This window comes from Ambystoma mexicanum, chromosome 4q (assembly GCF_040938575.1).
Source record: "Ambystoma mexicanum isolate Mex_15411 chromosome 4q, UKY_AmexF1_1, whole genome shotgun sequence".
NCBI lineage: Eukaryota > Metazoa > Chordata > Amphibia > Caudata > Ambystomatidae > Ambystoma > Ambystoma mexicanum.
Window position 1 is genome coordinate 483525622 of NC_090928.1, and position 72089 is coordinate 483597710.

Genomic DNA, 72089 nt, shown 5'->3' on the forward strand with positions numbered 1-72089 from the left:
GTAGGCAGGAGAGTGCATTCATTGTCTGGAAATTAGTGCATCATGTTTCTGTGATGGTAAAATGTGAGTTATGCAGAGTAATTCAAATACTTCTTTGGAAGCAGGAGAAGATTACATATAATGGATGTAACTCAATGAAATCTCTTTTTGTGAAGACTCAAAACTGTAGCTGCTTGCATAGAAAAGGTCTTGGAATACTTTAAAAGAAGCAGAGTGTATACAGAATTTATAAATGGTTTTCATGTTGTCATGAGACAAATTACTTGTTTGTGATTCTTGGAAGAATGACATTTTGAATTATTTTGAGGCAAGGGTGTGCCTAAAGTGTGTGTGTTTGAGTAGACAATCTTTCGCGACAAGGGTAAATACTAATACTAATTGCAGATGAAAAAGTGGGCAGACTCATAAAACGTAGCACAAATGGATAGGGCACAAAGAATATCATTGTTTAATGTGCACTACTTTTAGAAATTCACAGGTCACCTTATTCTTAAAAGTGACCTGCACATTTCAGGAGTGGATAGACAGTACTGCAAAAGTGTCTTGTCCCACTCCCTTGCATACAGATGTATGACTGGCTCCCAGCAACCACACTCACAGAAAAAAAGTATCTTAATTTAAAGAAAAGTTCATCACAGGGTCAGAAATGGCCAAGTCTTCATTCCTCCCCCCCCTGCACGTATTTAGCTGCAGGGGGGATGACCCTCATTTCAGATAATGTAAAAGTGCAACCCATTTGTGAATTTGGCATGCACTTTTAAATGTAGAGAAATTACCCCTGATGCACAAGTGGTGAACAAGCGCATTTAAATCAGTGTATATATAGTTGTCAGTTATATTCAGTTGTCAGTTATATTCAGTTGTCATATAGAATTAAACTTTCCAGCATAGAAAAGCTCTTACAATTCTTGGAGGGAGGAGGAGGTTACGTGCATTGAATGTGACTCAGGGTTCCATGCTTTTGTTGCAAAAATAACCTTTGGAGGCTGAAGAGTGCATTGTCTGCAACTGAGGCATCATCAATTGTAATTAGAAAATACTAGTTGCAGATAAAACATGCTAGAATTATTTGGCGATAGCAGGACATTATAATCAGTGATGGTAACTCAGTGCAACATCTTTCTCTGATGAGAAAAACAGATGTGTTGAATGAAGAGAAAATATATTTAAATTCTTTAAAAGCAAGAGAGTGCATTCAATGGGCCTCATTATGAGGTTGTCGGTATCCTGATGGCAAATCCGGCAGGATACCGGCAAATGCTATTACCATCTCCAGCACTCGGTCTGGCAGTATCACCACCGGATGATGCGTGCCGCAGTGAAGAGGGAAAATGGGACAATCCCTTCCCCCGATTCTCATCCAGACCATGGCCTAGTATGTCACGACCCAAGCACCCACCGCGAGAGGAATTCAACCCACCCACGGCCACCCCAGACATCAAGATCCACTGTGGCCACGTCCCACACAGCCAGGGAAGCTGCCCACCGATCAAACCACGTGCTGGAACCTCAGATGGAGTTGACATCAGTCATATGGATCAACTCAATTAGACAGCAATCACAAATACTGCCATCGTTAGAGATGCCATGACGACATACCCAGCGGACAAGAACACACGTGCCACCAAGCACATGGTCATACACACACCAATGCACACGAAGAACATACTCAGTGCTGTGACGTAGAAGACCACTTACACTCACACATGCATCATTGTTATTTTTCACATAGGCCAGCTACAGCACCACGTCAACGCAAGACGCCAGAAGAGCTCATGTACATGCTTGCAGACGCTTCATCACCACTAAAACCATGAAGACGTGACCCCGTATATGGACTAATGCATATGAATGTCTGTCGCCCCTCGTGACCCCATCATGGACGATGTACCACCACCCATAAGCCAGGCCGAGGCAGGTCGCAAAACCAGAGTGTCCAGGACGGAGAAGCTCAGACAAAGCTGCAAGGTGCTTATCACGCAGAACGAGACCCTACAAGAGCCCCCCGCCAAGGCCGCAATGTTGCAATCTACATGCTGTGCTACCCGCACCAAGGTTACACCTGCCACTGCTAAACGCTCCACAAGCCGAAATACAAATCAAATGCTCATAATTCTGCTCCAGCCACGGTCCCGCAGCACGTGACCAGGCCAGCCTGATACGATGCCAAGCTCCAGGGACCAGAGAAGGGCTGGGGTCTCACGTCTGGGACACAGAGCGCAACAATGAAGTGACAAATTGGACACCGACAGCGATGGGAAAGACATGCACACCAGCCAATAGTCAGACCTGTCAATTGTCTGCCACTGACACATAGTCATACTTTGTTGCCAGCACCAGGTACACCGCGAGCTGGGAACAACGATGGTCCCAGGCTTGGGGGCTTGTGAGTGAACCAATCAGAATACGAGGGACACACCACTGACGCCATTATAGTTTAGCCGATCACTAATCATCCCCTTGTAACAATTCAATTGTAGTGATTATTAGGGACGGCTCAAGAGTACCACCTGACCCTTTCTCCACCACTAACTACCTTTTCTATATGTGTCTATACCGACCCCACCACTTGGGGAGCCAATCCGAGGCAGCATTATGTTTGGCGACTTGTTCTCCCAAGTGACGCACATAACCGTGTCATACAGCTAGAAAAAGGGCCTGCGAGCCCACCAGGATCGAGAGGTCTCTCGGATGCCTATGACCTGTGAGCCCCTCCCTGCATGTTTTTATAATAAACAGCAGTAACATCTTGCTCTTGTGTGTGTCTCATACTCTGTTGGGACGCGGGAGGAGTTGGGGCCTCCCCAACCCCGGAGGTCCGCGGACAGACCTGCCGGCCTCTGGGAAATTACCCCAACAAGTTGGAGGCACTGCTGAGATTCGCTGAGATCACAGCGAGGCCGCTTGCGTCTGGTGGCCCGGCAACGCGGCCCCCTCTGCTGTTGCCCCCCTTTGGAGGACTACAGGACCATCGCAGAACTGCGAGATGACAAGACAGCGCAATCTGTAGATTGGCCGTCAGGGAGCCGAATTTAGAAGTATCCTGCCCGCGGTTGGCGAGTGTCCAGACATGGTCCAGATGAGGGGAGGTGGCGAGCTGATTGGGAGGAGTGCCCGCGGTCGAGCGGCAGGTGAGAACTCGATGTGAGTATGGCACACACAACCAGCAATACAATGTTGTGCAGGAGGTGGGAGGAACTGTAAACAGGGTGGCGGGTGGCTCTTAAAGGGTGTTAAGAAAAGATTTTGGCCATCAAGTGACGATCGGTGTGTAAGGTGTAGCGGGGACTGGCACGAGGGCCATCACCTCTAGTGTTACAGAGCAGGCTGGGTAGGGCTTCAAGCACCCACGTGTGACTGACGGATCGCGCTGATTGGTCGAGATCGCGGACACCTGTATAAGGGGGTGTGGCATTCCTATGAGTTGGCGTTGTAGATCAACGAATAGATGGAGATTCCTATTGATTGAGTGTTTTAACTCTGTGAATAGATGACGTACTCCCGCAGGAGGTAGCTAAATTGTTTGTCAGTGTGGAAGACAATTGGCTGGTTAAGCAGTGAGGACGGAGGAGAAGGAGAAGGAGAAGGAGTTAGAAGTACGTTGCAGGTGCGCCAAGTAGCGGCGGCACAGGAAAGGCAGGGTGGCTCAGAAGCACGCTGCACGGGGCACACAGCTGCAGGGGGCTTGGTGCGCCACGGGTGAAAGGGGGCCATAGCTCCGAAAGGAGAATAATAAAGGAAGGTGACACTGCTGTAGAAATAACGAGGGCGATGGTGCGCAGCACAAAAGTATTGTAATAAAATTGTTTTCCTTGCAGCAGAAAATCGGAAGACCCCAGCTAATGGGTCCAGGTAACGGCGGTGCTGAGAAAGTAAAGTTTTAAAGATGTCTGTGTATTATGGGATAGGGGCAGCGTATAGGGCCAGCACTTTGACAATACCACTCCAACATATCTGCGCAACGCTAACACCGCACAGAGAAAAAATAGTTAAGTACAGCATCAAATGGACACAAGGGTTAGATAACAAAATGAGGATACCATGGCCACCTAACGGCAGTTTCGACATGACCACCCAACATTCACTACTAGCGAATTTACATAACACATACAAGGGGAAGAAGTTGGTGAGCCACCTAGAAGTTTTCGACCTCTGGAAAATGTTCCAGGGGTGTGCACCATGGGTACCAGGGATGTTCACAATGCAAGGAGTAAAGGAGGAAAAGGTGAGTGGAGAGGGCAGTTGCAGCGCACCCGGGAAAACACCCAGTGCTGAGCAGAGTGAGGAAGAACAAGAAGGATTGTTCACAGTCACAGAGGTGAAGAAGGAAAGTGAGGAAGTGACACCTATAAATGAAGAAATAAAGTAAGAAACAGAGGGAGATGAGAGAGTTGAGGGAAGCAAGGCGATCACCACTAACAGCAGCTGAAGGATACTCTAACCCTACATACAGCCCACCACCATATGCATCAGCAGACAGCTATCAAAAGGGGGTAGATACGAGGAGTGCAATAAATGCGAAACAAATACAGGTAAGAACCGGTGGAGAAACAAGGGCACACATAGAATTAGCAAATATGGGACCAGACGAATGGATAGCAGCCCAGGTGCTACTGAAGCTTCGAGGGACATTAACAGGGGAGGAGGAAGGGGTAGTAAAGAAGGTAAGTAAAGAAGAAACAGAATACACACAGAGAGGGTGTGGGGTAACTACAAAGGAGGAAGAGGAGGTGCTGGAGGAGAGATTAGCAGAACGAAGGGAGGAACGGGGCACACTGATCAGACAGCTCGAGCAGGAAAGGAAGGAGAAGAGGAAGGGAAGCAAGGGGGACAAGGCGGGGCTAAAACAGCAAGAGGAGGAGTGAAGGAAACGAGAAGAGGAATGCATAAGGGGAATTGCAGAATGGGTGGCACGTATGGAGCAGCGGGAAGTAAGGAAAAGAGAGGAGGAACGAGAAGAAAATGACAGGGAGATGGGACTGTGGAGGAAGAAGATTATATCGGATAGCTCACGAAAATATGAGGAGGCGAGAATTATAGAAAGTATTCTGGCAAAGGAGGGTGGAATATGGAACAGCAAGGAGGAAGAGGAAAAAATACTAGAACAGGTAAGTGACGCAGTAATGAATGAACTTTGCAGAGCAAGAGCGGAGGTACGTAGTGAGGCAAGCCAGCACAGCAATACATCGCTGGGAGAGATGAGCAAGGAACATGGGGTTAAGACATATGCGTGTGGCACTAAGGAGGTAGCGACAACACCGACCCAGAGGGGCACAGAGAAAATAGGTGAGTACACAGACATAGAGCCTCATTATAAGGCTGGCGCTCACGGAATGAAGGGGGCCGGTACTGGACCGGCCCCCTTCATTCCGTCAGGGCTGATTATGAGGTTCCCTTCGCGGAACCCGGATCGGACGCCTGGAGAAACCAGGCATCCTTTCCGGGTCCCACGAGGGGAAGAGGGAGGTAACAACGGGACACTCATAATGTGCCCGTTGTTACCTCCATCCCCATTCCCATTGAGCCCTATGGGGGCTCAAATGGGAATGGGGAATGGTTCCTGCAAGAAGGATTTACCGGGTCCTCCTATGTCGGAATGACCCGGTAAGTCCCCATTGCAGGAACCCGGTAAATGAGCCTGGTTTGGTGGCAGCCATTGAGCTAATAGCTCCATGGCTACTGCCAAACTCGTAATGAGGCCCATATACTTAAAGACAGTTACAGTGGGAGGAAAACGGTACAGGGTTGACATTCTCAGATGGATTTTGCAGTGAGGAGGAGGAGGGATCCTGCAAGGACGAAGTGATGGAAGTGGGGAAGGTCTAAGCAAATTATGCATAACACGCACAGACTGCGGGTCATCGTGGGAATGTGAGAGAGGGGAAGAAGAAAACACAGGGAGAGAAAGTAACAGACACATAAAACAAGGAACGCCACAGCCTCTGACACTGCCAGCACAACACACACCATATGTTAGTAGTCTCAGAGACCTCCCGGGATGCAGAATGGAAGAATCAGCTGATGCACCTAGGAAGGGTCAGGTGGGTAACCAGAGGAGGAACAAAGGCATAGGAGGAGATAGAGTAACACAACACATTATTGACTTTATTGAAGAACTTTCTGTCATGGAAAAGGAGAGCGAATACACACACACATCCCCACACAGACGCACGCCACAGGACGTGGAAAAGTACACTCTAATGCCATTACTAGAGAGAGGGGGAACAAGGCCACAATATGTCCCGTGGAAACATGCAGACAAGGAAAACATCAAATGCAGGCTTCCATCGTTGAGTGGAGGGACTGGGAAATGTATATATGAAATGGAAAAACAAAGGGCAGGGCAAAAACTAGCGGTGGGTGATGTAAAAGTGTTGTTAATTTCAATACTGGGTGATGCAGCAGATGACATTTGGAAGAGGGCGGGATTCCCAGGGGTAACCATAAGTGACACATCGCATGATGGGGCGCCATTTGCAAATTGCAGACATGTGCTGTGGCAAGCGCTGCGAGTGCAATACCGAGACACCTCAGACATAAGAGCAATAACGTCACACAAGATGCGTGAGAATGAAGATCCTGTTGATCATATCCAGAAAATTCAGGAGAAGTGGCGCCTAGAAGCGCAAGAACCGTGGGACAAAATACTAGTAATTGTTCACCACATATTGATCCAAGATCTCCCAGAACCAGTGCAGAGGCTATTAAAGGAATTAGTAGGAACAGAAGCAAAGGCATGGCCAGAGATACAGCTGACAATAGTACACCATTGTAGTCTATGGCAAGAAAAAATGAAACAGAAAGAAGAAGACAGAAAGGCAGAAGAGGCGAAAATGGTCCAAAAGAAACGGTCCAAGTATGCCATGGAAGGTGCGCTGATAACAGGCCCTGCCCAGGTCACCCCGACACCAAACACTACACAACAACAAATAGCATAATTGCAATCTGCCCAAATTACGACACAACAAATACCACCAACCCCACCATACACAGCACAGATGGGAGGTGGATACGCCCAGATGGGAAACGGGTACACTAATAACTACCGGGGGAGAGGTGGACAAACAAGGGGGAGGGGAATTGGACCCACAGCACCACAACAAGGGGGGAATCTGGCAATACAACCAATATGGACAAGAGGGGTACTCGGAAAGCACTGGAAGATACCCATGGCAATCACGGGAGCCACCAACGTGCTGGAAATGTGGCCTAATAGGACACATGTCACGCACGTGCAGAGTAAGACTGACACAAGCAGGATGGGGAGAGCAAGGACAACAAGGTTACTACGGGGGACAACAGTTCTACCAACAACAACAGCCGCAGCAGGGGACAGAAATACCAACACAACAACAAGCACCACACTGACGACCTCAGCAACAACTACAAACATACACACCACCGCAGCAGGCACACCAACAGGCAAAACAACAGGCAGCAACATCACAACAACAACACGTCCAAACAGTACAACAGCTCACACAAATACAAGACAACAAATTACTACCCGCAGACACGCCAATACAACAGACACATCTGGGGAGGGTAACAATATTGGGTCACAACCCATACACAGGGAGCAGACAGTCACCGTACCCACAATAGGACAGCCCACAGATGTCCCATCCTATCGGTAAACCCTAACCCTGCAGAGGAACCAATCATTAAGGCGGTGACAGGTGACAAAATACTTTCCTTCTTAGTTGACACAGGGGCCAATAGGTCATGTATAAGGGAGGGGAAGTTCAACTTGTCAGGCAAAGCTATGCACACTGAAGGATTCTGTGGGGCTCGAGGGTTGGTTCCTTTCACTGATAACATCTCCTTACCTGTTGAAGATCACAAACTGTCCCTACCACTGCTATACTCAAAACAATCGCCAGTAAACATACTAGGAAGAGATATCATGAGCAGACTGAACATGACAATATCCTTTACTGACAAAGGAATAGTGTGCTCCACACCAGGCATACACATGCTCACAGCACGACACATACTCCAGGCTTGCTGTGGCCAAAAAGTGGCAAGGGCAGAACCAGTGGACGGGGACATCTTCCAATATGGAACAGACATGGCAGTGGCATGGCTACCAGGAATTGAGGGAAAGGTGTGGAGGAGACCAGCAGCTTACCTTTTCAGACCAGAAACACCCACCAGTGAAGAGGAGGGGGCTATAATATCAGTGGACATAGGGAGTATTGTGGCAACACCAGATTACATTGCAGTACACGCCCAGGATGGTGAGAGGAAAGCATGGTGAGCTTTAATAGCACTAGCAGAAGGATGCAGGCTAATGCAGATATCAGATGAGGAACTGTTCTCAGATGAAGCAGGAGATGGGCAAATGGTGTTCCAGATGAACGTTTCTATTTGGTTAAGGGTGGCATACAAGGAGGCGGCACAGAAAATGGCAATGGCACTGGAAGCCCCCCACCCCCACCCAAGTACCCTTCTATGAGGAAGACTTAGCAACAGTACCCCACTCTCTATGGATTACTAGTCCATATGATGTAGGCTGCATGAAAAGCATTGGAGGAATACAAATAAAGCTGAAGAAGGGTGCAATGTTGCCCAGGGTGAAGCAGTATCCACTATCAAAAGAGGCTGATGAAGGGATCTATGAAACAACAACTGCCCTAGTGGATAGAGGAATATTGGTACCATCAGAATCACTGTGCAACATTGTGGTGTATCCGGTGCACAAAGCAAAAGGAGGGTCATGGCATTTAATAAAAGATTTGAGACCCCTCAACAATATTGTAGGGGCAGAATACCCCATGGCAGCTAACCCAGCCACTATACTGTGTGGGACACCAGCAGAGGCGTCACGTTTCACTGTGATCGACCTCAAAAACGCCTTCTTCTCAATACCTCTACACCCTGATTCACAAGATTTAACAAGTTTCACATACCACAACACAAAGTGGAAACACACTAGACTACCCCAAGAGTACTGCGAGTCACTGTCCATCTTTAACAGAGTAATACAAATGGACCTGGGAAACATTGAAATGGAAAGCACGGTACGACAGTATGTAGATGACATCATCATCTGCAGCACCACTGAAGAAAAGTGCAGGAGGGACTCTGTAAAGATGCTCACAATGCTGGCTGAGAAAGGGTACAAGTTTGACAAGGGGAAGCTGCAGTACTGTCAAGAACAAGTGCTCTACATCGGGCAGATCATTTCACAAAAAGGAAGGAACATTGCACCACAAAGGGCACAAGCCATAACAAATACACCACAGCCACAGACGGTGAGAGAATTGCAGTAATTTTTGGGCCTATGCAACTACTGCAGGGCATGGGTCTTTGACTACAGCTCATACATAGGACCCCTGCTCGAGGCATTTAGAGAAGCACAGAGGGGGGGAAGGAAGTTGGGGTGGACAAGAGGAATGACAGAGGCATTCAATGGACTAAAACATGCCATCTCAACTGCACCAGGACTAGCTACCCCCAACTATGAAGAACAATTTTACATATTTTCACGTTGTGATAGCGCAGTAATGAAAGCAGTACTGACACAAAAGACATGCATGGGGCATAAACCAGTGGCATTTTACAGCGGCTATTTAGATCCTGTAATGGTGGGCCACTTCCTGTGCAAACAGACCCTAGCTGTTGCAGCATTTGCAGTAGAAAAATATTCCTCAATAACAAAGGGATGCCCCACCACACTGTATGTAGAGCACGCTCTCTTTGCAATGCTAAACAAGCCAAAATCCACACTGACCACACAAAGAGCTACAGGTTACGAGATTATACTGTCCAGACCAGAGCTCAAAATAGTAAGGTGCAGTAATGTTAACCCAGCACGATTCATAGCAGAAGTGGTGGAAGGTGGAGAGTATGCACATGACTGCACTCAGGCTATTGAAATTTACTCAAGCACCAGGAAGGTGGAAGAAAATGCCCTAGAGTGGGGGAGATCATGTACATAGATGGGGTCATCAACAATTGACCAACGCGATGGGATAAGAAGAACAGGAGCAGGGGTAGTAAGTTTGAGGGAAGACTGGTCTTACGTTCCAGTAAAATGTGTACAATTACACCAACACTATTCAAGGCAAGCAGCAGAGCTAGTAGCACTAAGTTTGGCCTTAGAAGAAAGCAATGAGAAAAGAGCAACGATATACTTTGACAGTGCACATGTTACATCAACAGTACACTTAGGATTGATAAAATGGAAAAGAAGAGGATTCAGAAGAGCAGACGGTACCCCGATACAACATGCTCTCCTACTGGCTGGACTAAAAGAAGTAATTAACTACCCAGAAGAAGTAGCATTAGTAAAGTGTCAGGCCCACACCAATGGGGATGACCAAATATCAAGAGGAAACGAGACATTAGATACCCATGCAAAACATGCTGCATACTTTTGCAAGGCATGGACCCTCCCAGAAAAACAAAAAGATAAGGGGGGTAAAACAGATGTTGATGAAGGATGGGTACACACACATCCCAGAGACACAGATCATGGAATTACAGGCAGCAGCACCAATGGCAGAAAAAGAACTATGGGTCAAAAGAGGATGCACCATGTCCCCCACAGATGCATTATGGCGGCAGAATAATACCAGGAAAGTTGTGATGCTTCTGGCCCTATTGAAAATAGCTCTGACCCAGTTGCACTGTCCCACACATACAGGGAAAGAAATAATTGCTGCACGGATATAAGAATCATGGTTCTGCACCGAACTTAACTCACATGTTGCAAATTTCATCAGCAACTGCCTCATGTCAGCAATTTATGGCCGTCATACGGTGCAAGTGATCAAAGGTATGATACCCCAGCCTGAAGGACCCTTCCTACACCTACACATTGACTACGTTGACATGATCCATATATGTCAAGGCTACAGATACATGATTGTAGTAGTGTGCCCATTTTCAAGGTGGATCGAGGCTTGTCCCTGCTCTCATGCACACGCATTCAGGGCAGCAAAATTCCTGGTGAGGGAAGTGTTCCCGAGGTGGGGAGTAAACTAAGTGCTGCAGTCAGACAATGGGCCACACTTTGCCAATGAATTGATCCAGCACGTAACTGCCCTCTTGTGAATAAAACATAAGTTTGCATCTGCATATCACCCACAAGCAAATGGCGTTTGTGAATGCCTCAATGGCCTCCTAAAAGAAGAGATAGCAAAAATCCAACAAACAACCAAGAAGAGTTGGCTGTACTGCCTCCCCTTGGCTCTATTTGAATTAAGGAACAGACCAGGGTCCGACCACCACCTCACACCCCTCGAGGTGGTGACTGGACATCAAATACACCTCCCACTCACACCACCATCAAGGGCGACAACTGACTGCCAAGCAACAAGCACTGTTTTTGGTGAAGAAATACACAAATATGTCTCTTCTTTGGTTACTAGTGCCGCTTTTATCTCTCAACAGATCGAACAGACACAAGGCGGGTCGAAGAACAATCAGCAAGGAGAAGCAACCAACGAGGAACAAGAACAACCAGCACAGTGGACAGTGAAAGAGGGAGGCCAGGTTCTCCTAAGAAATTTCTGCAGAATTGGAACAATCCTAGATTTACAGGTCCATACTTGGTGGACAAAATAGCCCCTAGAGCAGTGAAGCTCAGGGGTAAGGACGTGTGGACGCACATCCACGACATTAAGCCCTACAAAGCACAGACTCTCCCTCACCTCAGCGAAGGGGCCAATGCTTCAGCAACGACAACTGACAACAACAACAAAAAAGTGCAGACATTAGGTACCCCAAGGGACATAACCGACCAATCACTAATAGCCAACTCCATGATCACGAGATCCCAGACAAAGCATTTGAGCTAGCTAAAATTAACTTCCACCACCACCAACTAATGAAGAACATTGTCAAACAATCTATGTCATACACCACACCGTGTAAACAAGTGTATGTTTTCTTCTCTTTTTGTCTCGCACATGCAGGTATTGCATATTGCTACTGTGTATATAACAAAGATAAGAAATATGCGTCACTGCCCAGGAGTAAATGCTACCCGCAGACGATAACACCCAGAAGCACTGTCACACCAGTTTGTATACATTATAAAAAGGCCAAAATACTTAAGAAGGAGAAAAATACGCATATACTATAACACACAAGAGATAGGACGGTAAGGAAAGCATGGGAACAGATTTTCGCCTTGGCATTGAATGATTATTTGATAAGCAGGGCTTGAATAAAAATACAAACAATAATAACGCATATTTTGAGAGATTTTCAGGCGGCCACGTATATCATCTAAAGTAAAGGAGCGGCAGGACCGCAGCAAAGGTAAGAGAGATATGCTGGTGGTATTAGCAACTGTAATAAAAATGTTAGGGATATTCTTTACCACCGGTCTGATTACTGCCGCTGTCTGGCAGGCATACTATACTTTTTATGTGATGGCATCTCCCTCTACTAACATCTCCCCTACCATGGCTGCAACGAGCACGGTGTCAGGTGGTAAAACTAGTAGGGGGCACAAAATAAAGAGGGATAAACGTAGTGTCTCTATTGATGTACATGGGGTGGACACATACCTTACATAATCCACACACGTCTCTAACAACATGTGGTACAAGCACATGTCCAAAACTGGTAAGGATACAACTAAGGAAAACTGCTATGTGTGCTCATTGACCCCATATGCCATGAGCGCCTCAAGAACGTTTGTGGCAACTGAAGTACCTGCAACAACTGCTGAATGCTTGTTGTATCTAGCATTGTTCCAAACATGTGGGCGATTCCAAGGGAAAAGAGCAACGTTAAGATGGAAATCAAGTTCAACGGACCCCTATGAAGATAACTTCATTAAAACACTACCAATGTATGATGAATCATGGCAACTGACCAAAGGGCTCGGTTACATAACAGAGGGATCCAAAAAGGAGAGACAGAAGAAGTTACACTGAATTACCTACCATGCGAGTGGTACGCAAAAGAAGTTGCTGGAGAACCAGGATGCTGGGAAAGGCCGCTGATATTAATATATGGCAAGGTATACACTTAAGATGGATGGGTGGACAAAGTTGTGGGAAGCAAAATATTGACTTTGGCAAAGTCTTCGGTGATGACGGTGCAAGTAGAAAACGTCAAATGCTACCAGGAATGGACAAAGAGGGCAGCACTGGTGACATGGTTAGATAAAGAGGAGGAACCTATAACAATACTTCCACTCACTGCACCCACACTGTGTTACAGCATGATGGAGAAGTTGACGTTGGAGTAAATGAAGGTTGCAAGAGAACAATAAAGATTCCCGAGAGGAATGCAGGAACAGCAGTTCTGATGGATCACTATTGGGCCTGTGGATCGAAGGCATACAACAGCTTGCCACCGTTGAGGAATGGAGCATGCACCATGGTACACATCAACATACCATCACTGGTAGTACCACAGAAACAGGTTAACATGGAGAGCTTCCCTAAAATGGATGAAGGAAACAAAAGGAATAAAAGGTCACTGAAGATGGGAGGAGGAAAGCAATGGAATGACACTGCCCATCTATCAAGAGTAAAAAGACAAGGAGAACCATTGACAGGGAACTACCTGTGGGGAAAGTCAGAAACTGCCCTAAGCGACATCCCACCAGCACACAGACTATTTAGCAGAGCAGCTATGTTTTTATCCTCCATCATACATCCAGGAGTACAGGCATATGCAAATGCGAAGTGGCTTCATATCACTAGATGGGAGCTAAGGATGACAATAAATTCTACGGTTAACAGATTCAACGCAATAAATGAAGAGCTGAGGGCAATCAGGATGGTGGCTCTACAGAACAGATATGTGCTGGACCTCCTAACAGCAATGGAAGGAGGTGTTTGCACCAAAATTGGAAGTTCGTGTTGCATGTTTAATTCTGCCAACGACGAGGACAACGGCACGCTATCTGAGGCAGTGTCAGAGATGGCTAAAATGCATGCCAAGATGGAAGAAGAAGCAAAGGGAGTGAAGAAAGATGGCAGCTGGTTCTTTTACATATGGTCATGAATGCCATCTTGGCTCTCAGATGGTCTTAAGGTTATGGCAGGATGCATGATTTTAGGAATGGCCTTTGTGATGGGGATAAAGGTATGGAAGGAAAAGACAAAACGTACTACTGAAGAAATGATTGGCATGTACATCCTAATGCCAGCTGAAGATGATCAGCACACAGACGTCATTATTAAGGAACGTGATTGACTGCACCAGCAGATAGCGGAAGCAGACCTGTACCCACCATCAATAAAGGTTGAGAACCCAAGAAACCCGAAAAGCTACATTGTGAAATGGGTTTATTGAAAACCCGGTGGCGGATGTGTTTATATGTATTGGTCATTTGAGGATCATGTGGACCGGTACAGACTCTTGGCCGGAATAACAAAAGTATGGTGAGTATGAGGAGATAAGAGAGTGGATAATTTGTGTTCGACAATTCGACCAGAGGGGGGACGGAAGAGGCAAAATGGGACGATCCCTTCCCCCGATTCTCATCTAGACCATGGCCTAGGACGTCAAGACCCAAGCATCCACCACGAGAGGAATTCGGCCCACTCACAGCCACTCCAGATGTCAAGATCCACTGTAGCCACGCCCCACACAGCCAGGGAAGCTGCCCACCGATCAAACCACGTGCTGTAACCTCAGATGGAGTTGACATCAGTCATATGGATCAACTCAATTAGACAGCAATCACAAATACCGCCATTGTTAGAGATGCCATGACGACATACCCAGCGGACAAGAACACATGTGCCACCAAGCACATGGTCATACACACACCAATGCACACGAAGAACATACTCAGTGCTGTGATGTAGAAGACCACTTACACTCACACATGCATCGTTGTTATTTTTCACATAGGCCAGCTACAGCACAGCAGAAATGCAAGACGCCAGAAGAGCTTGTATACATGCTTGAAGATGCTTCCTCGCCACTAAAACCATGAAGATGTGACCTCGTAGATGGACTAATGCATATGAATGTCAGTCGCCATTCGTGACCCCATATCATGGACGATGTACCGCCACCCATAAACCAGGCCGAGGTAGGCCGCAAAACCAGAGTGTCCAGGCAGGAGAAACGAGACCCGACAAGAGCCCCCAGCCAAGGCCGCAATGTTGCAATCTACATGCCGCGCTCCACGCGCCAAGGTTACACATGCCACTGCTAAACGCTCCCCGAGCCGAAATACAAATCAAATGCTCATAATTCTGCTCCAGCCACGGTCCCACAGCACGTGACCAGGCCAGCATGATATGATGCCAAGCTCCAGGGACCAGAGAAGCGCTGGGGTCTCATGTCTGGGACACAGACTGCAACAATGAAGTGACAAATTGGACACCGACAGCGATGGGAAAGACATGCACACCAGCCAATAGTCAGACCTGTCCATTGTCTGCCACTGACACATAGTCATACTTTGTTGCCAGCACCAGGTACACTGCCAACTGGGAACAACGATGGTCCCAGGCTTGGGGGCTTGCGAGTGAACCAATCAGAACCCTCACACACCGCTGACACCATTATAGTTTAGCCAATCACTAATCGTCCCCTTGTAACAATTCACATGTTGGGATTTTTAGGGATGGCTCAAGCGTACCACCTGACCCTTTCTCCACCACTAACTACCTTTCCTATATGTGTCTATACTGACCCCACCACTCGGGGAGCCAATCCGAGGCGGCGTTAGGTTTGGGGGCTAGTTCTCCTAAGTGACGCACGTAACCACGTCATCCAGCTAAAAAAGGGCCTGAGAGCCCACCAGGATCGAGAGGTCTCTCGGATGCCTATGACCTGTGAGCCTGTCCCTGCATGTTTTTATAATAAACAGCAGTAACTTCTTGTCCTTGTGTGTGTCTCATACTCTGTTGGGACGCGGCCCCAACTCCGGAGGTCCGACAGCAGTGACAGTGTAAATCCCCTTTCATGGAGTCCTATAGGACTCCAGGGGAGTATTTGTCATTATTACCGGTACCAGCAATACCAGTGCCAGTAATAATAATAACTGCAATTTTTGCACCTACCATACCTCCAGCTCTTGAACCTGAAAGATTACTACACTCAATTGCGATGCCTTTTTTTATCCCAGGACCAGGGTGAGGGAAGAAACCCCTACAACAGTCTGAGATGGGAACAGCTTGCGGTGGAAGTTTGGAGTAGTGTAGCAGCTCTTAGAGGAGTGGAGTTGGAACTACATAATGGGTTGAAGGTGCATGAGGAGTTGCCTGCAAAGGAGGGATTGGGGTAAAGGAAGAGTGGTGGTGCAGGCAAAGATGTACGAGTGAAAAAATAAATGATTGTCAGATGAAGTGAAAGTGAAGAAGGAGGGGCAGTTGAAAAGTAGGAGGAGAAATAATTGGAGGAGAGAGAACAGAACTGATGGAAGTTAATTGGAGCTGCAGGGAGAGTGACTGATGGAAAGTGAGACAACAAAAGGACATTTGCTGTCAAAGTAAAGTGGGAGGCGTAATGATAAAATGGTAGATGAAGGCCAGCGTGAGTGTCAGAGACGAGGTCCAGCATGAAGCAGAGAGGCATAAGTGAGCATCAGCGCAGTGATTATGACAGTATAAGTGGTCCGGGAGGTTGTGAGTTTAAGACCCTAATGCAAGGAGTACTACAGGCATCTAGACATCCTCAAGGCTTACCTCACCTCTGTGAGATGCTGTGCAACCCACTCAAGGAGAACATAGAGCAGCAGCAAGATCGCCTGTTACACTTTCGTGATGTTATCTACTCAGTGGCAACCGATGTAAGGCAATTTACCTACTCTTGAATAACCCACTGGGACAATGATAGAGAGAAAATTGTAAGTAACAGAGATAGGAGGCCCAGAAGCACTCTTGAAAAATAATTTTTGAATTGTGACTCATTTTTGCTGCAATTCTGACACCTTTATGAAATGTCCAGTCAAGATTTGACATATAATACCAATGCTCATGCAAGCTACCCTATGAGCTGGTGCTTTTGACCTCTTCAGCATAGAAGATTTGAACATTGTTCCCAACACTCGAGTGTTGGTGCCTTTTGGGTTGAGTTTACAGTTTCCCAAAGGAACCTATGGAAGAATTGCAGCCAAGTAAGCTTGGTGTTATAGACCATGACTATTAAGTGAGATCAAGGCATTACATTGTCGCAAAGAAAAAAGACCCAGTTGCACAATAATCTGTGAAATGTAACTGCCACACTTGTTGGAAGAGACAACCACCTCATTCTGACCAATAGAGGGCAAAAGGGGTTTCAATTCAACTAACATTTCTGATAGATCAGAAGACAGACCCAGTCATTATGTGGGGAGACACCCACTGGGACAGAATAGGTACCCATTAGCCCCAGGTTTGTAGCAGTACAATGAAATGACAGACCACTATGGTCTGCCTTTGAGGAAGTGATCCCCAAGGAAGAAAGGCTTTGAAAGATAAGAAAGTACTTTGTTGAATGAAAGGGATATCATGCAGGGTTGGAAATAGCACTTAAGGATGGGAAAAAAGATAATTACATATGCTGATGCTAGTCTCCCCACAATTTATAAAAGCAGTAATATATCTTGACCATTCTCACATGACTACTGGACACAAAGGGATAGCTAAGATGCAAAACAATTGTTAGAAGCTGATTCTTTGGACCAGGTATATAGAGTCAAATTGACCATTACTGTGGGTACTTTCCTATCTGTCAAAATACCTCTCACAGTGATCAGTGTAGAGTGCCTTTACCAACCTTTTATATTATTGATTTCACTTTTTCAGGGCAGTAATTAATATCATCAGACTTATTTGCCCCTCTTTATGGATTATTCCATAAGGTACTCAGATGCCTTCACTTTCTGAATCAATACAACCCAACTAATTCTGATCCACCTCATGGCCAAGAGATTTTCATGGATCATGGTACCATCTTCAAAATCAAAATTATGACAGCTTTGAAGAAACATTTCCACAAAGGTAATGTATCTACCTGCATGAATCACTCCTAAATGGATGGACTAGAGGAAAGGTGTTAAGTTGTATTTATGCTTGAAGAATGCATAATGCACCCACAAGCTCAAGGTTGCATAGGAACGAGAAAGAATCATTTTGATATGAAGGTAAACTGGCCAGAGATCTAGCATGGAAGGAGGTGGAGGACGAGAGAGCTGTTGGAGGAGAGGGAGGAAGGATGCAAAGGGGAAGCCCCTGGGGTCCATAAGAGAGGCACCCATAACAAAAGTGATTGAAACAGGCCTACAGTCATGTAGTTCATACCTCAACAAAAACTTTATCGAAACCCTCAAGAATCTTCCATGAAAGCTGGTCGATGAATACACCTGGAGTTTTTTTGATTGATATTTTATTTCTATCGCGCTCGTACACAAGTGTTTCAGAGCGCGACAAGGCAAGGGAGGGGAACAGGGGAGAACAAAACAGCGATCTTACTAGACCCAGTGACATTGAGAACGCGCAAGTGCGTGGGAGAGAGGGGAGGGGAAAAGTGCATGGAAGGGGGAAGAGCTGGAATGTGCGAAGCAGACAAGAAACAGATTAATAACAATAAATAAATAATAATGGCAGCAAACAGTGGTAATGCAGCCAGCAATTTGCAAGTGCTAGGTTTAAGGCAGCAGAAAGGGTAGGTCTGATAAGTGCACGAAGAAAAAGGGGGGCTGTATGGGTACAGATACAGACCCCAGTGCAAGGGGTGTCCCGGAGGCAGTGCGGGAGGGTGGCAGGATGAACAGGTACCTGGGCCCAAAAGACAGAGGGTGGCCAGGTGGTTCACAGTGCCAAGAGAGAACAGATCAGCAGGGGAGAGGGGGAGCGAAGGCAGAAGAAAAGAGGAAGGTATTGAGGTGCTTCCAGAACCGGAGATGGGAGGCTGTTCCAGAGGGAGGCCCCAGCCGAAGACAGAGATCTACCCCCAGCTCGTTTCTTAGACAAATGACTGACCCTGAGTGAGTTGGAGGTGGAGGAGAGAAGAGCTCGAGAGGGGAGGTATTTGCGGAGGGATAGCTGAAGGTATTTTGGACCCAGGCCCCAGGAAGCCTTGTGGACAATGCAGAGGGTTTTGAATTTAATCATTGCATCCACTGGGAGCCAGTGGAGAGATTTCAGAGCTGGAGAGATACGATCCCAGGGCTTGAGGCCAAGGACAAGTCTCACAGTCCTGTTCTGGATTAGTTGCAGAGTGTGGAGAGTAGAGGCAGGTAGATTTAGATAGAGGAGTTAGAATGAGCTGGTTGTTGAGCCCTTTTCACAGTTTGGAAAAACACCAAGACATTAACAAGGTTCTCCCTGTTCTATCTGGTATATTGGGGGAACCCTGGAGTATCCTCAAAATATTATGAGAAGAGTATGTGAGCAAAGAAGATAGTGGACACAACATGGCCTATTTTGTGCAATACACCCAAGTATGAATTAATGCAGTCCACACCCCCATATGGCAACTTTTGCAGGTACCAGATTAAATACTGGCATAGCACAATGGCAAACGTTTCCAATTGGTGATCAAGTGATGGCCCTCTCTCCCTTCTAAGAACACACTCCTAGCTAAGTGGTATGAGCACTAAAAAGTTATAGATGTCTTCAGCAAGAGGATCACTGCAAGCCCCATGTGAACTGGCCCATGTGTACTGGTTAAAGGTGTGGAAGGAGCCTGTAGTAAGTTGCACGAAACCAGCCAAATGCTTTTCTCCACCAACCATCCAGATCACATGAAAAAGATGATACCAGAAAATGTTATATGACATTTGGAGAGCGCCTCCTGCCATTGGTATGGCCTGGAAGTGCTGTGGGGATGAACGCCCTTCAAAAGACCGAAGTGAGAGGTGTGATAGGTGAGGACCTTAAGGGAAGAAAGCCAAGTATGGCAGTGGAAGTCAGCATCAAAATTAAATTGCAAAACCCACCCACTGGACCATAAGGTAGGAAAGGCAAGTACAGCAGAGAACATTAACAGCAAAATGTAATTGCGAGACGCCCACTGTGGAGCCTACTAGAATTATTTCAAGATGCAAAATGACAAGACTTTTTACAATGCGTCCAGGATATCTTAACTGATAAACTATAAACTGGCTCATACACTGAATCAAACCCTGCTTGAAAGTTATGTGAGGATGTGGAGCAACTGACTAGTGGAAGTCTGATGCTAAGCAGTGTAACAGGAGTCAATTAAGTAAGTGTTAGTCCGGGGCATGGTCAAACCCTTACAAAGTCACGTGCCTATACAAATCATCCATACAGGAAGGTCAGATGGAAGCTGGATGATCTGCTTAGACTTCAGAAAAGTAAATGAGATATTGAATTGTGATGCTTACATTATAATGACGCCCTGCATCAACAAATTGACTGAGCACATTGGACCAACCAATTCTGTATCTTTAAAGGATCATACAGTAGGACACAGGAACATTCCCTTGGCACTAGATGATCGGAATAAGACAACTTTCTCCTACAATGAGAGTGTACATATTTAATGTTCTTCCTTTTAGATTTCACAAAGCTCCAAAAACACGACAACACGATATGGGCACCATATTGCAGCCGCACCACAAATACATTGGGCCCTAATTGGATGACATAGTAATTAAGATTAGAATACAATCCTAAATTACATCTGAATATCCGCTTGGGGTGGATGAGGGCAGGAGGGGGCCTGGAGATTGGGAATTAAGGAGTGTAAAGCAGGGAGTTGAGCTAGTACCACATCATGCATTTTGACACTTACAGGCCTACCCTACCTCTAGGGAAACTGCTCAAAGACAATATAGGGCTGTAAAATGTGGCACCCTAACTGTGCACTTTTTTACTAAAGTCCATATGAGCGGGGGGTCCTCAATCAAATCGTTATTGTACAGGGAGTCTCTCTCTAGATTTTACTTCAAGACCATTAAAGGAGCTAAAAGGAACTACTGTGCAGCAGAAAGACAGTTCCTCATAATGTACGTGGACTGGACTTTTGTGTAAACCAGTCCCCTCACATAGTTTTTCACTTTGCACACTCGAGTGCAGAAGTGGAGTGTTAAAGGTGCTGCACTCGCTTGTACGCCAACCTTTCACACCCTTTTGAATGGCAGGCGGCATTTACAATGATTCCTTTGGAGTCCATCTGCTTTTTGATGTTTTAAAAACAAGCAGATTCCATAGGAATCAACAGCATTTGCACCAGCGTGAAAATACATGCTGGTGGAAATGCTGAAGTATTCGTATGGCAGAGAGGAAGGGTGATGCAGATTCAAAAATTATGATTCACACTTCCTCCGTACCAGACAAATGAATGTAAATACGGCGTGGAATGTAATCAATCTGTAAGAAGTTTAAGCATACATTTTAGGTGTTGATTTGACCTAACACCTCGTAGAACATGAGCTCCAGAGTTTTCTTGATGCTTAACACACTTCAAGAAGCTTGTTTTCGACCTGCCCATAAGTGTGAAAGCAGATAGTCAGACCTTGATACATAAGCTTAGGACTAGCTTTATAACTGTGGCATCTCCTTAAATATGTAGATCGTCTTTAGATATCAAAAAGTTGAATGCCAAGTTGCTCTATGTCACAAGGAGCAAGAACCTAGTGGCAGACTACAGGATCACAGACATCTGGAGATACAACAAACCATGGAGGAAGACATGGTAGCAACCTTAGGCCCAACCTTTAGTTAGGAAGAATGGCTCAAACATAGTTGGCAGGAACAGGAATCTCTACATTTTATAAGAGGGATCATGGAAGGTTGGGAAACTGTGATCCAATAAATTCCAGAATACAAATGCTAATGTAACGGGGGCCCCCACAACCCCCGTGGTGCGGGGGAACCCATGCTGCCCATGGCCAGTAAGGGGGCCCAGTGGCAGTGGGGGGTCCCCCTCAGCATGGCATGCAGGGGGGCCCCCAAATGTTGTGTTACGCCAGTGAATACAAAGAGGAGCTTCATGAACTCTCGGATGGATATATGATATGATATGATATTTTATTTGTATCACGCTCGTACACAAGTGTTTCAGAGTGCGACAAGACAGGGGAGATGAACAGGGGAGAACACAACTACGATCTTGGAGAGTGATGGATATTGAGAATAGAAAGATGTCTTCCCTCAGTGAATTGAAAGAAAATGTCACACAACTCAACAATATGAGGCATCTAGATCACAGCATAACCAAGAGAAGGGTGCACAGAAACTACTGGTGGCCAGGAATGTGCTCATACATTGAAAGTCTGATCAAGGACTTTGGTCTGTGTAGTTTGAATGATAACATCAGGCAAAGAACATGTCAGCCCCAACAAGATATGGAAGTACCTGGCAAGATGTGAACAAAAGTAGCAATGTTTACTGTTGGTCCATTTGAAACACTGGATCAAAGATGATCCACATAATAGCATTGATTGGCTACACATCTAAGTGGATGGAATGCTGTTTTATGATGAAAGGTGCCGATTTATGAAATGTCATCAATTTTCTTACCAATACATTTAAAACTGAAGGGATCCACGATGTGTTGGTGACAGGCAATAGAGTTCAATTAGGATCCACAGAGATGCAGTACATTTTCAAGTCTTGTAATATGTTATGCTATGTTATCTTATCTAGAATTTGCATACCGCCTCCTGCCATAGGTTATGACATCAAAGTGCTGTGCATGACAGAGAGGATAAAAGAAGAGTGTCATAGAGCAGTAATAAAAGGGAGAAATAGTTCTTGTAGATAGTTTGGATAAGAGTAAGATAGAAAAGAGGTTCTGGACAGTGTGAGATGGAAAAATCTATCTGTGTAAGTCTTTGATGTATGTATAATTGAATATGATAGATGTCTTAAGAGGAAGGTTAAAGTCCATGTCCAAATCCAAGATGCAAAGGTTCAGATTGTTCAGTATGTTAACAGCTAGAGGATGGTCTGAGGCTAGTGTGCTGGTTTCATGAATGAGTGACTGGGAGGCAGATAGAGGGCAACAGTGTATATGTAACGAATAGCTGATCTCTTTTTGTTGTTGTTGGATGCCGGATGAAGTCGACAAGCGAGACGGCATGTAGTTGGGACCTGCAAAGAGGAAGCAAGACCGTGTCTAATGATATAACAACAACAAGAAGAGATCAGCTATTCGTTAAGAATTGGTGTACGTTGTGTGTATTGACGTATTAAGACGCGTTTAGAATTGGTTTACTACGAGATCATAGCCGTTGGACCAATGATAATTAATAGGTCCCTCCGGACTGATCTGCGAAGAATCCCTCTTGAGGAAAGCTTTTGAATATCCTGTAATGATACAGAAAGGGAATACACAATCTAGTTGAGTGGTGATACTCACCCTACTCGATGCGTATGGGAATAAGGAATCTCCCCAAATTTTGTCCTAAAGAAGGTTGTATGAACAAAGGGCCAATGAATGTTGATGTCCCGAAAAAGACAACCGTATCACGTGTAGACTAATGTCGATGTAATTAGAAACACACAGACGGAACCATCAGATAATCAATTGGAGGACTGTTGTGTAATCTTGAGTTAGGGTCGGAGGCCGTTCATATATGAGGCCATTTATAGTTACATGTCAAAGATTTGATACGAAAAAGCAAAAATTGAATGAATGGTAGGAGCGATTGAGTATGAGTGGAACTCGTAGATATTTGTCTGTGGAAATGTTCTAGTATTTTATATGAATATGATATGCAAATAAAAGTTTTTATAAATTGAAAATTGAACATTTATTGGTACTTATGAAGTAAATAAATGTGTGGAGAGGCTATTCCTGGTTCCATGGGTCCAATTGTTCTGTTGACGAATGTCATAGAAAGGCAAGGGAAGCCATATTGCCAATCTGATTTTCAGAAAGAAGTTCAAATACTGCATGGCACACATTCATATTTCATAAAGTAAAGGTTTGCTTACCCGTGGGGAAAACGGCTCCACAGATTGTGCTAAAAGCCTTGAAAGGGAGGTCAGGAACCTATCAGGAATAACAAGAATGTGTCCTCACATCTTAGCCATTGACTAATGACATATCTCAAACTTGCTGCTAAAAACTACTGCTCTACAGAGGAACTTCAGCAACCAACTAACTTGAAAAATATATGGATTTGGATTTTCCGCTTCAGCCACTCAGTGACTCAGCACTTTGTATAGAGTTGTTATAAGCTGCTCATCACCCATCCTCACATAATCACACATTAATTTTATTTTTATTCAAAACTCGTACATTCTTGTCATCTCAGGACATTCATGTTGTATCCTTGGCTCGTGCAGGTGTCCCTTCTGACCTGCGCGAGCCACTGAATGCTCTAAAGTTGAAGGTTGAGGCAGAGAGGCAACAGCTCTGTACGCTCTAGCTGCCTTTCTCCTTCTGCTCCATAATTATTCAATAACAATACTTAAATACCTCTGCTGGTCGTCTTCTTTCCTTACCCCCATATGTGGCAATGAGCTACAGGCACGTCAGAGGGGGAAACTGAGCTGTGTTCACGCACATTGCTCTGCGTGCTGACGTGTTCCAACTCCGCCTCTTCATCAGTATCCAGAACTGAAGGATAAATTAACCCTGTGAGTGCTGAGGAAATGAGGAAATAGCTGCAGCATTATTAGGTTGGTAAGGAGCATTTTTGGAGGGATACAGGGGAAGATGAAAATAATTGAAGCAGCTAGGGGATATTTTAATTGTGACTAAATAACGTGAATAAAGGACGTGAAGGAGAAACAAACTATAAATACGAGAAAAAATTAATGATAAGTGAAAATAACGAATAAAGGAAGAATGCTTCTATATGAGTTGGAGGAGAACACAAATGTCAGTATGTCTGTACAACCGCACGTTCCATTTTTACCATCTGGGAATTGTGGAGAGAAATGCTTGAGACCTACTTAAATACTCAGGACAGTGAAGAGTTGAGAGCTGCAAAGAAATTGTCAATATTGAAGACTGCAATAGGAGTGGAAGCAGTGAGCCTAATGAAACACTTACTTCCTGGTTGGGAAGAAGAAGATAAACATCTATTTACTATATAGATGTCAAGATTAGAGCAATGATTTGCAGAAAAAGCTAATATAGCTCTAGAACGGTTCAATTTCTATTCAAGAAAACACATGCCAGGAAAAGGTATTGATGACTGCATGGGAGCATTACGAAGTCTGGTTGAAAAGTGTGATTTTGAAAAAATAACTCCTAATAAATTGTTGCGTGATTAGATATTGATGAATGCTTTAAACAAGAAAATTATAGCGAGACTTTGGAGGGGAGCTAATCGTGATTTGCATTGTACAATGGAGATTACCAGGAGTATTGAAGCATCAGTTTAAAGCATTAAAGTGCCTGAAGGAGAGAAGAAAGATGACTTGTATGCCATTGGGCCAGTAATGAAGGTGGTGCAAAGAGGAAGAATCGGTTTACAGAGTTCATATATGCACCAAACTAGGAGTGACGAGAGACATTGTTTTAGGTATGGAATGGAAGATCATCTTGCTAATAAAAAAGACTGTTCGAATTGTCGTCAAAAGGGTCATTTTTCAAGGGTGTGGTATGTGAGGCATAAGAACAAGGTAGATTATAATGAAGGCAATGTAGTTAGTGGAGAAGACAGTGCTGCAAATTATGTTTTGAGGGTGACTGGAGGTCTAGATCTGGATGATCGTGAAAGACTATGGTGTCAGCTTCATGTTCAAAGTACACCATTTTAGGGTTAGAGGACTTCAAGGACATCTTTGGGGAGTGTAAAGTGTTTAAAATTGATATTCATCCTAGAGGTTATGGAGGTGGTAGGATTGACATTTTAGGGTATTTACTTAGTGACATTGAATAAAATGGCAGGAAAACATGAGCTTAAGTGTATATGGCAAGCTCATGAGCACCCAGGCTTGGATGGATTCAGTAGGGAAAGTTACAGATGAGGTTACATCCAGGGGAAGAAGAACAAGTGTTGTACATAGGAGCAGGAAAAACACAAGGAATACTTGATGCGTATCCAAGATTATTCAAGAAAGAGTTGGGCATGTTGAGTACATTTAAGCATGAGATAAAGATTTAAGGAGGGTGCGGTGCCTGTAAGAGCAAAGTGCGCAAGCTATCAATAACAGTGAGGAAAGATTGGATCTACTATTAGAGGAAATTGTGAATGATTAAATAATTCAACCCATTGAGTGTACAGAATGGGTTTCTCTTGTTGCATAAACAAGCAAATCAGATGAACGCATCAGGTTATGTGCAGACTTAACGAATGTGAATGAATTTATCATGGCTGATTGACATCCTCTACTAAATTAGCAAGAAATGCTAACATTATTGGATGAGTCAAACATTTTTAGCACCTTGGATATGATGAGTGCATATCTTGTGAAAATTACATTAGAACTCAAAACCATTAACAGCTTTTATCACACCTAATAGTCTGTATCGCCTCTTTAGTGTTTCGGAGATTCATGCATATTCTATTCAAGGGGTTACGTGGAGTGGTGGCATTCCAGGATAATGTTTTAATTTATGGTAAGAATGAGGAGGATCACAACTGTATTCTGAAGGAAGTATTAGCAATTTTGGAAAGAAGTGGCATGACCCATAACAGTGAAAAATGTAAGTTTGGCATTAAGGACGTAGAGTAAATAGGACACAGTATTTCCGGAGAAGACATCAAACCAAAACAGAATCACATAGACGTTATGCACCAGCTCTGGTGAATGTAGAAGGTCATTTCTGGGTGTGTTCTAGATTTGTGGATTTATTTGCGGGCCAAAATAGATCCTTTGAAGAAATTACTCAGAAAATGCAGAGTGCTTGAGTGGACTAAAGTGAAAGAAACATGTTTTCAAGACATTAAGGAGGAAATGAAAGTGACTTTACCACTCAAAAACTTTGAGAGTGGGAAAAGATGCCTGTTGGGTGTAGATGGAGAATTTCAGAATGTTTTTCTGGGGTACTGAATTTACAATTGTAACAGATCATAAGCCATTCTTATATGTATTGGCACTTGGAGGAGGCATGAACCTAACTGTGAGACAACAGAGATTAGTGTTCAAACTTCATGGATGTAAATTCAAACCAGAATACATACCTCGTAGGAATATGTACAGGCTGATGGTCTGTCTAGATTACCATTGGGCGTAACTGATGATATAGTTGAAGTTACATTGACGGATAATTAATAGAAAATAGGCACAGAAGTTGGGTGCTAGATGAAAAAGCAATTTCAAGAGATGAATGGTGTGAAGAAGGAAGGACAGATGTGATGTTATTTGAAGCTTAGGAGTATTGTGTCAAGGGTATGTCATCTGAAAGAGAATTCAGAGGTGAACTGAGTTCAATGAGGAAAATTGCTGATGACATTTGTGTTGAAGGAAAATGTGTTGTGAGAGAAGAGTTGTTGATTCCCTCTAGGTCCTTGAGGGCAAGACTAAGCGGGGTTGTGCATGAGGGACCTTTGAATATATTGGATAGAAAGAAAAGAATTAGAGCAGATTTCTGGTGGCTTACTATAGATTCAGAGATAGAAAATCTGGCAAGGCTATATGTGCCATGCCAAAATAGTGACAGGATGCTTACTACTAGAGTGAGTCCCATGATCCCCCTGGATTTGTCATTTGGACCAAACATCCATGAAGACCTGCTCTAAAACCTTGATTTCAACACCCCTTGTTTCCTCATCTTACTTGATCTCTCTTCTGCCTTTGACACGGTCAATCATGCCATCCTGCTCAACCGTCTCCGTGATAACCTGGGTATCACCGGCCAGGCCCTGGCGTGGCTGACTTTTTTCCTCTCTAATCGACGCTCACTGCTCCAACTTGGGTCCTTCCTCTCCTCTATCTCTATCTCCACCTGTGGTGTCCCCCAGGGGTCTAACCTCTCTACCTGGCTTTTCTACCAAAACCATTCACTTCTAGCTCCCTACATTACCATTCTCTGCCCCAACTTTCAGTGCTATGCGAATGACACTCAGCTCATTTTCAGGCTACCTTTGGACACCTCTTTTCCGTCTCTCATCTCTGACTGTCTGTCTGCTATCCAGCAGTGGTGTGCCGCTAATGATCTCTGCCTTAATACCAGTAAAACTGAGATTCTCCTCATCGGCACACCCGCTCCCTCCTTTCCTGTCACTCTCTGGCCGGCCTCTCTTTGCCCTCTTCCTGCTCCCACCTGCAAGGCTAAAAACCTCTGGGACATCTTCGACTCCACAATCTTCTTCTCTCTTCATATTTCTGGTGTCTCTTAGAAAACACACTACCAGTTTCACCTCCTCAGAGGTATTCTTCCTTTCCTCTCCTTCCCACAGAAGCTCACTTTTCCAGTGGGATGGTTCTCTCTAGGCTGGACTATTGCAACAGCCTCTTTCTAAATCTGCCTGCTTCTACTTTCTGCCCTCTGCAACTCATCCAGAACAGGACTGCAAGACTTGTCCTTGGCCTCAAGTCTAGGGATTGTATCTCTTCATGACTGAAATCTCTGCACTGGTTCCCAGTGGCTGCGAGGAAGTTCAAGACCCTCTGCATTGTCCACACGCCTTCTGGGGCCTGGGGCCTCAATACCTTCAACTCTCTCTCTTCCTAAATATCTTCCTTCTCGAGCTTTTCGCTCATCCACCTCAAACTCCCTCAGGGTCAGTCACTTCTCCAAGCAACAAGTTGGTGGTAGATCTCCTTTTTCGGCTGGGGCCTCCCTCTGGAACAACCTCCCTGCCTCCCTGAAACTTGAGGAGAACCATTTCCAGTTCTGGAAGCACCTCAAAACCTTCCTCTTTGCTTCTGCTTTCTCGCCTTCTCTTCCCTGCTGAATTCTTGGCTGAAACTGTACTGGTTACCTGGCCACCCTCTGATCGCAGGCCCAGGTGCCCTCTCCTGCCAATTACTCACATGCACAGCCCCCCTGGCAACCCCCACATATGGGGACTGTTTTTCTGTATCCCTACAGTTCCCCACCAGCACTTGACACCTGATTTCTGCACTTACCCTTGCACTTGCCACTAGCTGGCCCCACTTCTTTTATTGTTCTTTATTCTATTACCCCATGTACTGCACTGTCCCCACCCCCCTCCCACTCTGCACTTCTCCTCTTACCCCTTCCCCTGCACTGGCGCGATCTGAATGACACCTGGCTAAGTAGGATCACTGTCTCTGTCTTCCCTCTGTTCCCCTCCCATGCTGCGTCACACCTTGAAACACTTGTGTATAGACCATTAGAAATGCCATATCATATCATATCATATCATATCAAGAAAATAGCAATAGACATAGCAGGTCCATTCCAAGTGTTACCAGAGGATTGCAAATATTTCGTGTGTTTGATGGATTACTATTCAAAGTGGCCTGGTGTTGAACCCATGAGAGAGGTGAATACGATGAATGGGATGATTCTTTTAGAGAAAATATTTGCTGATGAGGGTGCACCAGAGAAAATCATGTCAGATAACAGAGTAGAATTTAAATCTAGGGAGATGTTGGAATTGTGGAACATGTTTGAACATAATGTGGAACATGTGTGTGCTTAATTATATCACCCACAATCAAATAGCATGATCAAAAGATATAATAGGAGATTTGTGCAGATGTGTATGGAGAATAACTGGAACTTCAAGAAAGAGCTGGTTAGGTTAATTGGTTCTTACCGGACTACTCCTCATGGTGTAACGGATGTAACTCCTTTCCAGTTAGATTGTGAGTAGGATGGGTGAGAGATGATTGAAGACAATACAATTGGGATGAAAGAATGCAGAGAGAGTTATGAGAGAGAGAGTACACAAATGGAGCAGAAAATGTATACTTGGGTCAGGGTAAAGTTACCCAGAAAGACAGTAAATGGGTTGTCAAATGTTCAAGTCCCAAAAGGGTGAGGGGGTGTAGGGGAAGGGGTGTGCATTTGGAAAATGGGGATAGATGGAACATGAATAGGATTAAATAAAGTCATGGTGGAAGAAGTGTATAGAATGAGTGGTTAATGGGAGGATGTGCTGGAAGACCATAGAGAGAATGATCAGAAGGATACTCCACTTGTCAAGGAGAATCAAGTACAAGGGAAAGAACAGCAGTGAGAGTGTGCAAGATGGAGAGAGTACAGAACATGTAATGCAATCCAGAACGAAATCAAGATCCATGTTGAAGGGTCCACCTATGCAATTCAAGGATTATGCAATGTACTAAAGTTCTTGTTCCAATATGTTATTGTTAATGGAAAAGAGTACGTTTTGTTACATCCTTGGCACATGCAGGTTTTCCTTCTTCGAGACATGAGCAAGCCACTAAACATTCTAAAATGTTCAGTTGAGGCGGAGAGGCAATGACTCGGTTTGCTCCGTCTGCCTCGGTCCCTTCACTCCATAATTACTCAATATAAATACTTCAATACCTCTCCTGGTGGTCTTTTTTTACCCCCACAATTCACCAGTTTGCTGATTTAAAGAACACATAATTATAGTTGTAAAGGCTACCGAACCAATATAATATATCTTTGGACTCTTCAGCCAATGCCACAATCACGTGACTCACGTTCCAGCCTAAACGTGCTCCTTAACTCAGAAATGTGTGTAGCCTCGATACATTCAGAGATAACATATACAATATTTCAGGTTGCACTTGTCTCAACCAACAAAATGCAAACCCTGAATAGTGGCGTGTTACAAACAGTGGACACAAGCCTTAGCTTTCAGAAGGATTTTGATCCATGGAGTGGGTGATATTCATTTAATAAAGAGGCCATGGCAAAGAGTCACTTACTGCGTGTACCTATGCAGCCTGCCTGATAAGAGGGATTCTAACAGTCTCCAATTCCAGAGAGGACAGAGCAAGGGGAATGCTGATTTATAAGCTAATGGCAATCATAAAAACAGACTGTAGAATGGGTGTGCAAAGAGGATGGCAGTAGATCGACTAGCCATCTCCTGAGACACCTGTGAATGAGAAAACAAAACAATATAAATAAGCTAAAATAAAACCCCAAGAACAGCCACGTTCATACTAGAGCAAGAACACCCTACCCACTTACCACTACGAAGGTGTTCTTCTGCAAGTCTACTCAATGGAGCTCGAGAAGTGTAAGGTGGTCAGAACCAGCTTGAAATGCTGAGAAGCACACACGCACTCTCAGGAGACGTCTAAGCACATCACACTCCTCATGCCCCACACCTCCATCATAACCAGACAAAAGGTGTGTCTATATTTGACTACTGATGTGCTCTACCGCGCAATACCTGTTACTACCTCAGCTACCACAAGAACCAACAAGTAAACCCATAGGACTCCTTGAACTATTCTACATCAGCATAAACAAATCAAACCTTAACAACATTCAGGGACCTACAAGAATCACTTCAGGAAGATCAAGTATTACTTGCAAAACATCTGCACTGTGAACAAACACACATTACAACCAGAAATCCTGTGAGGTGCATGAACATTTAGAACGCATTCCATTTTATGTTTCCACAAAGGACACTCACCCTACACTATGGCAAACACACCTTCAATATATCGATCGAAGAACACTCAAAAGCATTACCCCTAGAGCTCTTACCACATCACTCATCTTTCCAGAGACAGATCCACTCGCATCCAACAACTGTGCCAGTCTGCACATCCATACCACCCAAAACAAGTGTCAAACAAAGACCACCTCACCACTCAGACATTCACTGACATAAACCCAACTCATGCCCAAACATGCTTAGTACACACATGCAGCCAATGCTGAATCATGTAATTTAGGACCAACCCATCAGCACTGTGAATGTGAAAATGGAGCTTGTGTACGAACATCAAAGGCACACACAAATGCAGATTTTGTTAGTACATACTAACCAGCCACAAGCAAGCGTGGTGTTCTAACAGGGCAAACACACACTTTGCGTGTGCCTTATGCACATCACACACAAAATGGTGCTCAATTGCACCAGTCAGGCATACAAGCACCTCCACAGTCAGAAAATGACATGACTGTGCTCAAACATGCAGTCACACACAGATACATCTCAGTGTTACTTCTTTGATAACTTTGCCCAGTGAAGACGACGTTTCTTTCTGTCCTTGACTGTATCTTAAAATATAATGAGTATCCCCACTTCTTTATATATCATCCATCATCCAATTGCCTTGTGAAGTGAGTGAACAGCTTTTTAAAGAACAGCATACAACTTGCACTTGCTTGTTTTTTTAGATGTGGAAGGATATACTCTGTGAGATGATATGGATTTACAGGAGAGCCCCTTATTCAAGCATGGGTTTGGAAACATTTGTGATGATGAAAGGGTGTGTGTTAGGCAGTTGAATCTTCTGTGGTACTGCGTGTGTGGAGGGTTGGATGTAAACATGAAAGCTGTTCTGAAAAGAGAAAGATGGAAGCAGCATACTTATAAGTGGAATCATGACTCACAAAGGAATGTTAATGAACTCCAAGTTAAGAAATGAGACTACACACAACTAAAAGCCCAGATATCTGCCCAAGGGATTTTCAAAATGCCACTTACCACAGCTAGTCACCAACAAGGGCAAGTCTATCTCACACTTAATGATCAGCAATGGTCTAGCATTGATGTGATCACAGCCAACCCACTGTGGGTGCTGTCGAGGAAAGCAACGAGATCTGACCATGCCCATGGGAATAGCAATTTAAGAAGAAGTGGCAAGCAGTGGAGCCCACCCACTGGGATTCAACATATTCCTTTCATTGATCCATTTTGTCACACCTTTGTGTTCTTTTGGGGTCTCTCGCCCTCATTCTCATGCTCTTTCCGTCGTTCTCTCCCTTCTGTTTCATGGGCAATGGAGTCTGATGTCATTATTATAATCCTCAGTCTAGTGGCACCTTAGAAAATTTCACTAGTTTAACATTTCTTTTCTTCACTGTATATCTTTGAGCTGTACATGTGGCGATGATGTGGCCTGAAGGCCGGATGTGTATTGTGAAGGAAAAATTGTGCAATTAATAAAACTCCCATGTTTTCTATACAAGTGCATGAACACGTTTACGAGAAATGGCTACAACACGATTTTGTCAATCAATGCTTTGTCAAAGAATAGAGTGCCATCTCCAAACATTAATTATTAGAGTGAACTGTTTTACATTTAAACTTCAAGACTTTCTCTTCAAAGAGACTCACATTTTCAATATTTTATGTATCTCAGTGTGAAGAGGGATATCCATGAAATTTGAAAAGTCTTTCAGAACTGAGTTTTTTCTGTGATATGGTTCAGCTATCTCAGAGAAGACACTTGCATTGGCAATTGTTAATGCTCACTAAGAGTAGACAGTACTACAACCAATTTTACCAGCTCTGGTGAAGATAGGTTTAAATGAAAAGCTTTCAATGGTAATCACGGCGACCTAATAGAAGATGAAAAATCTCCCATGGGGAGATTGAGCATTTGAGACACTTTTAGGTCTGAGTTAAGTACCTTAATGTGAGGAAACCTGTGGTAACAAATATCAGACAAATCTTCGTATATCCTGCATAAATGCTGCTCATCACCAAACCTGGCCATCTTCTTAGATTTGGTTATGCCTTTAATTCTTAAATGATCTCTTATGAAACAAAGCACCATGCGGCAAAAGCAATCTCCCCCATTTATTGAGTATCTGTGAAGATCTGTCAAATGTGTCTTCTAACTTGAAACTTGTGGTTGACTATGCAGAGAATACATATGGGCCTCATTATGACCCAGGCGGAGGACCATGGTGCTAATAGCACCATGGTCCATGCCGGTAACTTACCGACTCCGCCATGGAGAAATCGGAAATTACCACCCCATTACAAGGTTGGCGGGGCAGTAATTCCCCCTTTCTCCATGGCCCTTCCCCATTCCCATTTTTGCCCCATAGGGCTCAATGGGAATGGTGAAGGCGCTAAGTACGGTAGCCCAAATTGCGGTACCGTACTTAGCACCAAGGTCCCTTTGCGGGTCCCTACTTTAAAACCAGCCGTTAAGGTTGGGTCCCGCAAAGGGACCTCGTAATCAGGCCCTAAGTGTTTAACGGCGCCGCAGCCTTTTACGGCGCTGTTAAACACTTAGCGCCAGGGTCGTAATGAGGCCCATAGTCATGTGGGTTGATTGGTTTACGAGGTATGTACTCAGTGTTATTTGTTCTTATGCTAATTTTTTATCCTTCAGCCCACTGTTTTATTAGGTGTCATAGGATCTTATTTATAGGTGGTAACTTTGTTGTTATTTGCCTATCCTTTTATGTTATATGTTATGTGTTTTTGTTGACTGCTGCTTGATGTGTATGTTGGTCTGTTTGCTTTTGCGACCGTTTGCCCATGGGCCTAAGGTGATATATACGTGGATACATTAATAAATACATACATGTAACTATCCATTACTTACCAAATAAAGCCTCTGTGCCTGAAGGGCCTCTTTATCGCCCAGAACCGCCGGGGAGGGTGCACACGAAGGTATAAGTGGCTAAAAGATTTCTAATTGCATGTCTTGACAGGCTTGCTGCCATTGTCACCCACACCCAGGTTCAGAGGTCACGTTTGGAGTTCATGCTCACACGTGGAACAGTATGCATTTTCGAATGTGCAGAGGTTCAGTGAAAAGCATTCAAGGATGGACTGCCTTTTTCACTTTTAATTTGTAGTCAAAGGAGATAGGGCAATCGCGGTGCAGAGATGCAGGTAGAGGATGACCCGTTCTCAAAGCAGACGCCAAGAGGATCCTTTTACCCCAAAACAATATTGGCAATGCTTGCCCTGTTTGCAAGGAACCTGATTTGCTGACAAGCAGCAAGCACTGAACTGAGGGTGCTAATTAAACATTACTGCCCCTCCAAGTAGTTGGGGACATTTTCCCTTTTATAATGGTTTTGTTGCCAAAATTACGGTATTACCGTAGTGAGAAATAAGCACAGGCCTACCCCACTTTAAACACTCTCGGAGTACTGCGCTCTTCATCTTAGGAGGGAATACGTCGATTTATAATAGCTCTTTTGGGTACATGGGAAACATGGACATTACCCGACATGTGCAACCTCTGCTCGAGATTCGGATTGAGGTGGGCAGAGTATTCGTGATCTTTCACTGTCTCACTCTGTCTACTGATACTGCCCTCATTGCATGCCTTTGTCAGCATTGCCAGAGAAGCGATCAGGGCATGGGCAAACAAAAAGTTTTTAATTGTAACGCAGGAACAGCTTGCTCTTTCACCCACTGCTGCTGGAATGTGTCAGTGGTGCGTGCGGCGTCGGTGCCTTCTATATCTGTAAAAAGGGATTCACGGATGACTGACTACCTTTGGTGAGAGAAAGCAGCTCCGAATGCCTCCGCAAATCCTTCTATCTGAACATATGAAGCCAGATTCTCATTAAGTAATGCAAATGAAAGGAGCACATAGAGTGTGCCTGTTTCATTTCCGCTACTTTCCGAAATGTGCAGGTCGCCTTATCGTCAAAGGTGACCTGCACAATTCATGAGGGGCTGGACAGTGGTGCAAAGATGCAAAGATGCACTGTTCAGTCCCTGTGCACTCCACACTAATGTATGACAAGCTCCAACAGCGGTGACTGGTGCGGCCAAAAGTAACCAAGATGGTATCAAAGAGAAGGTTTTGAATAATGGGTTCAAATGCTGCATTATTCAGCTCACATTCTGTGAAAGCCAGACAGTTTACAGTTGGCGCATGAAAAAATCTAATAGATGCAATCGTGAATAAGAGCATTTCCAATGCGTTTTTATGATAACAGAAACTACAAATATGCCCCTATAAAAAACATTTTCACACAGGCTGTGCCTATACATCTTACATTTTCTTACTTGCTGCCCCTATACATGCCAGTATTCCCATATAAGAACATACTCATGTATGCTTTGTGCATAATGGAAGTAAATATACTATGATGAAGCTGGCTCTACCAATACATGCCAGTAACTTGACATAGAAACATTCTCCTTTTGGCTTTGTCATTAAGCATTGCATGCCAAAATAATAATACATGACCACACATACACTTATGTTTGCTTTATCATAGATTTATCATAGATGCCCAGTAAAAATGCCATGCCACAACAAGAAATGGCCAGAATGGCTGCACCAAAATGCAGTCTAGTGACATAATAACACTTAACAAGCTTACTTTATCATAAACGCCCAGTAAACAATGTTTTCTTTTTGGAAAACACTTATGTGATTTGCGCTTCAGGCAAAATAATATATCCGTCACACCAGCAAGTTCACTTTTTAAGTAATATTTATTTTTTGCATTAATAGCATGCAATATCCTTTTTTCCAAACATTAATTCACAAACTGATAGTTTTTTTGCCTCTCAACACGTGTTTCCCCATGTTTTATGCTCGTGGTTCATCAGGAGAGATGCTAAATAAAGAAAGAATATGAAAGAAAGTATGAAAAAGATGAATGAGTTATTTTTAAAATTATTTTAATAATTAAGTAGTGGTGGTGTGTTGGGTGAACAACTCTGATTATATTAGCCTATTAGTTGTATTCACCTAAGTTCCTTATTGAGTAAACATATCTCTGATTAATAATACATCTTTCATTTTGTCTCTCTCATTTTTATGAGTTCTTTTATTAGTAAATGTATGTAAACAATGAGAGAGGGTAACATCAGTTTAACCTGACTCTTTGTATCATTTTTCAAACTTCATTCAAATGCCCTCTTTAGAGCAGTCACATTTATTGTAAAGGTAGAGCTACTGTGAAGCTCTCCTCCAAAGTTCCAGGATACTAAAGTTTAAAAAGCTGTTCACACCCAAAGTTATCTCAAAGAAATTAAATTAAATTGAATTACCTTTTATTTTTACTCGGTACGATTGCCTCCAGTCCGCCATAGTCCGCGCTACCTTTCAATGCTATTTTCTATCCTTTATAAAGGCCGCGATCGCGTAACGTGTGACGTCACCGCATCACGTTACGCAATGACGTCACACGTCACGCTTTTACGTCTGGTGGCCATTTTGTTTCTCTATTTCTGCCATGAAACTATAGTGATTCCTTTTTATAACGTTTGTCTAGTTCGAATGTATCCTTCCTATGAATCCTTTTTTTTGGGTAATATCAAACGGATCCATTATTTCAGATCAAAGTAAAAAACAAGGGAAAGCCAGAAAAGAAAAGGATCAATAGAGCAAATTTGAGAAGAGACTTATTTCAAATTATAACCATAAGGTTAAAGGCATTTTTTTAGGAAAAAATAAAAAATAAGCAATTTTACTGCAATTCAACACATATTTTCATAAAACATGATCAAAAGAAGATATATCAAAACATGATAGTGCTTGAAACTTATTGGATACATTTTGGACAGCCTTGCATTCTATTTTCATAATTCAGCTTTCTATAGCCAATAGGCCATCTCATGTTCCGAATTCAGGCCAGAGTGACACATGTCCAGAATACAAATCCATTTGGCTTCTCTTCTTCTTAGCTGGAGCTCTCTATTTCCACCTCTTTCCATTGTGTCAACTCTTTCAATGCCTAAAAATGTAATTTCTTTTATTTCAGATATTTCATGATCTTGATTATAGTGCACTGCCATAGGGTATCTTATATCATTATTCTTAATGGCTCTTAGATGTTCTTGAAGTCTGATTTTCAATGTTCTGATAGTGCTTCCCACATTTCTTTTTTTGCAAATGCATTTAATCGCATAAATCACATATTTTGTGTTACAATTAATGTATTGTTTTATTTTTTGATATCTTCCATTTGGTAGTCTTATTTCTTTAGTTCCATCCTCCATTTGATTACAACTTGCACAATTCCCACAGCTGTAGGTTCCTGTCGGTGCCGGCACTTTAAGAAATGGACTGAGAGTCTCTGTTTTTTCTTCTTTGAGATGACTTGGGCTGATTTTTTGCTTCAATGTTGGAGCTCTTCGATAAATAATCTTTGGTTTGGCTTCTATATTGTGTTTAATAGGATTGTCGCTTTGCAGGATATTCCAATGTTTCTTCAGAAGCTTCTTTAGAATGTATGCCTCACTATTGTAAGTAGTAATAAAGTCTACCTTTGATTCTTTGTTTTTCAATTTTGGTTTATCTTTCAGCAATTCAGTTCTGGGTATTTTTTCAGCTCGTTTTATAGCTCTTTCAACTTCTTCAGTTTTGTAGCCTCTTGTTATAAACTTTTCTTTGAGAGATAAGACATGTTCTTCATATTTTTCTTTAGAGCTGCAATTCCGTTTTATTCTTAGAATTTCACCGTAAGCTATGTTTTTAATTATATGGTTCACATGGTTACTTTCTGCATGTAACACTTTGTTTACCGCTGTCGGTTTTATATACAGGTCAGTTAAGATTTTGTCTCCATCTGTATAAATTTGTAAATCCAAAAATTCTATGCTCTCTTATCTTATCTTTTCTGTGAATTTGATGTTATAATCATTTGTGTTCAGATGTCCAATGTATTCATGTAATTTCCTTTCATCACCATTCCATATCATTAATACATCGTCAATGTAACGTCCCCAGTAGACGATGTATCTGTCTGTAAATGCTAGATGTTGCCATGCATGATTAATCTCAGAATGTCCCATTAACAGGTTAGCGTATGCGGGTACAAACTTTGCCCCCATCGCCGTACCCTGTTCCTGTCTGTAAATTGTTTGATTGAACATGAAAATATTATTAGTTAAAGAAAAATGCAGCATTTCTAGAATCATGTTGTTTTGTTCCAAAAAATGAGACTGATCTTGATTTTAAGAAAAATTCAGTTGTTTCTAAACCTTTGAGATGTTCAACACTTGTATAGAGGGACACCACATCTAATGTCACGAAAATAAAACTTTTTTCCCCGGGTATCTCTTCCATCTGCTGTATTACATGTTTGCTGTCTCTCAAATACGATGCTAAGTTGATTGTTAATGGCTGTAAATGAAGATCGATATTGTGAAGCTCTCTCTGTTAGTGAGCCTATGCCATTTATTATCGGTCTGCATGCTGGAAATTGATCAAATGTTTTATGAATTTTCGGTAAGAAATATATTATGGGCATTATTGGGTGAGTGTTGTCTAGATAGTTATATTCATCTTCTGAAAGTAAGCCCATTTCTTCCCAGTTTTTAATCATCAGATGCCATTGGGTCTGAAGTTCTTTGATTGGATTTTTTCGGAGTATTGAGTAGCAATTCCTGTCACTCAAATGTCTGTTTCCTTCAATTATATAATCTTTTCTTTGCATGAGCACAATATTTCCTCCTTTATCGGCCGATTTGGTAACCCATTATTTGTTTTTGGCAAGGGTGTCAATAGCTTTTGATTCTTTGATAGATTATGTTTAAACTCTGTTGGTTTATTTTTTAGATAATTTTGTCTCAGGTCTTCACTGACCATTTTTTGAAAAACATCTATCACATTGTTTTCTGTCATTTTAGGAATGAATTTTGATTTCATTTTCAAATTAGATTCTTCTGTTTGAAAAGGATTAATGTTTTGTTCTTCTAGAAACATTTCTGTAGTATAATTTTCCTCAGTAAGATTCATGATGTTTAATGTTCCTTCTACAATATCAACCGTAAGTGAAGAGATTTCTTGTTCTTTCGTTTTTCTTTTTTGTTCATTACTTCAGCAAAATATTTTTTCAGTTTCAATTTTCTGCAAAATTTGAACAGATCCATTTGTATATGAAAGTAGTCCGCTTTGTTTGATGGACTGTAATTTAGTCCTTTATTTAATACTATGTTAGTTGTTTTGTCCACTTCTTGTCCAGTTAAATTCATTACTAAATTCACTTGGTCCTTTTGTCTTGTGATCTGGTTAGCATTCCTTTTTGTCCACCTTCTTTGTTTTTATGTTCCTCCTCTTTTTCCTCTTGTTTTTGGTAAATTGGTTGATATATTTTCGCTTGTCCCTGATCTCATGCCTCTTATATTCATCATCCCTTGTTGAAAATTTGTTTTTGTAATGGACTTGTGTCTACGAAATTCCTCTAAAAAATTGAATTCTTGTGTTTTATTTGATATACTTGGTACTTCTTCTGTTTCTCTTTCCATTTCACTGTTCGTTTCTGGATCTGAAGATTGAGTAGTTGTTGGTTGTGTATTGGTATTTTTACTAGTTTTTGAATATACTTTTGAAAATGTTGTTGTTTTCCCTTTTATATCATATTTTCTCTGATACGTGTAGACTCTTCCAATCTTATAGTCAATTTCATCCCTTAAAAATGCTTTTTGTTTTTTGGATTCCAGTTCTTTTGTAAATTTATTCAGATAATCATCCAGTATCTGATAGTTTTTGAATGTTATTTCAGGAAGATTTAATTTTTCAATTGTTTCTTTTAAAACTTTTATTTCTTCTAATGCCTTCTCATGTGCTATTGCAGAATGATTTATAATTCTGATCATCATATCTTTTGAAGTTTTTGTAAGTAGTGTCTCCCAATCCTGCAAATCTTCTATAACTTCATCCTCAAAGGATGGAAAAATACATATCCTTAACCCTCGTGGGATTCTTCCCATGTCCATGTACATTCTTAAAGTTTTCATCTCCCACACTTAGCTAATTCTTTTTTGGAAACTGCTTCCAATCTTTTAAATAGATTCCTCAATGACGTTGAGGTCTGAGATGCTCGTGCATCTCCAGGTGTCTGTCTATGTCGCAAGAACAATTCTTCTGCTTCTACTTCTCTTCTTTCAAAGATGTCTGCCATTTTTCTTTTGCTTTGTTTTCCAAAGATAAAAAGTGCACAAGATCTGCCTTTAGAAAAGCCTATAATCAGAGTTTTGGTTATCTGTTTGCAGTCCTTTTCGGCTTTTACTTCCTCTTTGGGCAATTTCTAAGAGCAAATAATAAACTGTTGTTTGCCTGGATGCTGCACCCTTAAGTGAGTATTGGGGCTGCTGCAATATCTATTCACATTTTCTTTTTGGAAAACACTTATGTGGATTGTGCTTCAGGCAAAATAATATATCCTTCACACCAGCATTTTCACTTTTTAAGTAATATAAACATTAATTCACAAACTGATAGTTTTTTTGCCTCTCAACACGTGTTTCCCCACGTCTTATGCGCGTGGTTCATCAGGAGAGATGCTAAATAAAGAAAGAATATGAAAGAAAGTAAGAAAAAGATGAATGAGTTATTTTTAGAATTATTTTAATAATTAAGTAGTGGTGGTGTGTTGGGTGAGCAACTCTGATTATATTAGCCCATTAGTTGCACTCACCTAAATTCCTTATTGAGTAAACATATCTCTGATTAATAATTCATCTTTCATTTTGTCTCTCTCATTTTTATGAGTTCTTTTATTAGTAAATTTCTGTAAACAATGAGAGAGGGTAGCATCAGTTTAACCTGACTCTTTGTATCATTTTTCAAACTTCATTCAAATGCCCTCTTTAGAGCAGTCACATTTATTGTAAAGGTAGAGCTACCGTGAAGCTCTCCCCCAAAGTTCCAAGATACTAAAGTTTAAAAAGCTGTTCACACCCAAAGTTATCTCAAAGAAATTAAATTAAATTGAATTACCTTTTATTTTTACTCAGTACGATTGCCTCCAGTCCGCCATAGTCCGCGCTACCTTTCAATGCTATTTTCTATCCTTTCTAGCCCAGTAAACAATGACATGCCAAAGTAAGAAAAGGCTAGAATGGCCACACCCAAATGCCAGTCTAGTTACATACTAGCACTTAACAAGCTTACTTTATCATAAACACCCAGTAAACAAGGACACGCCACAATAAGAAAAGGCTAGGGTGGCAGCACCCAAATGCCAGTCTAGCCACATAATACCACTCATCATGTTTGCTTTATCATAAATGTTCAGTAAGAAATGTCATGCAACAGTAAGAAATGGCTAGACCGGCTGCACAAAAATGCCATTCTAGCCACGGAAATAACACTTATAATGCTTGTGTATCATAAATGGCCAGTAAAGAAATTGCATGCCAAAGAGAGACATAGCCCCTCATTCCGAGTAGGGCGGTAAGGGATACCAGGCACCGGTAAGGAGACCGGTGCCGGTAATCCCTTACCGCCCTACTACCAGGTCTCTTAGCGGGTCCCTTCCTTAATGGCTGGTCTGACCAGGTGTTAAGGACGGGACCCGTTAAGGGACCTGGGCGCAAATAACGGGCTTGGCACACTCCGGCCCATTATTTGTGCCCTCCCCATTCCCATTGAACCCTGTGGGGGCTCAAATGGGAATGGGGAATGGTTTGGTAAATGGGGACATACCGGCCCCTCCAGGGTCGGAATGGACTGGTAAGTCCCCATTGAACCAAACCGGAGTCGGTACCAGTATGGGAGGCAGTAATGGCGCAAATAGTGCAATGACTACCACCATACTCAGAATGAGGGCCATAGAGTGTAACCAGACTGGTTGTAGCAATGCAGTCCAGTCTAGCCACATAAAAACTTTTATCATGAAAACATGCTAAGTTTTGTAACAAGGATAGACTGGACTGTATTGCTGCAGCCAGTCTGGCTACACTTCAGGCCACTGGCATATTATTTTTATGCTGTGCATCATGGTTAAAACTAACATTATAACATGTTTTCTTTAACATTGATGCTCAGTAAAGAATGTTCCCCTCCCCTGCATCAACAATCAGAGATCCATTACCACAGTTAGCGGGCATTTGACTTGATGGTGTTGGGGAAGGGGGGCACCAAAACAGAGAAGTACTCAACAGCACCTTGAGTGGCACTCAACCTGCTAGGGAGTGGGCCTTTTGATTCATTGCGAAGTCAAAGGCCCACTTACCAGCATGGTGACCAGGCCTCTGATTCATATAAAATTAAAGGCCTGCTCAACAGCAATGTGAGCATTTCTCACCGTGGTGGCACGGAGGCCTTTGATGCATTCCCAAATCAAAATTCCCACTCAACAGCATGAGTGTGAGCTGACTTTTGATTTATTGCCATATCAAAGGCCTGCTCACCAGCACAGTGAAAAGACATCTGATTTGGGGGCACCATTGTCGCTCCCACAAAATTGGAAGCCCTCTCTCTGCAGAGACATGCACAGCTGGGCTATGAGCTGCCAAAATTCAACCCTGCCCAGGAGCACTCCCTTCAATGTGTGTTGCAGCTGACAGAGCGCATAGTGTATTCACTGGGCTGACAGTTTGGCACATTCAAAACGGGTGGGTTGATGCCCTGTTGCCCATTATAGACGAGCCGCCCCTGGGCTCTGTGATAGCACAAGGGACCGTCTCTGTGAAATGTTTGAAAAGAAAAGAGCATTTCCATCGCTTTTTGGGGGATAGGAATGAAAATGTGATAGCCAAGGTTTAAACTGCGGCTGTCACACTTAAATAAAACATCATGACAGGGTCTGAAATTGTCCTTTTAGGATTTGTGTATGCCCTGTTCCCAACAGGTGCAGGGGGATACGCCTCCTTCCTGTGTATTTAAAAGAGAACCATGCTAGTGAATTCAGGACATGCTTTTAAATGAACAGACACACCTCTTGATCTATGGAATTGAGCAAAGGGGTGAAAAAGTGCATCTAAGATGTGCTTATTCAGATGACCTTTGAGAATGAGCCTGCTTCTTTTTTTGGTGCAAGTGTTGAGATGCGCTAGCACATCCTCCAGGGGAGTTGCTAGGTCGGGAAAAGACCCGGGGCTACGCTGATGTCGGAACTGTTGGGACTGGGGGCTAGCTAGTCTTTTGGCTGTAGCTCCTGATATTCTATCTGGGGCTACAACCAAAAGATCAGGGGCTATAGCCCCCTTACCCCCCTCCCCCTAGCAACGCCCCTGACATCCTCACTTGTGCCGCAAATATTTTTGAGACTGCCTAAAAGCATTCACTTTCTTCATATCTGACACAAATGCAAGCAAGGGGCAAAACAAAAAAATATGAGAATTCAAGCATATCAATGTTGTGAAGCTGATGATAAAATGACTATAAAGGTTATGTTTTAAGGGGGTATTCGAGTAATGTTGAGTTTATAATAGGGACACTGTAAGAAATATTAGCATGTTTAGTCTAGTTGGTGAATATCCTCTGTGAAATGTAGCAAAGGAACATTAATCACAAACCATGTAATCGAGTAAAATCCCACCTCGCAAAATCAATGAAGTTTAGCCAAGTTAGTTGAATAGTGATGATTTGCAAGTTTACCACAGGATGAACCTGCCTTTTCACATGTGTTCATACAAATAAAAAAAGGCTTTGTTTAGTTGTGAAGCCATAATATATAGTGGCTATAAAAAAGGTGGGGAACATAGATTAACATGCAATGAGTGAAAAGTGAACATTTAAATATAGATGTGTACTTGTGGAATATGCGTGGGATGCCGGCGTGCATGGATATAATTTTTTTTCCCTTTTTTTTGTTGATGGGGTGCCCTCTTAGCAGTCATGATCTTCTTGTTAATTCAGTGAACAATAATGTAAATGAACTATATAGCATGCATTCCTTATGCTTGATGTTTCACTAAAACAATGAAAGATCATAAGTGCTAAAAACAATACACATACATCCTGTTTGTAAAATGCGCGTTATTTTATGTAGCTTTCAGAAAAATAACTGGCATTTCAGATGTTCAGAATACAGTATTGACGAAGTGTGCCCGACCCATGACAGAGCTGTAGCTTTAATAAATGAGCTTGTCAAGTCAAGATTGATCTACGGTCTTGGGGCGAAATGTTAAAACACATATTTCATGATTTAGTAATCATAGACCTTGCACTAAAAAAAGATAAGTTGCGCTGTGTAATAAACTGGACCAGCCACGTCATCACTCTTGCTTCATGTGTTCATTAAGAACATAACAGGGTGAGAGGCGTGAAGGAAAGACATCTTCCTGCGCTATATTTCTGATTCCCACTTCCATTTCCATCGGTCTCATTTTTCGTCTGATGATTTTGTTTTAATTTAGAAAAAGGCCCATTTGAAACAATTACCTGGACCCTGGTGCAATGTAGATAAATTACATGTTTACAGACAATTTTCTCCAGTGGCCTTGAAGTTCGTGATTGCAGTGTCACTGCCATATAACCCCCTCTCCCTGTTTGGCCAGTTCCTTTCTCCACAATTCCCATGCTTTTAATTCTGCCTAAACTAAATACAAGTATGTGTTTTTTAACTAACGAAAAATGAGGTTCTGAAAAAATAATTATCATTAGCATGTGCCATTATCACTAAGTAAGTATGAAAGTCGGTGAGTGTTGAGAGGAGAACAAAACAGTATTAAGCATTAAGAAATATAATTCTCGTGATTCTATCAAAATAACATACTAAATGCAATAGTAAACGTGCTATGAATTTAGCCCCTGCCACCACAAATGCACCAATGCATATGATGTAGTGGTGCATAACATATTAAGGATGAAAGACTGAGTTGGCTCTAAAGAGATTGACAGGGTAATTCATGGAATAAATGTGCCCCGAAAAGGGGAGCGCAAGCTTGAAAATCGTAGCGCACGCGTACTAAATCCACGCACACAGTCGTTCATCGATTCATGGAATGCGCTGCGCGTGTAAAACCTGGGATGTGCGCCAAATCCATGGGTGGCGCATGCGGGCGCACACGTCACTAAACGGCACGTGCGACACGCGCAGGGAAAGCGCACATCGTGTAGCGCACACAAGAAAAGTGGGCGGAACACGGGGTGTAACATGCGGAATGGGGAACAACGTGTGAAAATGTGGGTGTTGCAGGGGAAGTACGGGAGGTAAATGCTCGCAACGCTCACACACAGGCTAACAACACGTATTCATGGAATCGAACAGGGGAAACCTGTGCGCCAAAAAAGATGCGCTAATCCGGAAACACGTATGCCAGCAGGAAGCAGGCGTAAGCGGCCCAGTGCAGCATAAAAGTGCGCGCAAACAACAAACAAGCTCATACGCTACGATGAATATACCGTTCCTCGCAGCAGTGGTCGTGGGACACCGCAGGAGGAGGAGGATAGCCAGGCTCCACATTGTTTTACCCAGGACCAGCCTTTTTGGGATGCCTGATGACCAGGTGTATGGGAGGTACATGTTTCCACCACTAATAATCCTAGAACTGGTCAGGGTGTGGGAGGATGACCTCACATCACCCACCCTGTGCTCCCAAGCACTGAGCCCCTTGGAAAAGGTGTTCAGTGTACTGCACTTCTTGGCTACTGGGCCATTTCAGCGGACAAGTGCCATAGTTGGGGGTGTCTCACAGGCCACACAGTCACGCTGCCTACACCAGGTGTTGGCCATCATGACTGCATGCCCCTCAGTCCGCAGGCACTTATACATGCCCAGAACACCTGCAGAAAAGCAGGCTGTCGTCCAGGACTTTTGCGGGGTGGCACACTTTCCCAAAGTGCTAGGTGCCATTGATTGCACCCATGTGGCTCTACATCCTCCCAGGGCCACTGAGCACATCTATCGAAACTGCAAGCACAGGCATTTCATCAACGTGCAGGTTGTATGTGATGCCAAGGGAATCATCACCTCAGTATATGCCAACTATCCGGGGTCCAGCCATGTCACCCCTAAACCGGGACCTGGAAGCTGGGCGGCATGGCGATACATGGCTAATTGGTGAATATAAATGACTCTGCACATGCATGCATGTCAGACACAGAGAAATGTGAAAACCCCACTAATTGCAACCATTATCACCTCCCCAGGGGACAGTGCCTACCCTCTGAGCACCTACATGATGACGCCAATACGGAACCCCACCACACTACCCTAGGTAAGATACAATGCAGCCATATTGCAACCCGGGGCATAGTGGAGCGCACATTCGGAGTGCTGAAGTCACGCTTTCGCTCCCTTGACCAGTCTGGTGGGCAGCTGCTATATGCGCCCCCAGTAGTGAGCTGGATCATAGTGGCAGCATGTGTCCTGCACAACGTTGCAATCCGGCGGGGCGTGCCGGTGGACATGGTGGTGCCCCCACATCCCCAACCACATGCACGGCCGCTGCGCATGGGAGGTAAAAGGGCACGTGGTGAGGCAGCCCGTACCCAGCTTGTGGCAAATTTCTTCACCTAAGATCCCACCCCTGCGGAGTGCACACAGGTCTGGCACATACCAGCTGACAATTTATGATGATGATAAAAGGGACAGTGAACTGTCACAACCATACCACCCTGAGATTGTTTACCTGGAAGTGCTACATTGTGTGCATCCCTGGCTACTTAAACACACCCAATGCTGTGTCAGTAAAAGGCACACATTCATGCAGCATGAAGGACTAACCCCTTGCAAAACACTACAAACAAATAGTGGCATGTCACCCAACCCCTCCTCAACCCCATCTCAGCTACCCAACACACCATGGCATGCGATGTGAAAGCAACCAAATGATTGCACATCACATGACACAAGTGTCACAAAGTGCACCGTCCCAAATGGAAACAGGACACAGACAATTGCCTCACCAATGAAAAAAAACCCAGCATACATTAACAAATACTTACCAGCATGACCAAACATCAGTACATGATCCAACAGTGGCAACATATGACAGTAAAAAATTAAAGTAGTGCAAGTGTCACAACCTGACTAAGGCAGCACATCGACCCCTTCCAACTGCAGAGTGTTGCTGGTAGGCAAATGTGGCAGTGTACTGCATACAACATGAACTGCATCTGCAAAGGAGACGGGCTTGTTAAGAAGCATAACCAAATAAAAATAAATGTATGAAAATCAAAAGAAGAAATAAAGATAACAAATGAATTAAATACTATTTTCATTTAGCAAATCGGAATGAAATGTGAAAAAAACAAAAAAATAAAATGGCCATGTGTGGACCAGTGGGGGAGGAGGCCACCCAGGAGGGACGAGGTACAGGGTGCACCCCAACACCCACATGCATGGATGTTGAGAAAAAAAGAAAAACCTCCATGGGCTCATGGCCTGCACGGCTAACTTACAGTGGGAGAACTGCCGTCACTGTCATCCCCCTCTGGTGGTACATCAGAAGGGGGCGTGATATGGGAGGCAGGCCACGCAAAGCCCTAGCATGCTCCTCCATGGCAGCAAGCATGCAGGTCTGAAAGGTTTGGTTCTGCAGGATGATGGTACGGAGATCCCTATGCAGCACCTCACGGGTAGCACGCATTTCTGCCTGCAAGGCCTCACGTGATGCCCGGATCTCCTCAGGGGTTGCCTGGAGCTCAGCTGAGAATGTGCGTGTTAGCTGCTGCAGATGCTGTTCTGACCTTGTACTCCGGGACACCTTAAGTTCACCCAGAGTATCTCTGAGGGACCTGTTTTCTAACCTCAGGGCATCACTGTGGGCCTGTAACTCTGCAGATATGGCTGTGCGCAGAGTCTCCAGTCCAGCCCGTCGGTCCCTGTTGGACGCCAACATATCCTCCCTGTGTGAGTGGCAAATGGACTCTGTTGCCTGCTGCTGGAGCTCCACCTGACTTTCAGGGGAGAGAATGGAAGTGGCCACCCTATCCACGGACTGAGCCATCATCTCACATGATGCCCCCTGTTGTGCTGCTATAGTGTACATGGAGTTCTCCCACACGGAATGCCTGGTGGCTCACGGCCACCGCGTTAGCGGGCACCGCACCTGTTTGGGGCAAGGTGATGTGCACCTTGCTGCGCTGGCACTGCCTGAGGCTGCAGATCTGCATTCCTCATTTGATCTGCTGGCCCAGGAACAGGAGCAAATATTGTGGAGTGTGACCCTGCATCTGTAACCACCACAGGCGGACTTTCCAGCACTGAATGCCCCATAGAGGGGTCTACCCCCAAGTGCAGGGTGGTTGGACAGAACAGCATCCCTGCCAGAAACACTCACCTGTGACGGGACATATGTCTCAATGTCAGATTCAGCACCTGATTCATAGAGGTCTCCGGAGGTGTACCCAGAGACACCCGTGGACAGTATGGTTTGTAGGAGTAATGGGTTCACCCACCCCATGTTCTCCACTGGTGCCTGGTTGTGGCTGTGAGTACTCCTGCCTCTGCGCCATCTCCTCCTCCTCAACAGCATCTAGTGCCTCATCACCTGCAAAAACATAAAAGAAAAGTAATGAAAACAGGCATGAGCACCATAGCCCACACACATAGGCAAGACGAGGCAGACATCCAGTACATAAATGACAAATGTCACACATGACAATAACTCTGGCATGCATGCACTGGCAATGAGTTGGAAGCGGAGGCAAAAAGCAGACACAGAGGACTCCAAGATGGAAAAGCAACACATGTGCTACATGCTTGATAGCACTGGCATCACACATTAGCCTGTGAGTGGCATGGACAATCCACATACATGACACATGCCAGCACACAGATGGCACGTAGCATAGCCATGACAGATTTGACAACGACACCCAGATGGTAGCAAATCAGTACTGTCACCCATCCATGTGAGATGGACATCATGAAATAGGACATACAAAATAGTGTGACAAAACACGCATGTGCCACACGCTGCAACAAAGCCAGCGTTCACTAATGCAGTGATGGCAGGCACATGGAACATCAATGGTTGGTCAATTCGACATGACAGAAGACAATTGTCATGTTCAACATTCAAACAGGGCCCCGAAATGATTGTGTGCAGGCCATGTGTAGGTGCACATTACTAAGCCAGCCTGATTGATGAAATCATTCCATAAAAAAGGAAACATATGTGGGCCATTGTGGGGTGTAATCTATGTCTGAAGTATGTTACATTTGGGGCAGAAGGGCACGGAAATGTGTGGTAAATATGCAAAGGATTTCATCAATCAGGCAGAATCAACAGGAAAACATTATGAACAATGTTGTGGCAGGATGGCAGTTGAAGGGCAAGTGCAGTAATCAGGTGCAAATTGTCTACTGCGGTTAGAACTTATACTTGAAAACCCAAACCCAAGGCCGGGCTAAGGTTTGGAGGCACCACATGGGTGACCCATAGCAGTCATAACTACACAGCCCACCTGGCACTCAGTGAGAACACATCACCCGAGCAACATACACATGGTTTGCACATACATGCATGGCCACTCACCGGACATTGCCTCAAGATCTGGTAGGTCTCCCACGCCTCGGATCTGATCCTCTGTGATGAAGCCTCCAGCGATAGACTCATGTTCTGTGAGTACTTCCTCCTCTGGTGGAGACCCACTGCCAGTCACCAGAGTAGAGGCATGATTGGAAGCCAGCTTGTTCTTTGCTCTGCGTTTGAGGTCATTCCACCGTTTAGAGCAAGCATCAGCTGTGCGCATGACAAATCCAAGGGCACTAATCTGGTCCGCGATGCACTGCCAGTGGGCCCAACGTTGAGCAGTCGTAGTCTTGCACCCTGCAGTCACCAGCATTTCGCGGCCATTGGCCGACACGTAGCCCACAAGTAAGTCTAGTTCCACATCATTGAAACTACGCTTCCTTGACGTGCCGGAGGGGGGAGCCGTGTCTGGGGTCCCAGCCTGTACCTCAAGAGCACCCTTCTTCCTCTTGGGAGGTGGTGCGGACCCTGGTTGGTAGGGGCTGAAGCACAGGTGGACTGGGCACTGGAAGTAGCCAAAGGCATGATGACCAAAGGTCTCACTGCAGGCATTGGCTGCTGGGTGATGTTGGCAGGACCAACCTCGGTGTGATGGACTTGGACCAACACTGTCCCAGCTGGGAGACTCAGAGCTGGGGTGGATTGAGCTGCAGCTGCCCCTGCAGCCTCCTCACCCTGCCTACTTGGGGCAGCAGATGACAATGCTGCCCCAGATCCATGGGGCCTGGTGACAGCAACTTTCACCGCCATACGTGGCTTTGACTTGGTGACTCAGGAAGTCAGTCAATACAATTAGAGTCACATGGGTATCTAGATTCTGTCACCCCCAGTATATTTCAACACATCACAAACAGAATCTATTTTGTTAAAATAGTTCAAACCTATAGCTTAAATCCTTAGCTCTAACTAAATGTCCCTATGGAGGAAAGGAATATGTTCCTGGATGCATCCAGAGAACTGCCAAAGGGGCACTCGCCCTATCCTGGCTCACTACTTCCCTACAATTACTAAAATGAGGTGCACGCCCTTGGGAGTCAACAAATTTCTTTTAATCATGTCGCTAGCCCTCGGTGTGACTTATATATAAAAATCACAGCGATCATTGGTCCAGAATCTATAGGTCCAATCACTGCTGCATACTAAAAATACAATGGATATTATTTTCAAGCTCATATATTACTTTCTTATGAGACAGGTGGTACAGGTCATCACCCTGAACCCATATTTGTCAACCAGTTTCAGCGGGGAAATATAGTTTGCCGCCTTCTTCAGGACTATAGAGATATTTTTGGCACTCTATATATTCACAAATAGACAGTGATAAAAATTCTCCGTCTTTCAATTTCTTGATCTGGATCCAGCGTGTTCCATTTCTAGATGGGACATCTCGTCTGCGTTTCAGCTCCCTATAAGGGGAAAATGCACACATCAGAGGCCTCGAAGTATATGACTACTATACATTCTATGGTACTCTTATCCATCTGATTTCTTACCACTATCTGTTGTCTGTTATGATAGATCGTCAATTCAGGTCTTCTTTTCTTCTCAGGAGTTGTAATCTCTAGTGAGTAAAGAATCCCTGGTCAGCTGTGTTTCAAACCCCCAGTCCTGCATTAATCCAGTGTAGGTTCAATACTTCAATTTTGTCACACTTACCGTCACTTAATTTCCAGTGCACGGTAAGACATCTATTTTTGTTTTTTCTTTCTCTTTAGAGAAATAATATTGTTGGAGGTGCACATCCTAAGTGTCCTTCCCCAAACCACAGTCATCATATCCGTAACTAGTTACAGTATGTCAAATATTTCGTTTCCCTGACCAATGCTGGGTCTCGAGTTAGACTAGATCTCTTGCTGTTTAGGCTTCACTATTCCCTGTCCACATACGGGACGGCAGGATCTGTTCACCGCGGCGCTTCCCTGTGTTAAGAGAGAAGAGCCGCGTGTGTTGCGCGTTGCTTGCGCGCAACTCTAATGCTTTTACAAAAGGGTACGTGCGTAGCGCACCTATGATGCTGGTGCGTATTTTTAAACGCAAAGAGCTTTCTCAGATCTGGATGCAACAATTGTGTTTCTTACCTAATGCTTCATGTTCGAGCTCTTATCTGGATCCGTTCCCTCGTTCTAAACGCGGCCGCCATCTTGGGAAGGATTATTTATATTACGGCCGAGGCCCTGGTCCTTCCTTTATTTTTAGCATTGTTATCTTTCGTCATTATAGCAATTTCTTACGTTCCACACTATTACCTGGTGAGTATATCTCAGCTATATTAATGGTGGCTATATAAAGGCAGTCAAGATGCTGCTATCATTGTGACATATCAGTTTTACATTATTCTGCCATGCTTAATGGAACAGGGTACGGGCCATCTATATATGGTCCTGTGTGAATGCTGGAAACAGAGGGGGATTTATTTTTGAACTGCTAAAGTTTGCCAGCATATACCTTCATTGAGGCCAATGATATGGCTTTTTAATCTAAAAATCCACAATTGTTCTCGTTTCAATAACATGGCTGCTAGGTCTCCACCCCTCCGTGGGATATTAACTTTCTCAAGGATAGTCCAGTGTATGTCGTTCTCAGAATGTTTATGCAACATATAGTGTTCCACTAGTGGTGCATTAATTCTTTTCGTCCTGATATTCGATCGGTGTTCACCTATTCTTGTTTTTATTTTCCTAGTTGTCATCCCGATATAGATCTTACTACAGGGACACTTAATGAGATACACTACATTAGAGGTGTTACAATTCGTCAGCGTCCTTTGATTCCATGGCGTATTCCAGCCAATGTCCACAGTTGTGGATCGATCTGTAAAGGGACAAGCAGCACAGGTTCCACATGGTGTATGTCCTGTGGGCTTCGTTGTATTCCATACCCTTAGTTGGTTGTCATTTTGGTTATCATTTTCTTCCTTATAAGTGTGTACTAGTAGATCCCTTATGTTCCGTCTCCTCTTGATGGCAAAGGTAGGTGGGTCCAAGGTTCTATCTCCCACATTCAGAATGGGCCAAAGTCTTTTGATTTCTTTTTTTATTCGATTTATTATAGGGGAATGGCTAAAGACCGCCGTGATCTGGTTGTCATCTCTATCTTTTCTAGGGTGCTGTTCCAATGTTGTTTCTCTTGGAATATTGCGTGCCCTTTTCTTCGCATGTCTGATGATCTTCCGGGGATAATTTCTTTCTTGCAATTTCTTAGCCAAATTCTCTGCTTGAATGTCGTACTCTATTCTTGTGGAGCAATTACGCCGAAAGCGTAAAAACTGTCCGAACGGTAAGTTTTCTTTTAGGGATCTCTGATGAAAACTACTAAATTCCAGTAGTGAATTGCGGTCCGTGTATTTCTGATATACTGTTGTTTCGATTCTTGCTCCTCTTCTTGTAAGTTTCAGATCCAAAAAGGTTGCTGTGTCTTTGCTGGATTCAGACGTGAATTTTAGGTATGGGTTCTGCATGTTCAACCATTCTATAAATTCTTTTAGTGAAACTTCATTACCTTCAAAGAGCAACAAAACGTCATCAATATAAGGTCGCCAGCTCAGGATGTTCTTCAAGAAGGGATTGGTCTGCTGGTAGATGACTTTTTCTTCGAATTCTGCCACATATAAATTTGCTATAGATGGAGCAAATGTGGCCCCCATGGCCGTCCCAGATATTTGCTCAAAAAATCTGTTGTCCAACAAGAAGTAGTTCTTTGTTAAGGCAATCTCTGCCAGTTGCATGATAAAGACAATTGGTATCTGTATTTCTGGTCTCTTGGCATGTAGTGTCTTCTCTATCACTTTCAATGTCTCACCTTGTGGTATCCTTGAGTACAGGGATTCTATATCCATGGTTACAATATAGATGTCATCATTTGATAGTACCAAATTTTCTAAGTAATTTAGCACAGCAGTAGTGTCCTTGGTGTATGATTTCATATGTTTGACCTCTTCTTTGAGGAAGAAATCAGCGAATTGGGACAAAGGTTCCAGAATAGAGCCAATCCCAGACACAATTGGACGTCCTGGAGTTGGTATAATGTTTTTATGTATCTTAGGTAATGCGTAAAACGCAGGACATTTTGGATGTTTTGGAGAGAGGAAGTCTGCCTCTTTCTGACTGATGTACCCTTCTGCTAGGCCCTCTTCAATAATTGGATCAATCATTCTCCTTAGTGATTCCGTTGGGTCACCTCCGAGCTGCCTATATGTTGTTCTATCGGTGACCAAAGCATTGACCATTACTTGATAATCCTTTTTGTTCATCAGGACAATCGCCCCCCCTTTATCCGCGGGTTTTATTACAATCTCCTTGTTGTTCTGTAATTCCTTCAATGCCTGATGTTCATTTTTCTTGAGATTGAAGAATAGGTGATGCTCTTCCTTCTCAATCTCCTCAATCTTTTTTAGTATAGCTTTTTCGAAAGTAATTGACTCTGGTGTAATAGAGTGTGGAGGGGGGTAGTACTGTGATTTATTATGGAGGTCAGTAGCTCCCTGGTTAGGCGGAGACATGTTGTCCATGAAGAATTGTTTCAGGCGTATCTTCCTCATCAGTTGTGTCACCTCAATACGCAATTCGAAGGGATCATGTTTACTGGTGGGGACAAATGATATTCCCTTTTGTAGGACTTCCAATTGATCTTGGCTCAATGTTATATTAGATAAATTCACTACTAAAGATTGCTCCACATGTGTATTCTGGTTTCTGGTATTTTGTCTCTGATTCACGATTCTAGGGCGTTTTGTGCGTACCATCCTCTCCCTCTGTTGCGGGTGACCCGTGGTGATTGATCTTGCCACCATCCTCTGGATTGTCCACGGCCTCTGGGCTGTTGAAAACCCTGTGTATTTCCTCGTTGGTTCTGCTGTTGGTCCTCGAATCTCAAAGATCTTGCCGGTCTCGTGTTGTCTTCGTCCGAGCTGCCGCTGGAGAAATTCCAATTATTTGGTCTTGGTCTACTGTTTCGCTGGTAAGGTCGACCCCTCTGTTGACCCCTCTGTGGTCCAGACTGTTGGTTCTGGTTACTGTTCTTTTCTATTTCCTCATAATATTTATCCGTGATGTAGGGGTATTTCTTCTCATGTGTGAACACTGTGATGTCTTTCTTAAGTTTAATGATCTTTTTATTAAGATTGAATTCTTTGAATTCCTTAATTGTTGCATCCAATGCTTCCATACTCTTTATATAGGTCCCTACAATCATTTTCGTAGCTAAAGCGTCTTCTTTCTCTATGATTTCATTCATGAGTTTTTCAGATACTATCTTTGCTGTATTTATTATGAGTATTAACCATTCCCTGGTGCATTTGTTTGCTATGAAGCTCCAATCTTTTCTGAATTGTATCTGGTCCAGAAAGATACGTGGTTCGATTCTTATAATTAAACCATTAGGAGCTGTTTGTGACCTCAGATATTCTGTCATGATGGCACCGTGAAGTTCTGTTCTTATAAGTTGTTTTCGTAGAACCTCTAATTCATTCCATTCGTCGCCCTTAGGTTGAAGGGTCGTCTGTTCTTCAATCCCCAGAATAGAAGGATTGGCGAGTATACCTTCCACCAATTCCTCTGCATATGCTAGAAATGTTGCTTCCGCCATGTTAATGATGTATCTTTACTTACTCCAATTTTCTGTAGTCATATACCTCTTAGCCCTGATCAGTGCTGCTCTTCAATCTGTTTTTAAAGTGCCCTTGCCTAGTACACTAACTCACGGTGTAGTCACACCGCTCGAAGAACAGTCAATACAATTAGAGTCACATGGGTATCTAGATTCTGTCACCCCCAGTATATTTCAACACATCACAAACAGAATCTATTTTGTTAAAATAGTTCAAACCTATAGCTTAAATCCTTAGCTCTAACTAAATGTCCCTATGGAGGAAAGGAATATGTTCCTGGATGCATCCAGAGAACTGCCAAAGGGGCACTCGCCCTATCCTGGCTCACTACTTCCCTACAATTACTAAAATGAGGTGCACGCCCTTGGGAGTCAACAAATTTCTTTTAATCATGTCGCTAGCCCTCGGTGTGACTTATATATAAAAATCACAGCGATCATTGGTCCAGAATCTATAGGTCCAATCACTGCTGCATACTAAAAATACAATGGATATTATTTTCAAGCTCATATATTACTTTCTTATGAGACAGGTGGTACAGGTCATCACCCTGAACCCATATTTGTCAACCGGTTTCAGCGGGGAAATATAGTTTGCCGCCTTCTTCAGGACTATAGAGATATTTTTGGCACTCTATATATTCACAAATAGACAGTGATAAAAATTCTCCGTCTTTCAATTTCTTGATCTGGATCCAGCGTGTTCCATTTCTAGATGGGACATCTCGTCTGCGTTTCAGCTCCCTATAAGGGGAAAATGCACACATCAGAGGCCTCGAAGTATATGACTACTATAAATTCTATGGTACTCTTATCCATCTGATTTCTTACCACTATCTGTTGTCTGTTATGATAGATCGTCAATTCAGGTCTTCTTTTCTTCTCAGGAGTTGTAATCTCTAGTGAGTAAAGAATCCCTGGTCAGCTGTGTTTCAAACCCCCAGTCCTGCATTAATCCAGTGTAGGTTCAATACTTCAATTTTGTCACACTTACCGTCACTTAATTTCCAGTGCACGGTAAGACATCTATTTTTGTTTTTTCTTTCTCTCACAGGTCTCATGTGGCGGTGCAGTTATTCCTGCAAAATTTAGAGAAATAATATTGTTGGAGGTGCACATCCTAAGTGTCCTTCCCCAAACCACAGTCATCATATCCGTAACTAGTTACAGTATGTCAAATATTTCGTTTCCCTGACCAATGCTGGGTCTCGAGTTAGACTAGATCTCTCGCTGTTTAGGCTTCACTATTCCCTGTCCACATACGGGACGGCAGGATCTGTTCACCGCGGCGCTTCCCTGTGTTAAGAGAGAAGAGCCGCGTGTGTTGCGCGTTGCTTGCGCGCAACTCTAATGCTTTTACAAAAGGGTACGTGCGTAGCGCACCTATGATGCTGGTGCGTATTTTTAAACGCAAAGAGCTTTCTCAGATCTGGATGCAACAATTGTGTTTCTTACCTAATGCTTCATGTTCTAGCTCTTATCTGGATCCGTTCCCTCGTTCTAAACGCGGCCGCCATCTTGGGAAGGATTATTTATATTACGGCCGAGGCCCTGGTCCTTCCTTTATTTTTAGCATTGTTATCTTTCGTCATTATAGCAATTTCTTAAGTTCCACACTATTACCTGGTGAGTATATCTCAGCTATATTAATGGTGGCTATATAAAGGCAGTCAAGATGCCGTACCCCGTTCCATTAAGCATGGCAGAATAATGTAAAACTGATATGTCACAATGATAGCAGCATCTTGACTGCCTTTATATAGCCACCATTAATATAGCTGAGATATACTCACCAGGTAATAGTGTGGAACGTAAGAAATTGCTATAATGACGAAAGATAACAATGCTAAAAATAAAGGAAGGACCAGGGCCTCGGCCGTAATATAAATAATCCTTCCCAAGATGGCGGCCGCGTTTAGAACGAGGGAACGGATCCAGATAAGAGCTCGAACATGAAGCATTAGGTAAGAAACACAATTGTTGCATCCAGATCTGAGAAAGCTCTTTGCGTTTAAAAATACGCACCAGCATCATAGGTGCGCTACGCACGTACCCTTTTGTAAAAGCATTAGAGTTGCGCGCAAGCAACGCGCAACACACGCGGCTCTTCTCTCTTAACACAGGGAAGCGCCGCGGTGAACAGATCCTGCCGTCCCGTATGTGGACAGGGAATAGTGAAGCCTAAACAGCGAGAGATCTAGTCTCACTCGAGACCCTGCATTGGTCAGGGAAACGAAATATTTGACATACTGTAACTAGTTACGGATATGATGACTGTGGTTTGGGGAAGGACACTTAGGATGTGCACCTCCAACAATATTATTTCTCTAAATTTTGCAGGAATAACTGCACCGCCACATGAGACCTGTGAGAGAAAGAAAAAACAAAAATAGATGTCTTACCGTGCACTGGAAATTAAGTGACGGTAAGTCTGACAAAATTGAAGTATTGAACCTACACTGGATTAATGCAGGACTGGGGGTTTGAAACACAGCTGACCAGGGATTCTTTACTCACTAGAGATTACAACTCCTGAGAAGAAAAGAAGACCTGAATTGACGATCTATCATAACAGACAACAGATAGTGGTAAGAAATCAGATGGATAAGAGTACCATAGAATGTATAGTAGTCATATACTTCGAGGCCTCTGATGTGTGCATTTTCCCCTTATAGGGAGCTGAAACGCAGACGAGATGTCCCATCTAGAAATGGAACACGCTGGATCCAGATCAAGAAATTGAAAGACGGAGAATTTTTATCACTGTCTATTTGTGAATATATAGAGTGCCAAAAATATCTCTATAGTCCTGAAGAAGGCGGCAAACTATATTTCCCCGCTGAAACCCGTTGACAAATATGGGTTCAGGGTGATGACCTGTACCACCTGTCTCATAAGAAAGTAATATATGAGCTTGAAAATAATATCCATGGTATTTTTAGTATGCAGCAGTGATTGGACCTATAGATTCTGGACCAATGATCGCTGTGATTTTTATATATAAGTCACACCGAGGGCTAGCGACATGATTAAAAGAAATTTGTTGACTCCCAAGGGCGTGCACCTCATTTTAGTAATTGTAGGGAAGTAGTGAGCCAGGATAGGGCGAGTGCCCCTTTGGCAGTTCTCTGGATGCATCCAGGAACATATTCCTTTCCTCCATAGGGACATTTAGTTAGAGCTAAGGATTTAAGCTATAGGTTTGAACTATTTTAACAAAATAGATTCTGTTTGTGATGTGTTGAAATATACTGGGGGTGACAGAATCTAGATACCCATGTGACTCTAATTGTATTGACTGTTCTTCGAGCGGTGTGACTACACCGTGAGTTAGTGTACTAGGCAAGGACACTTTAAAAACAGATTGAAGAGCAGCACTGATCAGGGCTAAGAGGTATATGACTACAGAAAATTGGAGTAAGTAAAGATACATCATTAACATGGCGGAAGCAACATTTCTAGCATATGCAGAGGAATTGGTGGAAGGTATACTCGCCAATCCTTCTATTCTGGGGATTGAAGAACAGACGACCCTTCAACCTAAGGGCGACGAATGGAATGAATTAGAGGTTCTACAAAAACAACTTATAAGAACAGAACTTCACGGTGCCATCATGACAGAATATCTGAGGTCACAAACAGCTCCTAATGGTTTAATTATAAGAATCGAACCACGTATCTTTCTGGACCAGATACAATTCAGAAAAGATTGGAGCTTCATAGCAAACAAATGCACCAGGGACTGGTTAATACTCATAATTAATACAGCAAAGATAGTATCTGAAAAACTCATGAATGAAATCATAGAGAAACAAGACGCTTTAGCTACGAAAATGATTGTAGGGACCTATATAAAGAGTATGGAAGCATTGGATGCAACAATTAAGGAATTCAAAGAATTCAATCTTAATAAAAAGATCATTAAACTTAAGAAAGACATCGCAGTGTTCACACATGAGAAGAAATACCCCTACATCACGGATAAATATTATGAGGAAATAGAAAAGAACAGTAACCAGAACCAACAGTCTGGACCACAGAGGGGTCAACAGAGGGGTCGACCTTACCAGCGAAACAGTAGACCAAGACCAAATAATTGGAATTTCTCCAGCGGCAGCTCGGACGAAGACAACACGAGACCGGCAAGATCTTTGAGATTCGAGGACCAACAGCAGAACCAACGAAGAAATACACAGGGTTTTCAACAGCCCAGAGGCCGTGGAAAATCCAGAGGATGGTGGCAAGATCAATTGCCACGGGTCACCCGCAACAGAGGGAGAGGATGGTACGCACAAAACGCCCTAGAATCGTGAATCAGAGACAAAATACCAGAAACCAGAATACACATGTGGAGCAATCTTTAGTAGTGAATTTATCTAATATAACATTGAGCCAAGATCAATTGGAAGTCCTACAAAAGGGACTATCATTTGTCCCCACCAGTAAACATGATCCCTTCGAATTGCGTATTGAGGTGACACAACTGATGAGGAAGATACGCCTGAAACAATTCTTCATGGACAACATGTCTCCGCCTAATCAGGGAGCTACTGACCTCCATAATAAATCACAGTACTACCCCCCTCCACACTCTATTACACCAGAGTCAATTACTTTCGAAAAAGCTATACTAAAAAAGATTGAGGAGATTGAGAAGGAAGAGCATCACCTATTCTTCAATCTCAAGAAAAATGAACATCAGGCATTGAAGGAATTACAGAACAACAAGGAGATTGTAATAAAACCCGCGGATAAAGGGGGGGCGATTGTCCTGATGAACAAAAAGGATTATCAAGTAATGGTCAATGCTTTGGTCACCGATAGAACAACATATAGGCAGCTCGGAGGTGACCCAACGGAATCACTAAGGAGAATGATTGATCCAATTATTGAAGAGGGCCTAGCAGAAGGGTACATCAGTCAGAAAGAGGCAGACTTCCTCTCTCCAAAACATCCAAAATGTCCTGCGTTTTACGCATTACCTAAGATACATAAAAACATTATACCAACTCCAGGACGTCCAATTGTGTCTGGGATTGGCTCTATTCTGGAACCTTTGTCCCAATTCGCTGATTTCTTCCTCAAAGAAGAGGTCAAACATATGAAATCATACACCAAGGACACTACTGCTGTGCTAAATTACTTAGAAAATTTGGTACTATCAAATGATGACATCTATATTGTAACCATGGATATAGAATCCCTGTACTCAAGGATACCACAAGGTGAGACATTGAAAGTGATAGAGAAGACCCTACATGCCAAGAGACCAGAAATACAGATACCAATTGTCTTTATCATGCAACTGGCAGAGATTGCCTTAACAAAGAACTACTTCTTGTTGGACAACAGATTTTTTGAGCAAATATCTGGGACGGCCATGGGGGCCACATTTGCTCCATCTATAGCAAATTTATATGTGGCAGAATTTGAAGAAAAAGTCATCTACCAGCAGACCAATCCCTTCTTGAAGAACATCCTGAGCTGGCGACGTTATATTGATGACGTTTTGTTGCTCTTTGAAGGTAATGAAGTTTCACTAAAAGAATTTATAGAATGGTTGAACATGCAGAACCCATACCTAAAATTCACGTCTGAATCCAGCAAAGACACAGCAACCTTTTTGGATCTGAAACTTACAAGAAGAGGAGCAAGAATCGAAACAACAGTATATCAGAAATCCACGGACCGCAATTCACTACTGGAATTTAGTAGTTTTCATCAGAGATCCCTAAAAGAAAACTTACCGTTCGGACAGTTTTTACGCTTTCGGCGTAATTGCTCCACTAGAATAGAGTACGACATTCAAGCAGAGAATTTGGCTAAGAAATTGCAAGAAAGAAATTATCCCCGGAAGATCATCAGACATGCGAAGAAAAGGGCACGCAATATTCCAAGAGAAACAACATTGGAACAGCACCCTAGAAAAGATAGAGATGACAACCAGATCACGGCGGTCTTTAGCCATTCCCCTATAATAAATCGAATAAAAAAAGAAATCAAAAGACTTTGGCCCATTCTGAATGTGGGAGATAGAACCTTGGACCCACCTACCTTTGCCATCAAGAGGAGACGGAACATAAGGGATCTACTAGTACACACTTATAAGGAAGAAAATGATAACCAAAATGACAACCAACTAAGGGTATGGAATACAACGAAGCCCACAGGACATACACCATGTGGAACCTGTGCTGCCTGTCCCTTTACAGATCGATCCACAACTGTGGACATTGGCTGGAATACGCCATGGAATCAAAGGACGCTGACGAATTGTAACACCTCTAATGTAGTGTATCTCATTAAGTGTCCCTGTAATAAGATCTATATCGGGATGACAACTAGGAAAATAAAAACAAGAATAGGTGAACACCGATCGAATATCAGGACGAAAAGAATTAATGCACCACTAGTGGAACACTATATGTTGCATAAACATTCTGAGAACGACATACACTGGACTATCCTTGAGAAAGTTAATATCCCACGGAGGGGTGGAGACCTAGCAGCCATGTTATTGAAACGAGAACAATTGTGGATTTTTAGATTAAAAAGCCATATCATTGGCCTCAATGAAGGTATATGCTGGCAAACTTTAGCAGTTCAAAAATAAATCCCCCTCTGTTTCCAGCATTCACACAGGACCATATATAGATGGCCCGTACCCCGTTCCATTAAGCATGGCAGAATAATGTAAAACTGATATGTCACAATGATAGCAGCATCTTGACTGCCTTTATATAGCCACCATTAATATAGCTGAGATATACTCACCAGGTAATAGTGTGGAACGTAAGAAATTGCTATAATGACGAAAGATAACAATGCTAAAAATAAAGGAAGGACCAGGGCCTCGGCCGTAATATAAATAATCCTTCCCAAGATGGCGGCCGCGTTTAGAACGAGGGAACGGATCCAGATAAGAGCTCGAACATGAAGCATTAGGTAAGAAACACAATTGTTGCATCCAGATCTGAGAAAGCTCTTTGCGTTTAAAAATACGCACCAGCATCATAGGTGCGCTACGCACGTACCCTTTTGTAAAAGCATTAGAGTTGCGCGCAAGCAACGCGCAACACACGCGGCTCTTCTCTCTTAACACAGGGAAGCGCCGCGGTGAACAGATCCTGCCGTCCCGTATGTGGACAGGGAATAGTGAAGCCTAAACAGCGAGAGATCTAGTCTAACTCGAGACCCAGCATTGGTCAGGGAAACGAAATATTTGACATACTGTAACTAGTTACGGATATGATGACTGTGGTTTGGGGAAGGACACTTAGGATGTGCACCTCCAACAATATTATTTCTCTAAATTTTGCAGGAATAACTGCACCGCCACATGAGACCTGTGAGAGAAAGAAAAAACAAAAATAGATGTCTTACCGTGCACTGGAAATTAAGTGACGGTAAGTGTGACAAAATTGAAGTATTGAACATACACTGGATTAATGCAGGACTGGGGGTTTGAAACACAGCTGACCAGGGATTCTTTACTCACTAGAGATTACAACTCCTGAGAAGAAAAGAAGACCTGAATTGACGATCTATCATAACAGACAACAGATAGTGGTAAGAAATCAGATGGATAAGAGTACCATAGAATGTATAGTAGTCATATACTTCGAGGCCTCTGATGTGTGCATTTTCCCCTTATAGGGAGCTGAAACGCAGACGAGATGTCCCATCTAGAAATGGAACACGCTGGATCCAGATCAAGAAATTGAAAGACGGAGAATTTTTATCACTGTCTATTTGTGAATATATAGAGTGCCAAAAATATCTCTATAGTCCTGAAGAAGGCGGCAAACTATATTTCCCCGCTGAAACCGGTTGACAAATATGGGTTCAGGGTGATGACCTGTACCACCTGTCTCATAAGAAAGTAATATATGAGCTTGAAAATAATATCCATTGTATTTTTAGTATGCAGCAGTGATTGGACCTATAGATTCTGGACCAATGATCACTGTGATTTTTGTATATAAGTCACATCGAGGGCTAGCGACATGATTAAAAGAAATTTGTTGACTCCCAAGGGCGTGCACCTCATTTTAGTAATTGTAGGGAAGTAGTGAGCCAGGATAGGGCGAGTGCCCCTTTGGCAGTTCTCTGGATGCATCCAGGAACATATTCCTTTCCTCCATAGGGACATTTAGTTAGAGCTAAGGATTTAAGCTATAGGTTTGAACTATTTTAACAAAATAGACTCAGGAAGTCAGCCTGGGAGTCATCCTGTGCCGGTTCAGTTGACAATATGGGCCGGGTTAACAAAACCTGAGCTGGGATGGTGTCAGCTGCATCTCCCGAACCATTGGGGGGGGCATAGATGTCCCTGATTGGTCCTCCACTCACTGGCCTCTTGGGCTACCCTGCACATTCTGGACATGTCCCGTACCGTGCCCACCTCTTGGAGGTCGGCCACCTTTGCCTCCCTTACTGCTTGGTCGCCTCCCAACCATGGCACTGATGTTCTTGTGCAAATGGGAGGTGCAGTAAACAATTGTCCTGGGCAATTGGGGTGAAAGGGGCAGGGTACTCGATGGAATACGTACCCTAGTGCTCTAGCAAGGCTGTCTGTGACCCCTGGGAAGATGACAGGGCACACAACGTTCAGGCACCCCGAAAACAAAATTTAACGTACACGCTGGCTACAATGACCTCTGAATGGGTACGCGACACACGGGGGCAACCACAGTTGAAAAATACATGCGTGACCCTACATCTGCCTGGAAAAAGAACGTGAAAAAGATGCGCGTGTGCCGTTGGCAACACCCCCACCAAAAGAAGAATTGAACGCTGTCTGAGTATACAAGCAGTACGAACTGGAACCGCTGTGAAGTAATTGCGTGTGAACTGACAAGAAGTACAAGAATCACCCGCTCGCTCTCCACAAAAAGCACGTACAAGAAAATGGCGTCCTATTCGTACTTTTTAACCCAGCCCACACGTGCAACATCACTTACGCGCGTATGCGCTAAGGGCCTTTCCTCCAATTACACACAGTGACACCCGGACGTGCAGTTTTTGCACATGTACAATCAACATGCACCCGTGTGGAGGGAAACGCCCATGTGCGTTACGTCACAGACGCATTTACGCGCTAAGGGCCTTTCCTCGAATTACACGCTGACGTGCAGTTTTTTCATGTGTCAAATCACTCCATATCAAGCTGGCCATGCAACAACACACGGAATACCACGCTCCTGCCCAGAAGGCCATTCCCAGAACCCTGAGCACGCTCCCACCTGCCATCTGCTGCTGCCTGCCTGCCTGCTGGCCACGTGCCCTGCTGTTTGGTGCCTGCACGACAGCCATCTGCAGGGGTCCAGTTTCTGTGACCCCCCCTGCTGGAACAGAAGACTCCCAACTGGCATTCCATCACTCCACAGCTCAGCCCCAGGACCCAGTTGCCCACCCACACCTGCCTCGGGGGTTGCCATGTCTGACACAACACCATCTGGCACCAGTGGCAACCCCCCAGCAGAGAGGCAGAGGGCTGCCAGATTCAGTGCCAATGAAGTTGGCATCCTGGTGGAGCAAGTCCTGGGGCATTATGATGCCCTCTTTGAAAGTCCACGCGCTGACAATGAAGGACAGAAGAGGATCTGGAAGGACATCGTGGCTGCCATCAACGTGGAGGGGGTGGCAGCCCACGACATGCAACACGTCCGGAAGGGCTGGGAGGACTTCAGGTCCAGGACCCTCAGCAAGGCCCGGCGCCTCTTGAAGGCAAAGCATGCAGAGGGGTGCCGGGTCTGCCTTACCAGCATCCAGATGAGGGTCATGGAATGCATACACCCAGCACTCCACCTCCAGATCCTTCAGAGGTAGACCCGTCCGGAGTCGAGCGGTAAGTGTCCATGCATACTGATTGGATGCTGTGCATGTTGAGGTGTGGCAGGATTGTGCAGGTTGCACATATGTCTTGGAAGGGCCATGTATGGATGTGTATGTACAGGGACATGAGCCTGCCGCATGTGAGTCCAGTCATGTGTGAGGTACATCAATGGTGTATGTGTTCAAATGCATGGTGCCCAAATGCATGTGTCGGTGCACACATGTGTATAATTATGTGTATGTACTGTGGCATGGTTGTGGTGTGACACATGGATGCTGGTTCCACCTTTATGTATGTGCACAATGCACATGTGCGTATGTGTGTATTTGACATGAGTGCCACTGTGATACACCATGGATGCATGTGACACCGACATGTAGGAAGCTGATTGGAAGATGTGACACGGATGCCAATGATTTAACTGCGACAGGTGGTGGAGATGTACAGATGCATGTATGTCTGGTGGCATGTGTGCATGTGTTTGGCACTCCCCGTGTTGCATGTAATGTCAGGCTAACGTTCGGATGCTCATGCTGTTGTAAGTGTATGGATGGTGCTGCCTGCTGCAACATTCTTGTTAATTTGCGCATGTGTGTGGGTTCAAATGAGAGGTGTGTTGGGGATTGTGATGACATGTGTGAAGTTTGACACTGCCACTCATGTGCAACTGTCATGTGTGTATCGGACCATTGAACAGTGCCCTGATGGCTGTGCTCTGTCTCTCCCTGTCTGCAGCGTCAACTGATGAAGAGGGCGGAGAGGGTGATGTGAAGCAGAGCGGCAGGGATCCCACCGCCAGCCGGAGACGCAAGGCCCAGCTCCCCTCCGAGGTTGTCATCTCATCGGGAAGTGAGGGGTCTGGTGCCGTGTCCGCGTCTGCGGCCGCAGCTGCCGAGGGTAGGTCGAAGAGGCGGAGGTCGGAGGTGGACTCCTCAGCAGCAGAAGGTGCAGCTGAGACCCCACAGGGGCCTATGGAGGAAGATGGCACAGAGTAATCCAGGTTGGTGGAGTGTTTTGTTGAGGAGGAGGCCATGGAAGGGCCACACACGGGTTTGGAGGGGGAAATCCACTGGTGCTAGTGGTGCAGTCCAGGGGCAGGGACAGGAGGCAGCACAGGCGGCCGCGGAGGTGCATGTGTGTAATCCTGTCCTCGATCCTGTGACTGCATCATCCCGCACCAGCAGGGATGCCTTCGTCCAGACCCGTTTTCAGGGAGGGGATCCGCTAACAACAACTGGCCTCCCTCTCCCTGCGGACATGGCTATCTGGGACCGTGTGGCTGCGGTGGCGTTGCGTAAACTTGGCATCCGGGATAACATGCAGGGTTCTTTTGAGGACGCTGCACATTACTTCAGATGCCTCGTTGACCGCGTCGACTGGCTAGGAGGGATCACCAGTGCTGGGTTCCTCCGTGTGCTGGGCCTTGTGCTGACCCCCTCCTCAACTGAACCTCCTATGCGCCAGTCATCCTCTGTGCCATCTTCCGGGCCAAGTATCACCTGGCCACCCTGTGTAGCTGCCTCTGACCCTACGGCCAGGCTGGTGGAGGACACATCAACAACTAGACCCCAGCAGGAGTTAGGACGTGCAGGCATCAACAGGCAGGGCACATGCACGGCAGCAGCAGGCTCAAGGTGGGAGCGATGATGGCTCGGGGCCATCAACATCAGAGGGGCAGGCATCGGCCGGAGGACAGGAGGACCCTGGATTGGGAGTGTCTTCCGTGTGGCAGCAGTTTGGCCAGCAAATAGATGCGGAGCGGGGGCGGGCATAAAAGGCACGGCTCACTATGGTCAGGGTGGAGAACTCCATGCGCAGGGCGCTGAGGCGGGCTGAGTGCCTCGAGGAAATTTGCAGCTAGTTGGAGGTGGACATGGCATTATCCCTGCGAGACCTCGGGGCCAGGAAACAGGCCCTTCTCCAGGACATGGAACAGGAGTTCGATGATGCCCTGGCCCGGGAAATCAACAAGTGAGCTGTAGGACTTGCCCACCGCCATTGTATATAGTTCATTAGTGTTAGGTTTCCTTTCTATTTTTCTTTCATTTGAGGTGCATGGACTATGCCTCACCGTTTTGTATATAGTTATTTATTAGGTAGGGTTTTTTGTAGGTTTCCTTTGGATTGTTGGGCTCATGGACCCTGGATTTTTACATTGTATATCGTTCAGGACTGGATTTGACTTCATTGATTGTTTTACCATGGAGCAATGGTTTTTAATTTTTTTTTACCTTTCGATTTGGTTTGATGGACAAACCCTTTGGAGCCATTTTCATTTGGATTTATTTGGATTCAGCATTCATATATTTTTCATCAATTTTGGACATCCAGCCTTTTGTTTATTATTTTTTTTCTTGTGTGATTTTCTTCCATACCGTTGATTTTGTATTTAATACATTTTGATTTCATACTTCATTTGTGTGGTATTTTCTCATTGGTTTTGTGCATGTCAGACTGTGGATTTTCTCATTCACTTGCCCCCATCGTGTGTGTCTGACGGACATGCATTGATGTGCATACTTGTCATTTGGGATCTATCATGACATGGGGATTTCAATACTTGTTTGGGTGTTTGGACTAGGGTGGTGTGGGGTGGGATTTGGGTGGCCATAAGGGCCATGAGTGTGGATCGTGATGACGTGTTGGGGGGGACATGAGTCAGGGCCTGCTGGCAGGTGCCCGTCACTGCTGGGTGGGTGGGGGATCAGGGGGACATGAGTCGTGGCCTGCTGGCAGGTGCCCGTCACTGGGGGTGGGTGGATGGTTGGGGGGACATGAGTGGGGCCTGATGGCAGGTGCCTGTCACTGCTGGGTGGGTGGAAGTGCCTAACTGCCATTAAGAACTGGATGTCTTCCTGCTTTCTCTCTCTTAACACTGACAAGAACAAAGTTGTATTCTTTCCCTCTAACTCTCTTCCCACTCCCTCCCCTCCCCCATTCATTCACTTTCCTCACTCCAATCTTCCTATCTCTCTTCAAGCTCATAATTTAGGCATTCTCTTTGACTCCTCTCTCTCCTTCTCCCAGCATATTTCCCTCACTTCTCGCACCTGACGCTACCACCTCTTCAATATTAGCAAAATCCGTCCCTCTCTCACTTTCCACGCTACCAAACTCTTAATCTCCTCCCTCATCTTCTCCCGCCTCTTCCACTGCTCTTCCCTACTCTTTGGACTTCCTACGTCTAATCTTACCCTCTTAAATCCATCTACCACTCTGCTGTTCGCACCCTCTGTCTCCTTACCTCCCGTGACGCCTCTCTCTCTTACCTTGGCTGGCTTCCTTTTCACTCCCAACTTAAATTTCAATTTCTCTGCCTTGTCTTCAAATCTCTCCATGGTCTCGCTCCCCCTTATCTCTCCTCCCTTCTCTCCTTCTACTCCACCTCCCATTCCCTTCAGTCCACTGACCATTTCCTTCTCACTGTACCTCCGTCCCCTTGTGCCTCCTCCCGTTTCCACTTCTTCCAACTCCTAGCACCTCTACACTGGAACTCCCTTCCTCTTGCTATCCGTTCTACCCCCACCTTGAGTTCATTCCGCACTTTCCTTAAATCTCTCCTCCTCCATTTTCCTTTTGAACCCCCCTTTCTGCTTCCCCTCCTTCTTTTTCCCCTGACTATCTCCCCCCTCTTCTGCCTCTGCTCTCTTACCCTTCCCCTTACCTCCTCCTACTCTTCTCCTCCACTCCCCCCCTTTCCAGTCCCACTCCCCTTTCCTCCCTATACCCTTCAGTTAATTGTTCTTCTCACTGTTTTGTTGATTGATTCATATTGTAATTACTTCAACCGTTATATTGTTTATGTTTTATGTATTATGTTGTTCCATTGTACAGTGCTTTGGTGTAAGGCGTGTTATAAATCAATAAATACAAATACAAATAGAAGGTTTGTTTTTGAATTAGCAAACAATATACTTTTATTTGCAGCTATAAGGCTCTGTTTGAAGCCGCATTTGAATAGCGCAGCTATAAAAGATGGTGGGTGAACAAAAGATCTCTGTGTGTTTCATTGTTTGCAATTGGTTGTTGTTTCTGTTGTATTTCTGTTCTTGTCTGTGATAGGTTGCAGTGAAAATGTGTCGCCCATTTTAGTGTTTTTTCTTATTACGTAGTCCTTTTTTTGTGGTATTGATTTTGGCTAGTTTAAAAGCCACCATTTTCTGCACTTTTCTCATTTTTATTGCAGAACCCACACTGTGTACATGCTAGAGTGTGGCTGAAGTGAAAGTAAGTGTCAGTAAATAAATAGATAATTAAAGGTGTATTTTCAGTGTTGTGTGTGTTAGCAATATTAACCACTGCTATCAGATGGCATATGTTGCCACTATTTTCCACCTACTCAGATTAAGTTGCAGTTAATTCTTGATATACTTTTAAAAATGTTCACTAACATGCAGCTTAAAAACAGATTTTTAAATCAACAGCATTTACACCCTTTTTGTATGCAGGTTTCTGTTGGTGAAGATTTATTTGCTTGTATTTTTCCTCAACTTTCATGCACCTCCACCATGAAGTACTTCCGGCTGTCTCCAGTTTTCTGTGAGGTGGGACAATTGATGGTCCCAGGCGTAGTTTCTTGCAAGTTCATCCAAGTAACTTTTTTATTTTTGAACTTTCTTGAGGCTGATTCTCTTCAGAATCTGTTGAAAGAGGATGGGATTATCTGCATTTACTTTCTGATTGGGTTTTTATTGTTTCTATGGTGGACAGCTGCCAATAGGATGTCAAGTATCTTCTGAGTGATGTTTATACGTACCAATTATACTGGAGATTATTTTGCCTCATTATCTTAATGACCTAATTTAGATCTACTTAGCATATTTAAATACTAAATGAAAGCCCTTTTGATAGTTGCATTTAGCAGGGATTCTAACCTAATGCTTGTTTTAAATCACTTAAGAATAGAAGTCAATGTGACTGAATATATAGAACTGTTTGCAGGAAAACATGTCATTGTGTTTGGAGATGTTCTACAGTTAACTCCAGTGAAAGGCCAACCCATATTCAAAATGTAAGAAAGCTGTACTATGCATTGTTTCTTCATCCTCTGTACCGCTGTGAACCATACTCTGTCTTCCTATCCAACCCCTCCTGTCTGTTCTTTGTGAAACTTGAAACTCAGCTACCCTACCCTACCCATACCCATTCAATGTATCCCCACCCACTATACTCCCACCCATTTACCTTATTGACTTATTAGTGTATTTCCTTTTAATCCACATTGATTGATTTTCTCCCATGAACCAATGATTGATATGTGTGAAGAGAACAACAGTGTACTATGCACAAATGTTGTATCACATATAGTGCATATGATGCACTATATATGAGGGTCAAAAAAATTAAATGTGTGTACAACTGTAACTAATTGTATTTCTAAATAATGTTCTCTAACTAATTATGTTTTCTTTTTTTATACAGAGAGATATTACTGTGACTATGACCATGTCTGGCACAATCCAATCATAGCAGCAGGTGGATTTGAGGAACCAGTCGGAGAAGTTGTGGCTTTGATGTTGGTTGGAGGTGTTTTGATGGTGTATGGAGGTGTTGATGGAGGAGGAGCTGCAGATACTTGCCAATGCAATGAATGAGGTGCATACCTGGATAGATGTGATGGAACAGTTGAAGGGCCGCATTTTTGCAGTGCAAACTATGATATAATCACTGTGTATATATTTCTTTGGCCATGGCCAGTGTTTCTACCTGTTTGACTGTTTTGTATCCCACCTTATGTATGTTTACTCAAATTACCCCATTCTGTCTACTTCAACCAACCTCCATACTCCTCCCTGTTTATCCTCACCAACTTTATCTAACCCTTACTATCCCTATTCATTCATTATTGTGAGACTGTGTGTACCTTTATTCTAACTCTACTGTATGTCCTGTTATTGTTATAGCATGTGCTCACCCTGTATACCCCTATCTAGTCTATACCTATCTGGGCACATTTTTATTCCTGTAGGCCTCTCTTGCAGGGGGGGATATTTGGAAGTGAAAGTACATTGTCCTCAACCACTTCTGAGAGACATGCAACATTGGCTGACATTGTATTGGCAGCAGGTGAATTTGAGGTACCACTAGAAGAAGTTGGGACTTTGATGTTGGTTAGAGTTGTTGCAATGGTGCATGAAGGTGGTGCAGATTCTGGCCTATGTAATGAATGACACGCATGCATCCACACTTCGTGGTGATCATCCTTTCTACTGTAAACGCCTGCCATACTCCCCCTTTTTATCGTTACCATATCCTAGTTTCAGCTCTCTCACCCACCGTATGCCCATCTTCTGTACAGTCACCCACTTGCATGTATCCTGTGTTTCCGTACCCATTCAATGTATTCCTACCCACAATATCCCCTGCATTTACCTTATTCATTTGATAGTGTTTGTTTTTTTAATCCACCTTGGAATTATTTCCCAATGACCCAATGATTATTACATGTGAAGACAACAACAGTGTACTATATGAAATGTTGTATAAAAGTGCTCTACTTATGAGTGTAAACAAAAATTACATGTGTGTACAACTGTAACTAATTGTAATGTATGATGTATGTTCTGTAACTAATTATAAATATTCTTTTTTTTAGAGATGGAGAAGTGCAAATTATGACATAATCACTGTGGACATATTATTGTGGCCGTTTCTAGTGTCTCTAACGTTGTGCACATATTTTGTCCTTCTGTTTCTTCATTCACGCAACCTACCCCACCTCTCTACTGCAACCACCCATCATACTCTCCCCTGTTTATCCTCACCCAGGTAGTCTAACCCTGATTACCCCCACCCACTAATCTTACTGACAATTTTAGTATCCTCATTGTACCCCTATGTCTCTTCCCTTATTGGCATACCGTATTTGCACTCTCTATTTATGCATCTGTATCC